General features: G+C 52.7%; 2 protein-coding genes across 2 annotated transcripts; both read left to right on the top strand.

Moving 5' to 3' along the window:
* The first annotated feature begins 9,654 nt into the window (after nt 1-9,654).
* On the top strand, nt 9,655-53,424 carry LOC139706451 (annexin A5-like). The gene is made up of 9 exons (XM_071614714.1): nt 9,655-9,750; nt 9,846-9,883; nt 17,609-17,693; nt 18,631-18,725; nt 19,959-20,072; nt 41,435-41,526; nt 49,484-49,739; nt 51,862-51,955; nt 52,736-53,424. Exons 2-9 carry the CDS (start codon nt 9,875-9,877, stop codon nt 52,837-52,839), a joined length of 849 nt encoding a protein of 282 aa, XP_071470815.1. The 5' UTR covers nt 9,655-9,750; nt 9,846-9,874; the 3' UTR covers nt 52,840-53,424.
* A 23-nt stretch (nt 53,425-53,447) lies between these two features.
* LOC139706450 (sperm motility kinase 2B-like) lies at nt 53,448-58,250 on the top strand. Its single transcript, XM_071614711.1, has 2 exons — nt 53,448-57,789; nt 57,955-58,250. Exon 1 carries the CDS (start codon nt 56,120-56,122, stop codon nt 57,770-57,772), a length of 1,653 nt encoding a protein of 550 aa, XP_071470812.1. The 5' UTR covers nt 53,448-56,119; the 3' UTR covers nt 57,773-57,789; nt 57,955-58,250.
* The last annotated feature ends 11,180 nt before the right edge of the window (nt 58,251-69,430 follow it).

The raw sequence follows: 69,430 nt of genomic DNA, 5'->3' as shown, positions 1-69,430 counted from the left end.
CCAGGAGTATTAGTGGGGTGTTGCAACAGTGGCCAACTGTGAACATGTGGGGTTGTCCGTGTGCCTACGTGTCCCGCGTGCCCTAACTCAGCAACCCCCTGGAGACTCTCTTACTCGCTCCGCCTGGACTGGGGGTAAAGGGCCGAGTGAAGTGCAGGCACTGCCGGAGGGCGGCCCCTGGGATCCAGAAGCTCAGGTGTCTGCCACCCGAGTGCCGCTGAGCCCCGGCCTGAGTCCCCAGGCCCTGTTGTTCCGCTCACTGGTGAACACATAGCGGGTAGCTATTTTGCACTTGGCGTGGACACTCTGGAAACCAAGAGGACACACTTCTGGCCCCTCCGGTGTTCACCGTGTAGACAGACAGGTAAGCAAACGGCTTCCAGGGCTGTGAGGGAACAGTGGGGTCCGTGTTCGCCAGGCTAGAGCCCCGACGAGCTGGGTTCTCTGGTGACTCCTCTGAGAGAAGAGCTGCTCCAGGAACCAGCAGGCGAGGCCTGCCCCAGAAGCAAGCTCGCGGGTCAGATGCGGGAGCTGCTGCCGACCTGGTGTGGGCCGCTTAGAGGTCATTCAGGTGGTCCTTCGCCTTCCTGCCCAGTATCTGCTTTGTCTGATTCAGGAAAGAATACAATACTGTGAGACTCAGAAACCAGGTGGTGCCCATGTGTGTTCGCGTTGTCAATAAGTGAGAAATCCTAAAGCAGATATCACCTGATGTCATGGTGTGCATGTGAGGTGTCCCCCAGAAACTCCTGTGTGAGACAATTCGAGAGGGCTCAGAGGAAATGACTTAACCAATCAGTGAACTAACCCCTGATGGGATGAACTGAGTGGTAACAGGAGGCAGGTGGAGAGTGGCTGGAGGAGGTGGCATTGGGGTGTGGCTGGAGGAGGTGGGCATTAGGGGCGAGGCTGGAGGAGGTGGCATTGGGGTGTGGCTGGAGGAGGTGGGCATTGGGGATGTGGCTGGAGGTGGTGGGCATTGGGGATGTGGCTGGAGGAGGTGGGCATTGGGGTGTGACTGGAGGAGGTGGCATTGGGGATGTGGCTGGAGGTGGTGGGCATTGGGGTATGGCTGGAGGAGGTGGGCATTGGGGTGTGATTGGAGGAGGTGGGCATTGGGGATGTGGCTGGAGGAGGTGGGCATTGGGGTATGGCTGGAGGAGGTGGGCATTGGGGGCGTGGCTGGAGGTGGTGGGCATTGGGGATGTGGCTGGAGGTGGTGGGCATTGGGGGCGTGGCTGGAGGTGGTGGGCATTGGGGATGTGGCTGGAGGTGGTGGGCATTGGGGGCGTGGCTGGAGGTGGTGGGCATTGGGGATGTGGCTGGAGGTGGTGGGCATTGGGGTATGGCTGGAGGTGGTGGGCATTGGGGATGTGGCTGGAGGTGGTGGGCATTGGGGTGTGACTGGAGGAGGTGGCATTGGGTGGCGTGGCTGGAGGTGGTGGGCATTGGGGACGTGGCTGGAGGTGGTGGGCATTGGGGTGTGACTGGAGGAGATGGCATTGGGGGGCGTGGCTGGAGGTGGTGGGCATTGGGGGTGTGGCTGGAGGAGGTGGCATTGTGGGTGTGGCTGGAGGAGGTGGCATTAGGGGCGTGGCTGGAGGAGGTGGGCATTGGGGGCGTGGCTGGAGGTGGTGGGCATTGGGGTGTGGCTGGAGGAGGTGGCATTGGGGGCGTGGCTGGAGGAGGTGGGCATTGAGGTGTGGCTGGAGGAGGTGGCATTGGGGGCGTGGCTGGAGGAGGTGGGCATTGGGGGTGTGGCTGGAGGAGGTGGGCATTGGGGGTGTGGCTAGAGGAGGTGGGCATTGGGGGCGAGGCTGGGGGAGGTGGCATTGCAGCATGGCTGGAGGAGGTGGGCATTGGGGAGTGGCTTTGGGTATATATTTGTATCCGGCAAGTAGAGTCTCTCTCTGGTCTCTGATTTCCATGTGAGCTGCTCCCTCTGCCACACTCCACTGCCATGATGTCCTGCCTTACTTCAAGCCCCAAGGAATGGAGTGGCTGTCTATGGATTGAGACCTCTAAAACCATGAGCCCCCAAATAAACTTTTCCTCCTCTAACGTTGTTCTTGTCAGGTCTTTTAGTGACAGCAGTGGAAAAGCTGCCTAAGACACCTAACCAATAGGAGCAAGGAGCACTGCGCCTTGACCCTTGTGTTCTGTGATGAGCACGCTCTCAGCGTTGGACTCAGGGTAGTGAGCAAGGTCTGTTCTGAGCAGGAAGAAGTTGGAAGGACACACTCTCACCTATGTCCTCTCTCCGTGATGCCACTTGCTCTGCCGCATGACTGAGTGGCTGTCAGAGACGTGCAGGGCCCCTCCCCGCAGGCTACCCACCAAGCACATCCTGTGCCCTCTTCTCTTTCTGCTCGTGGGCTGGAAAAGAACTGTGGTCTTGGAGAAGTTTCGGGAACGCCCATCTGTAATGCATGTGGCTTTCAACCAACGCCCCACTTAGCCATGGAAAATCCGCGTCCACTCAGTGCTGTGTGGTTCCAGCTGGGGAGAAGGGAGCCCCTGGAATCTGCTGTTGCATTGTGCCATTCAGGCCTCCCCCAGCGGCAGTGCATTTAGGGGCACACAGATCTCCAGGAGCTGGTTAAAGAGCGTAGGCAGGGTTTTTAGCATTTACAAAAGCGTTGCCGAAGCCTGAGAGAACGCCTTACAAGACTGGTACAGCTTCTTCCCTGAGACACGTGCTGTGTTGTGAGAGGAGAGATTCCCCAGGGACGTGTGGGGTGTGTGATGGTGGGGACCTGAGGGCTGTGCTGGGCTGGTCACGTAGAGCCCATGCTTCTGGAAGGGTCTGTTGGTGCTCAGAGGCCTTAGAATGGGATGTCCAGACCAGGGCTGTGCCTGACCCACACAATTGGTATTAAGAGTAATTTGGGGGCTGGGTTATCAGAAACTCTTGGGGAGGGTGGGAGCAGCCAGAGGGGGAGGAGGCGGGCAAGGGAGAAGGAAGAGAAGGTGAGTGGGACTCCACCTCCCTGCTTTGGAGAGTCCATACTGACCCTCAGAGCCTTCTCTGGATGCCTCTGATTGATGCCACAGCCCTGGAAGGGCGGGCCATGCTGGTCATGTGGGTGGTGCTGCGCCGGCTTGCTGGAGCTCCCCAGATGCGCCTGCTGTGCCTTCCTGCCATTGCCCTGGGAGCAGGTCTCTCCCAGCTCCTCCCTGTCCTAGGCTGAGGTGCTGCTGTTCCTCCTTGCTCACCTGCTCCTCTCGCCTTAGGGCCCACTCACAGCCCAGGGGGCGCCTCTGCAGGCCAGCTCCAGCCATCCAGTTCACACGCGGAACCTCGAGGCTCTGCTCACGCACTCCACAGAGGGGAAACTGGACCCAAATGCAAGTCTGAACACACTCCAGGGAAACATTTCACAGGCAGCAAATCCAAGAGTGACCGAGAGAATCGCGCCGGCTGGCGTCCATTGCCTCCTTCAGTACACGCTGCGCAGGTTAGCTTTGCGGAATCCGAAGGTCCCCAAGGCAGACAGCCGTCTAAGTGTCTTTGTTTCTTGTGGAGAGGAAGGTTGGTTGTTCCTGGTTTGTTGATGAAATGCTCACCATGACACGTGAACTGCTCTGGTCCTTAGTTTTGATGGGTGGTATTTTACCTCCAAAGGTGTCCTTCGTTAGATGAGACAGACTTATTTCCAAAGTTGAAGCTCCTTAGAGAACCAAGTAGCAGGTGGGGTTATATTCGGCACACTTACCATCTACTGGGAAGCGAGGAGGGAGAGATTTCCAAATGATAGTATTGGTGTGAGGGTGAGGTGTGGATGTGAGGTGTCCCCCAAAAGCTCACGTGTGAGGCAGGAAGGTTCAGAGGAGACATGACCGGGTTGTGAGAGTCTAACCCAATCAGTGAATTGATTCCCTGGGATGAACTGAGTGGTGACTGAAGGGGGTTGTGGCTGGAGGGGGTGGGAGCTGGGGCGTGGCTCTGGGTGTACATTTGTGTCTGGCAAGTGAGTCTCTGTTTCCTGATCACCATGATGTGGGCTGCTTCCCTCGTCCCATTCTCCCGCCATGATGCTCAGCCTCACCTCGAGCCTGAGGAATGGAGCCAGCCTTCTACAGACTAAGACTATGAGCCCCCACATAAACTCTTCTTCCTCTGTAATTGTGTCGATCGGGTCATTTAGTCAAAGCAGCCAAACAGCTGACTCAGCCTGGAACCCACAAGACCTCATTTTTAAAAAACAAACTTTAAAGAATAGTTTTTCATTTAAGGAAATCTGCATTGATGTCCGGAGTTCCACATACCCTGCACCCCAAGTGGCCCGTCGTCGAGGCCGTGCGGTGGTGTGGCACCTGTGACAAGTCAACAGGCTCACACTGCCCGTTATCATTGACCCAGAGCCTTTCATTGGTCAGAGCTCCTTGGGTTTCATCTAATGTCCTTCTGCTGCTCAGGAGTCCATCCAGGACGCACATCAAGCTCGGTTGTCCTGTCCACGTGGTTTCCTCTCAGCTGGATAGCTTTTAGACCTTCCTTGTTTTTGATGAGCAGAGCAATTCTGAGGATGATTAGTCAGGTGTTTGGAGAAGACCTCCCGTTGGGACCTGATTTCTTCCTCCTGATTGGACTGTGCTCGTGGGTTTCACGGAGGAGGCCCACAGAGGTCCAGCAGTTCTCGTGGGATGGCGTCAGAGCCTGCAGTCCAGGTGAGTTCCTGTTCATGTGGGCCTTGCTCACCTGCCCGAGGAAGTGTTGCCGGGCTTCCTTCCCTCGAGTGCCTGGGTCCCTGCCCTCTGTGCTCCTCAGAGGAAGTTGTCATGTGCAGCCCCACCTGTGTGGTGGGGATCATGTGCCAGCAGTATGATCTCTGGATCTCTTTGTGTTCATTTTGTGAATACATAGAGTCTGTGTCTAGTTTGAGGGTGTGGGGTTTTTTGTTTCTGTTTTTTGGTACTAGGGATTGAACCAGGAGCCCGTAACCCCTGAGCCACATCGCCAGCCCTTTTTCATATTTTATTTAGAGATAGGGTCTCACTGAGTTGCTGAGGCTGACTTTGAACTTACAATCTGCCTGCCTCAGCTTCCAGAGGGCTGGCATTTCCACGTCTGGTTTTTCCTGTTATAAATTCCAACTGCCCCGGCCCCATTTGTTCACAAGACCCGTTCTTCTCCATCCAGCTCCTTTTTGCTCTGTCAAACCAGCTGACTCTATTTGTGCTGTCATATTCGTTTGACTTTGAAGGCGTACTTTGAAGTGATTCCTAAGAAAATTACTTGACTTTCATCTTATTTCCCCTGGTGTATGATTTAATTTTAGCGAAATATTTTTCTCTACATGAGAATTCAAAACAAAAAAGCTTCCATCTCCATTTCTTCTTCCAAAGTTTAGATGTCTTGAACCTCAGAAGCCTCCACTTGAGCAGTAAGGTCTGTCCCTCAGAAAACTGAGGTGTGGGAGGATGGCAGGGGTCGATAGCTGGGGAGTGGCAGGGAGGCGTGGGACTCCAGCCAGGCCCCGGCCTGTGTAGGCAGAGCTTCTGACTTTTCAGATCTCTCCTCAGTCACTCTCATTCACAGGTACACAGACTTCTCAGGTGACAGTAAAAGTGGTGTCATCCACAAGCTGACCAGGAAAGGAACCCAGGGGAAGTCACTCCTAGGAGTCAGGCTGTTTGGAGCCTGCTGCTAATGAGGTACACTCCTGGCTTCTTACCTCCCTGGAGACAAGTAGCTTATTTTTGATCTGTAGCCAAAGTGCAGCTATAAAACCTTTTACAAGCTTGGAGACTTTGTTTCAGGTCACAAAATGAGCCGGGTGAGGCGTTAGGTGTTCAATCCATTGCTGTTACTGGGAGAAGAGCTCCCTGGGTATCTGAGGACACTGAGCCCAGATGATCACTTGCATACCAGAAAAGGAAGAGCACACCTAAGCCCACATTGACATTATGTCAGGTGGCATTATGTTTGTTCAAAGGTAAAGGGAGAGATGAAGTGTCAGGTCTCGCCAGCACCTGCACTGAGGAGATGAGCTGGGTTCAGAAGAGCTGGCTGCAACATTAAGATAAGAAAACAAGGAAGAAATCACGCAACACACGGACTTGAGTTTCTCAGGTTGAGAGTAGGACGGCTCTGTGACCTTAAGGGTCAGCTTCCAGGCTGGACAGTGCTGGAAAGAGAGCGTGCACCTGGAATCTCTTTATTTTATAGGGGGGACACACAAAGGAGCTTCGATGGAATGTTCTTCACCAAATAAGGCAGGGGATAGGGTTCCAAAGGGGGGTTGTCCAATCCCATTGGGTCACGCCCAAGTCCAGGGCTAGAGCAAACTTCTTTGCTGAGTGAAGGTGGAGGCCACTTGCCTGGCACAGCGCGAGGTGTGTGATGCCAGACCAACATCCCCTTACTCAAGGCTGAGGGAGGATGCTCAGCCTGGGGGCAGGGCGGCCTCCCACTTCAACGGGTCACTCAGTGAATGGAGGGAGGGGTCACCGGTGTTCTGTATATCCTGATGCATGACAGTTGTCACACGGACGAGTGACTCTTCCCCCCTTTAGGCCTGTGCTAAATGGCCTGGTCACGTCTCCCATGCATCACCCAGAGCAACAAACATGACCTTGCACAGGAGGGCCGGGCAGAGGGCTTTTCTGTGTTCAGATCCCTTCTCACGCTCATCTCGCCAGTTCTTTAAAAATCATATTTGATTCCTTGAAAAATGTCCTTGTTGAAGTCACAATGATTAATTATGAAAGCCATCACTCTACTGTGTGCCTAATACTGTCCTAAGCATTGTAATACTCACTATTCTCTTGCAGTTCTCACAATGACCCTCTGGAGGAGGTGACAGTATTATCTTAATTTTGTAATCACTAAACGAAAAAGCAGAAGACCCATACAGCCCCGTGCCTCATGTTAAAACCTGTTCTGATTTGCACTACAGCATCCCAGTCAAAGCTCTGACGGCAGCTGGCTGTCCCGAGATTGAGTCGACTCCTAAATCACAGTAAGGTAAGGATTGTAGCCAGTGTTTGCTTTATCTGTATAGAAGAAGCTCGGAGAAAGCAAACCCAATGGTAGGTTTTCTTGGTGTTACAGACTGTTGGGAACAGGAGCAGGGGTAAGCACAGGGTGGCTCCTGCCTGGAGTCCTCTGTGGGTGTACCTTCAACATCTACCTGGTGAGAAGACAGAGCTGGTCTGCGGGTGTCAACTGTGTATCAGACAGAGGGGACTCTGTCCAGGGGATGTTGCTGGGAGAGCAGAAACCCAACGTGTAGCAGCTGAGAACCCACAGATGGGATTCCCCCCGTGATGGCCTGTCCAGGCAAGTTTACAAAGTAACCAGGTGGTGATCATACTGAGCACTGTTTTTGGTCAGTTCCACAGGCATTTATTTATTTACTTATCTATTCATCTATCTATCTATTTATTTATTTTTCAGTTGTAGATGGACACAATACCTTTATTTATTTATTTATTTTTATGTGGTGCCAGGGATCAAACTCAGTGCCTCACGTATGCTTGGTAAATGCTCTACCACTGAGCCACAACCGCAGTCCCTTTATTTTCTTTTTTTAAGTCTCCTAAAATTACACATATTTCTTCTGAGTCTTTCATAATCTCAAATGTTGGGCAGCACAGATTGAAAAATAAATTCTATGCATTTAAGCTGCATTGACGATTCATATCTTGTGGTCTAGGCCAGGAAAAAACAGAAAACATTTTAGTGACCGAAATAGCTCTGTCGGGCTTTACATGTCCCTTTAACCCAGACTTTACCTACATGAAAACATTTTAGTAAAAATGTGGATGTGTAAGCGATGTGATTCTGCAATTTGTATTTGGGGTAAAAATGGGAGTTCATAACCCACTTGAATCAAATGTATGAAAGATGATATGTCAATAAAAATAAATAAATAAAAAGAGAGAATGGCTGAACTCTCTGGAACACAGTGCAGAAAAAAGAACTCTTGATTGGTTAATTTTGATAATTCTCTTTTATTTTTATTTTTATTGATGCATTACAATTACACGTAACAGTTTGCTTTGTTGTTATATAATCAATCCTACATGCACACAACATAGCAGTATTATTTGCTTAATTTCATTTCTCAGTACAAATAACAGAACATTTATGATTCTTTGATATAAAATAGAAGGTGATTATTTTTTTAAAAAGGCCTTTTGTATTCACATAGTCTTATCAGTTACTGTATGGCAAGATACTTAAAGGAGTTGTTGAATGTGAAATTTGATCTCCAAAAAGTGTAAAAAGAAAGAAAAAGTCTGTGTTTTCTGTGTTAGAAAGCAAGAATATATACTTAACAAAACACCATAAAACGGTTAAAAAAATTAAGCAACAATCTGGGAGAACATACTTGTAACTTGTATAGCTAAGAATTACTGTTCTGAATATATGTTTAGAATTTCTACAAAACACCAAGAAAGCATAAAACCCCTCCCTCCCATTATTGTATGTAAAATAAAAATATTAGTGTTAAACTTGGAAAAAAAAAAAGAAAAAAGAAAACATTTTAGTGACCAAAATAGCTCTGTCGGGCTTTACATGTCCCTTTAACCCAGACTACCTACATGTGTCTCTCGCAGGTGGATAGGCCGTGTACATAGATGCAGCCCTGTGATCAAAAACGAGGGCTCTGGGGTCAGCCTTGCTCAGTTCATGACAGCTCTACCACTCACCTGGCCACAGACACTTATCTGACCTCAGGAACCTCCCTTGCCCGTTTGTGAAGAGTGGACATTAGTAGTACTTGTTTTGGTGGGCACAGCAGTGGATGCCTGTAATCCCAGCAGCTCGGGAGGCTGGGACAGGAGGATCGCAAGTTCAAAGCCAGCCTCAGCAACTTGGCAAGGCCCTAAGCAACTTAGCGAGACCCTGTCTCAGTGATTAAGTGCCCCTGGGTTCAATCCCTGGTACCAAAAACCTCGAGCATCGCCCTAGCGCAGCCCGGTGGCCTCTCCCTGCCCTCTGCCCTTGCCCTACACTTAGACCTTTCAGTCTAACCAAGCGGGGCTTGGCTGCGACTTCAGTCTCACAAAGTCACAGCTGGCAGGAAAGCAGCGACGGATTCCAGGCAGAGGTCTTGAAGGACCCACGTATGCTGATAAAGGGCTATAAGTTGAAGAGAGGGTCTTCTAAGAAACAACACTTAACACAAAACAAACCAAACAGTTTGGGAAATGGACTTCCAAGCTCGGGCTTTGGCTATCGTCAAGGTCGCACCGTCCTTCAGCAACTTCGCGAGGCGCCAGGCAACTTAGTGAGGCCTGTCTCAAAATAAATAAAATTATTTTATTTTATTTATTTTTTTTTAACCCAGGGCGTTGAGGCGCCCCTGGGTTCAATCCCCAGCACAAAACCCAAAAAACCAAACCCACAAAACAACGCCGGACTGAGTCTCCGAAAGCACGCCCAGCCCTGGAGTCCAGCGGCGGAATGGAGCGGCCAGGGAAGGTGGCTTCAGGCCCGGTCCCGACAGCTCCCTGGGCCTGCCCGCTGAGCCAGGACCGCGCGCCCCGCGCCGCGTCCAGGTCCCCACGCGACTGCCCCGCCCAGGCCCCGGGACGCGCGCGTCGCCGCGCCCCACGCAGGCGCGCTGAGCCCCGGGCGGAGGGCGTGGCGGAGGGCGTGGCGGGGCCGGCGGGGCATTTCCGCTGCTGGGCGCTGGCTGAGAGCCTGCCGCGCCTTCCCGCTGCGCACTCCGCTCGGCCGCTGCCCCGCTGCCCGCGCTGCTCCGCTCCCCGCAGGTCCGGCCAGGGTCCCGTCCGGTGAGTGGCGGGTGGCCGGAGGCTCCCCCGGGGCAGCGGGCGGGCGGGCGGGCCACCCGGCGGCGCCCCGCTGACCGCGCTCTGTCTCTTCGCAGGCGGCGTCGCCTCCCCCACCTCCGGCGCCATGGCACAGGTAAGGGTCGCCCCCGACCCTGCGGCCGCGGGGCTTCCAGACTGGCTGCGGGCGGGGAATGAGGAGGGGGTCTCGCCGGGAGCCCCCGGCCCCTCTCTGCGCCCCCTGCGCCCCGCGGGGACCCGGCCGGCCGCGGCGGTGACGTGGCGGGCTTCGCGGGGCCTTCCCCACGCCGCGTCGCTGACCCTGGAGCGGGGGAGCCGGCTGGCGTCACGGGAGGCGGAGGCCTGCTCTCCCTGACTCCGTGACTTTTCCCCAAAGTTCCCGGCGTCCGGGGCTGTGGGTGGGGGTCCCGGTGTGGTGTCCCGGGCCGTGGGTGGGGGACCCTGGTGTCCGGAACTGTGGGTGGGGGAGGTGGGTGGGTTCCAGTGTCCAGGGCTATGGGTGGGGGAGTGGGTGGGGGGCCCGGGTGTCCGGAACTGTGGGTGGGGGAGGTGGGTGGGTTCCAGTGTCCAGGGCTATGGGTGGGGGAGTGGGTGGGGGGCCCGGGTGTCCGGAACTGTGGGTGGGGGAGGTGGGTGGGTTCCAGTGTCCAGGGCTATGGGTGCGGAGTGGGTGGGGGGCCCGGGTGTCCGGAACTGTGGGTGGGGAAGGCGGGTGGGTCCCGGTGTCTGGGGCTGTGGGCGGGGAAGGTGGGTGGTGGGGTGGGGAGCCTGACTTTTAAGGGCAGAGCTTGGCTGGAGCTCTTTTCCAGCTGCTGCGCCCCAGAGTTTACTAAAGCGGACGTTCGTTTAGGAAACTTCGTTTACTAAAAGGAACCGATTTTTTAAACAGCTGTTTTTTTAAGTAATGATCTGGTGGAACGAGTTTTGCACTGGATTTGCTTTGGGACTTTTCAGAAGTTGATTTCCTGATGCGGGCTTCTTCTTCTTTTTTCAATTATTAATATTTATCAAAACTCTAGAAACGAGGAAATAGTGTGATTTATATAGTAATCTTTAAAGATTGATCATGTTATAAATCTTTTGTGAATAAGATATCAATTCTTAAAAACTCCACCCCGAAACTATTTCGCACATCTTGCCAATCTAACTGGCTTGCCAGAGCCATGGTAATTTTTTTAAACAAGTGTTTTAAATGCCCAAACAATGCTCTCTCTCATTTGTAGTTCACTTTTTATCAGACTGACTTATCAAAATTGAATAAGGTTTCATGGGCCTTTCCAAGAGAAAATGGGAGGATTAGACCAATTAGTAACTTATTAAGTTTATTCAGTGCCCCTATTGTGGCTTCCTCTTTTGCACTTAACTGTTATTAGAACCAGTTCTCATATTACTTCCAAGTGGAAAGTTTGCTTTTGGTTCTTCCCCACAGAAAGGATACTTTTATGTGAAGTTAGCTCTTCCCTGAGGAGGATCCTTCCCTATCTTGACTGGGGGGGGGGGGTGCATCAGAGAATAATTCCCTTTATCCCTGCTCACTAGGCTGGTCCTCAGATCTCTTGTAAATTTCCTAGTGATGTCTGAAGCTTTCAGTCAGTTCCTTTTCATGCATAGGCTGTAACCAAGATGGAACAAATGAACACATGTTCCAAACGTGGACAGTAATAATTTCAAAGAATGATAATAATCAATGTGCAAATATGCAAAGCCAGAGAGAAGGTGGCTTCCATTATAAAATTACACATGTGTGATTCCTATCACAGTACAATGCCAGGCCTGTTTATTAGACCAAACCAATTATTGGCCATAGAAGTTACAAGACATGTTAAAAAAAGAAGATGCAATCTTGAATTTTGCTGTTACTTTGTTAAGAATTACCCTTAGAAACCATGGAAGTAAAAGATTTTTTAAATTGGTTAAAATTACTGTATTTCACTGCATAACACATTTGTATTTCGTCATCCTAATCTTACACCAAAGGCAGCTTAGTAACGCGTGATTTTTAAGTAACATTGGCATAATTAAAAAGAAAGCTTCACATAGTGGTTGCATCCCACTTTTTAAAAATAACTTTTAAAACATATCTTTGTTTTTATTTATTTATTATCTTTATTTATTTTTATGTGGTGCTGAGGATCGAACCCAGCATCTCACATGTGGAGGCAAGCGCTCTACTACAACCCTAGGCCTACCTCTCACTTTTTACAAAAACATTTGGCATAACACCTGTGACAGATGTGTGGTGAAACATGGTAAGATGGAGATCTGCTCCTCCTGGTTACCGTGGATGACGTACAGAAGGCCACATTGAGTGATTGCCTTTTTACTGTCTAAAATCTGCTCTGTGCCCCAGTGTGATTGCAGGTCAGCTGGAGCCTCAGGATGAGGTTTCAGTCCATTTCTATGGAAATGCCTTTGGGTAACCTGTTGGGGTGGGAACCAGAGGCTTCTACTCCTGGGACTTCTAGAGTAATGCGATCTGAAACCTGAGTCCTAGAGGTGCATGTTTCCACAGTTGAAAATGTATTATTTAAATATTAATGTTTCTTATTTATTAAAGAGTTAAAATGTAGTTTTCTACCATACAGATTCTTCATGTTTATGAGTTATATCTTTTACTGCTAATAATTTTTTTCTTATGTGGGTCCACCCTGCCTAGAAAAGTATGCAAAAAAATCCAGAAATCAGGAGTATGTGCAGACCATAGGTAAGACTGTCTTGCTAAGAATTTAACCAGAAAAGATTGATTGACCTCTGATAGACATCTTGAAATCTATTAATGGAGCAGGTGCATTGCCAAGTCCTCCGTGTGCATTATTTAACGCCCATGATGCATCTTGGAAATGAGTATTACTGTTTCATTTCACAGAAGAAGGGATTGAGGTTGCTCAGCTGCTTTGGTGGTGTGGGACAAAGGAGGGAAGGCACAGGGAGGGCCAGCAACAGCGAATACTGTGCTCAGTGAGGGTCAAGGAGTTTGGCCTGGAACCACAGGAGTGTGAGCCTTGGGAATGAGGCCTCTCGACAGGAGCCGGACCAGGTGTGTGAGCTGCTGTGTAGGTAGGGGAGGTGTGAGAGAGTTGTGCCTGGGGTGTGCCACAGTCAGGTTTGTGTTTAGCCAGGATCGCCCTGGTGCTATTGTGGTGGTTGCATTTTGGGGGGCTGCAGAGGTGGGTAGTGAGATGGGGGTTGAGAGAGGGAAGAAGAGGGAACACTATGCAGGAATCTGTTGTCAGGACTTGAATTAGGTGGTGGCTGGGACTTCAGATAGGAGGGTCCTTTGGGAGAAGTAGGTAAATTTGGTGCATGAGTAGGGTGGTGTTTGCTGAGAAAGGGTCAGGTGAGGGTCAAGGTGACTGGTTGACCTTGATCATATACACATACATATATTTATATATATATATTTTTTTTGAGAAAAGAATGCATGTTTGAGGCAAATAAGAGACTTTTAGAAATAGATGTGTTGAATTTGAGTTCCTTATGAAACATTTAGGTGGCACTGTAGTAAACAGGGTTTTTGCGACCTCTGAATCCTCCTTCATCTCTGTAGAGCCGTTTGCTTTTGCACGATTTATATCTTCCTACAACTAGAAGGATTTGAAGCTAGCTCGCTGTCGGTGTGTCCCAGGACCAGTGGTGCTCTGCACGTTTGTGCTTCCTGCTGGGATGCAGAGGAGATGGAGTTGGTGTGCTCGCTGTTCTCTGGAGCGCTGGCCTGACTGCACTGTCAGCTATGGGGCTTTTTAAGTGCTGTTTGCAGGATGCCCAGCTGTGAGCTCCTGGGAGGCAGCAGCTTCCCTCACTCCAGCAGGCTCAGGGCCCCACCCTTGTTCCAGGGTGACGTTGAGGACACACAGTTTCCGTTCCCATTTCGCAGGTTTTGCCAAGGGAAGGCATTGTCACTGTCAGAGGGTTAAAGACAAGCACAATGAAGATTTAAATCTTACTGATCTTCATTTGTTATCAACAAGCCCTTGTATACTAGTGTGTGAATAGCTTACTTTACAGTGATCCATTTTCCCCCGACCCTAAGCTTTGAAAGAGGTCAAAAGCAGCTGGTCAGAGTGGCCGAGGCAGGAGCAGGCTTGCAGGAGCATGAGGGGCGAGGAAGTGGGGAGGAGGTCAGCTGGGTGTGCTGGGGACTGGCCTGCCTGCCCGTGGCCTCAGCTTCTCAGAGAGCAGGGCAGGGATGGGTGGGGCTGTGCTCTGGGCCTGCTGGTCTGCCTCCCGCAGGCCTCTGGGAACGTGTTGCCCACCTGTGGGGCCCACCATCACAGGAGGCGTTGGGGCCTCTGCGGTGTCTGCAGGTGGGACGCGAGCTGCTCTGGCCGGCAGGGGAGGCAGTCCTGTCTCCCACCACCTCAGCAGCCGCCTTGACCCCTGGAAGCCTGCGGCAGCCCCAGCGCTTGGTCCAGGATCTCTGGCTCCTCGTTGCAGCATGGGGGGTGCCGGTGGGTGGTCAGCAGCCACTGCCCAGGACTGGGAGACAGGCTTAAGGAGGGCCTCGAGGTCTTCTGTACGTTCAGGGGAGCTTTATTCAGAAAGTTCCAGACAGTGAGCACTTGAAATCGTTGTTTACGTGTGACTTCCCTGGGTCAGGAAAACAGTCCTTCCCTGCTCTTGGGTTGATTTTCTTCATTTTATTTTGGCATGCCTAGGCCTTGAGGATAAAAGGACGTTTTATTTTAGAGGGGGAGAAAGGATGGGTTTGAAGCTGAGATGAACCATGGATTGGGTTCTGGCCTCTGTAGTCCAGGAGCTTGTGGTCATCCTGGTGAGGCCGTGGTGGGATGAAGGGTGGAGGGTGAGCTGAGGCTGCAGCAGGGACAGAGCTCCTTGGAGATGGAGCTGCCCCGCTGCAGGGTGGGGCTCCAGCAGAGTCCTCCAGAGCCACGTTTACAGACGGTCTTGGGCCCCAGTGGTGGGCTGCAGACAGGATGTCCACACAAGGTCTGCCCAGTGACTCAGTCTGTGACTCACGTCTGGCTCCTTCCCACTGTGCGTGGCCTCGCTGGCTGGGGCAGTGACTCTGTGGTGTGGAAGGCACAAGTGTTTCACGATTTCTAGAAAGCTCTTAGAAAACGTGGCCGGTAGTTAGTTATTTCTTCATAGAAATGGCTGAGATTCTTGAGGACCTTCTTCTCTTTTCCTTTTTACCTCATTTCCTTCAGTCCCGAGGGTCAGATATATTTTATTTTTTCTTTGAGGCAAGTAACCTCTCCCTGTTCTAAACCCCCCTCTCTCAGATGGCAGTTTCTGTGTAATCTACAAACCACAAACCACGTCAAGTTTTCTTTTTTTTAAGTGTGATTTTAAAAGCTTCTTTCCTTTCTTTTTTTTTTTTTTTTTTACAAACTATTGTTGCGAAATGAGGCTCCACTGAGATAGAGTGTCAGTTCACTCCCCAGTGTCCTGCAGCCAGGGCTCTGTGCCGCCCAGACTCCTGCGGAACCCAGTGGGCCCTTCCACCTTGCCCGTCCCTGGACACCCCCGTGGAGTTGGAGCCTGCCGCTTCCTTCCTCGGGGAACGCGGTTCCCTGGTGACTGCGCATCACCCTGGGCAGCTTCTCCTCCAGGCGGTGCAGCATTGTTGCTAGGGACCAGGAGCCACTGTCCCATGACTTGAGTCAAGTCCTGGCTCTGCCTCTTGCTCACTGGTGCTCAGCTGCATGGCCAGAATCTGCCCTTGGAGTTCCCCTGCCTCAGGCCCTGCGGGTCTCCTGTCCATTTCCTGGCCTCGGGCCCTGCAGGTCTCCTGTCCATTTCCTGGCCTCGGGCCCTGCAGGTCTCCTGTGCATTTCCTGGCCTCGGGCCCTGCAGGTCTCCTGTCCATGTCCCCTACCTTGGGCCCTGCGGGTCTCCTGTCCATTTCCCTGCTGCTGCATGTGGTTGGGTCTTTCTGCGTCTGTGTTCGGGTTAGCTGCCCTCCCGTCTCCATCTCGCCCAGGCCATTCCAGTGTCCCTGCTGCGGGAGGAGGCCCAGCATCTGCAGGGCTGGCCAGTCCTCCTGCCGGTGGCTTGCTGTGGCCACAGAGGAGCTTGTGTGTTGGGGCTTTTATGCCCCCTCCTCACCAGGCCCTTCCCTTGGTGGCCTCTCTGCACCTGACTGCTTGCTGCGGTGTGTTGAAGTCACCCTCCTCTGAGCTGCAGGCCATCTCCTCCTCCCCTCCCGAGCTTCTGTGCATCCCGAAACATAGTCGTGCCAGTCTCTGCTTTTCTGATTCTGGCTGCAAACCTACAGGCAACGTTCCAGACGTTTTTGGGGATTTTTTTCCAGTTTATTCTCTTTGGTCCTTCTGGTCACTGTTTATGTGCTCACATTACCTGCTCCAGCCTCGGTGCGGACACACTCTGCCGCACTTCTCACGTCCACATCTGCCATTTTGTGCCTGGCTTGTGGCATCGGGACTTTCCTAGTGATCAGTGTAGTACTTAGCATGTGGAAAGTGTTAAAAACGGCTGTCGTTTTTAGTCTCAACGCTCTGCCTCCTGAGTGCCACATCCAGGAGTAGCTTCCTTTGAAAGCATGGGATGTTCAGTCCTTGACATAGGTGGTCAGAAGTCCGCCTAGATTGCCTTAGCGGGGTCCTCGCACAAAGGAAGGCAGAGGAGGCTGGGGACCGGCCTGACAGAGAAGGGGGTCTAGAGGAACTGTCCATGCCGTGGCCGAGGGTCACCTTGGTCACTTCCTTGGACTCTTGACTGCCACCTTTCCAGGAAATGTGTTTAGGGTCCCTGGATGGCCTTTGGGGCTGGGTGCTGTGAAAGTTCTTCCCCATGGAATGACACTCTCTGTTGTTATCTTTTTTAATTTTTAAAATTTTGTTCTAATGAGTTATACATGTCAGCAGAATGCATTTTGATTCACTGTACACAAATGGAGCACACCTCTTCGTTTCTCTGGTTGTGCATGTCCGTTGTCATCTTTTTTAAAATTTTTTTTTATATATTTATTTTTTAGTTTTAGGTGGACACAACATCTTTATTTTATTTTTATGTGGTGTTGAGGATCAGACTTTTGAGTTTAATTGGTATCACAGTGTTGTTGGCAGGAGGGAACTTTTCTTCCTGTGGGTAATTGAATTTTGGTGCATTCATAATAAAAAACATTGTGAAGCAGACTAGGTGTTCTCCACCCTCCCTCCTTGTAGCTGTTTTTCCCTGTTATAGATGGTCCCGTAACAGAGTTTTAAGGAAATTACAAAACGTGTGTTGGTAAAAAGTAAATGCCGGGAAACTCCTTGATCATCACATCAGCTCTGTGGCTCAGTGTTAGTAAAGCCTCCGGATTTAAAGGACCTAATGATCTTGTGAACTTTTTTGGGAATATTATGATTATTAGAAACACGACAAATTAATGTGTATCTGGAGGTCTGAAAAAGAACGTCTTCTAACAAGTGCTTCTGGCACGTGGATCACCACATGTCTTTTCTTGCTGAGTTCTCTTAAAGTCCCTGTGAGGTGCTCAGGAGCAGGGCTCAGGGTGACAACATGGAGCGAGCCTTGCTTAGGACTGAGTCGGGGGCAGGCCTGTGTGCCCCTGGTGATTGGGGGGAAGCAGCCCTGGGAAGGTGCCCTTAAAGCCAGGAGGGTGGGTGGGTGTTGTGCATGGGTGGAGCCCAGGGAGGAAGGAGCCAGCCTCACATGAGGCTCCTGGGGCCAGGGGAGCTCAGGCAGCGAAGTGGTCCTGCCACGTGCCTCAGTGGCCCGTTTCCCGCTTCAGATGGGGCGGGTCTTCCCAGGTGGTGAACCTGTGGAGAGGCTGAGCTTGGTGGGCAGCAGCGGCCGCTCTTGCCCTGCTGGTCAGCAGGACGTGGATGACAGCACTGTGCTTCTGTCTCAGGCTCTCAGAGGCACCGTGACCGACTTCCGTGGATTCGATGACCGGGCTGATGCAGAAACTCTTCGGAAGGCCATGAAAGGCCTGGGTAAATCCCACCTCCTTTTTATTCTGGAAAATGAAAAGATTTGAAATGTGTAGAAGAAAAGCTGAATCAACAGAATCGTGCTATGGGTCCCCAACTCCAGGACCGAGCAGCCGAGAATCCACCCCCCTGCAGAGGGCAAGGCCTGGGCTGTGCGCCTGCCCCTTCACACCCCACTTCTGTGCGGGGCCTTCCCCGGGGACCTTCCCTTGCTGCAGGCTCTCTTCTGGCCATTATCAGGAGCAGCGAGTGTAGGATATGGAACGTTTTACATATCGTCAGTGTTTCTATCTCAGGGGCTGCCTGCGTGGCTGATCCCTGGAGCTGGGGCCCCTTCTCACGAGGGTCCAGTGCTTCCATGTCCTCCCAGCCCCTTTCAGACCGTCCCCTGTTAGGCTTGGTGTGTTCTCTCCAGCCCGGGGGGCGGGGGGTCTGCTGCTTTTGGAAGCCTCGTGTTTTCCCGTCGCCGCGCTTTTGCAGTGTCCTAGAGCCTGCCCTGCTCCTGGCCCTGCCCTCTGGGGTTCCCTTGCTGCTCCGGACACAGCCTCGGGGTGCAGCCGTTCTGCCTCACAGCTGCCGGGTGTCCACTCTAGGTTGCGTGTGACTTGAAGCCAGCTCTCTCTGTCCGCTGTACACCCACACATTGTACCCTGTGAATGGCTGTTATTACAGTGACTATGTGTTGTCTAAAAATCTCCAGACAACTTTTTAAAACGTCACGAGTATTTTTCTGTCTACTTCAAAATACACTGGGAGTGGGGAGTAATGAGTAGGATACGCAGCATTTTACATATCCTCAATATTTTGCTTAATAAATTATTCAGAAAAATGTACAAGACGTTTTACACACTCACAGGCAGAGGGAGGAGAGGGAAGTGGCTGGGGAGCTGGTCCCAGGGAGGTTGAGGGAGCCCAGCCTGGCGTTAACCTTGAATCGCAGGCACCGACGAGGAGAGCATCCTGACTCTGCTGACATCTCGGAGCAACGCGCAGCGCCAGGAGATCGCCGAGGCCTTCAAAACTCTGTTTGGCAGGGTAAGGCCCCCTTCCTCCTAAGGTGGAGCCGGCGCAGTTCTGGGTTTGGAAGAGTCTGTGTGCAGCACCTTCCCTCGGTGTCTGTGGAGGCCGACCTGCAGGCCTCCGTTCCTTCATTCACAAGGACACAGAGCTAGCTTGCACTGCATCCTCCCGGGGACCTGAGCCAGGGCTGGGTCGCGCAGGAGCCGGGACACAGCAGTGTGGTGCCCGTCGACCCACTGCAGGTTCTGGAAGCAGAGGTTGGCTGAGCCTGCAGGGTCAAGGGCACAGTGTGCCAGTCTGCAAGGCAGTGGTGTGACGGTCTCCTGTGAAGGCCATCTGTCACTGACTGCTGTGTTCCTGCTCCCTCCTGCCTGCCTCCCGCAGCCCATGCTCCAGTGCTGGGGCTGTTAGTGCCACGGTGCGGCCTCTGCCTTCCCTCAGCGCATCCTGCTGGGCCACCCTACCACCCTTGTCTGGTGTGGGCCTCTAGTGCAGTGTGGGCCGCTTTCCTGGTGATCTTAGTAAGTGGACTTTTAACTAGTAGAGCCAAGCGCTCTTATTTGATTGACATTGTAAAGCAAAGGTTTTTAGATTTGGTGCAGAACGCACGATGCATACTTCAGTCTGTTATTCTGGAAATCCACATTTGTCGTTTCACTGTGAGACAAAAGAGAAAGTATCCTGCCCCTTCCCCCTTTTTCTGGTGCCAGGCAGGGACGCACGCCGTGCCTGGGGTGGACAGGTGGTCTGCCCTGCGCTGCCTCCCCACCTCGAGAAGTGTTCTGGGCACCGTGTCCAGGTCCCTGCTGCTGATGCTGCCGGGGGACATGCCCCCGCACTCGCCCTGCAGCAGGTCTCTCAGTCCTCAGGAGCATCAGTTCGCTGTAGCCTGCTGTGTATCATACTATCATCAGATACCGCGAGGAAAAGGGTGACAGGCTACATTCTGTCCTTTTAAAAAACACATTGATGATTTTTTGGGGGAATTTTTATAAAGATGTCTGTGTTTCTCAATACCATTTTTAAAATGAAATGCTTGAAATGAAGAAACTCATCTCCTAGAAGCAGATTGGTGCATAGGTGGCCTCCCTCCGGGGTTGAGGCCTGCTGTTCAGCATGGGAGGCTGTGGGTTTGCTAGCTCACCGCCTTCTACCTGAAGGCAGCAGCCTACGGCATTCACTAGGCAGAGGCCCCAGGTCACCTTTAAGAAGAATCGCCTTAAAGCTCTGCCTGTCTGCTGTGCGTAGGATCTCCTGGATGACCTGAAATCAGAACTGACTGGAAAATTTGAGAAACTGATCGTGACTCTGATGAAGCCTTCCCGGCTGTACGACGCCTACGAGCTGAAGCACGCTCTGAAGGTGAGAGGCTGCGGAACCGGCCCGTCCCACGCCTGTCTGTCTCTGACTGACTTCAGGGTGGGCTTCGTGTAAGAGGCAGCTCTGGGAGGTGCTGAGAAGACAAGTGGGGGCAGAATGACAAGGTGACCTTCGTCTGTTGGCATTCGTAAGCTCACCAGAACTGGCTTTTTCAAATTTAAATTTTTATATTTTACTTCTATGCCTGTCTTCTGATTTTGAGTTGTTTTAAAATGATGGTGGATGAAATATTTTAACTCTTTAAACAAAAAATTGCTTGATTAGGGAATAACAAAGTAGCTGGTGAACTGGCTGTGACTCAGGTGTGCAGAAACTGTGTGTGCATCCCTTGGCTGGGCTCTGGCCTGGGGCATGGCCTGGCCGCCTGGGGACTCTGTGGGCAGGAAGGAGTTCAGTTACAATTGATCTTGAGTGGGAGATTGAGCTTTAGCCGCAAGAAGGTAACTCGGCCCAGGACTTGTAACTTTTAGCATGGGAGGTGGAGATATATTCAGTCGGTAGCTGGTTTATTCTGATTCTCTTCATTTCTGTAGGGGTTTTTTTTGGTGTGAGCAGAGTCGTGGGTTATTGAGGAAGGGGCTTTCACACAGCACCCCAGATGGTCAGCTGCAGCTGAAATTTTTCCAGAGGATGAGCTGAGGCTTTTTGGACTTGATTTTTGATAAAGAAACAAAAATAAAAAGAACATAATTCTGCCTTTTAAAAACTTAAGTTCAGTCAATCGTTGCATATATCTCTAATTTAGTGGCATAAATATGATTTTTAAAAGCAGAAAAAGGAAAATCAGGTAATACTATTTTTTAAAAATACAGAGAGCAACTTCCAATTTGTTTCCACGGATGCAGTTCCTAAACTGTGTTTAGGTCACTGTCACTCAGCTTCCTGTGGCCGTGACAGGCAGCTGAGAGGGTGGTTGGGCCCCTGGTTGTAGAGGCTCCAGTGCTTTTTTTTTTTTTTTTAATTTTTTATTGTGGGTTGTTCAAAACATTACAAATTTCTTGACATATCATATTCCACACTTTGATTCAAGTGGGTTATGAACTCCCACCTTCACCCCATACACAGATTGCAGAATCACATCAGTTACACATCCATTGATTTACAAATTGCCATACTAGTGTCTGTTGTGCTCCACTGCCTTTCCCATCCTCCACCCTCCCCCCTCCCCACCTCTCCCCTCCCCCCTCCCCACCTCTCCCCTCCCCTCCCCTCCTCTCTCTCTACCTCCTCCACTGTATAACCCTGAGGGTCTCCTTCCATTACCATGCAATTTTCCTTCTCTCTCCCTTTCCCTCCCACCTCTCATCCCTGTTTAATGTTAATCTTCTTCTCATGCTCTTCGTCCCTACACTGTTCTTAGTTACTCTCCTTATATCAAAGAAGACATTTGGCATTTGTTTTTTAGGGATTGGCTAGCTTCACTTAGCATAATCTGCTCTAATGCCATCCATTTCCCTGTAAATTCTATGATTTTGTCATTTTTTAATGCAGAGTAATACTCCATTGTGTATAAATGCCACATTTTTTTTTATGCATTCGTCTATTGAAGGGCATCTAGGTTGGTTCCACAGTCTTGCTATTGTGAACTGTGCTGCTATGAACATCGATGTAGCAGTGTCCCTGTAGCATGCTCTTTTTAGGTCTTTAGGGAATAGACCAAGAAGGGGAATAGCTGGGTCAAATGGTGGCTCCATTCCCAGCTTTCCAAGAAATCTCCATACTGCTTTCCAAATTGGCTGCACCAATCTGCAGTCCCACCAGCAATGTACAAGTGTACCCTTTTCCCCACATCCTCGCCAGCACTTGTTGTTGTTTGACTTCCTAATGGCTGCCAATCTTACTGGAGTGAGATGGTATCTTAGGGTGGTTTTGATTTGCATTTCTCTGACAGCTAGAGATGTTGAGCATTTTTTTATGTACTTGTTGATTGACTGTATGTCCTCCTCTGAGAAGTGTCTGTTCAGGTCCTTGGCCCATTTGTTGATTGGGTTGTTTGTTTTCTTATTGTCTAATTTTTTGAGTTCTTTGTATACTCTGGATATTAGGGCTCTATCTGAAGTGTGAGGAGTAAAGATTTGTTCCCAGGGTGTAGGCTCCCTATTTACCTCTCTTATTGTTTCTCTTGCTGAGAAAAAAAAAAAAAAACTTTTTATTTTGAGTAAGTCCCATTTGTTGATTCTAGTTATTAACTTTTGTGCTATGGGTGTCCTATTGAGGAATTTGGAGCCCGACCCCACCGACTGTAGATCGTAGCCAACTTTTTCTTCTATCAGACGGCGCGTCTCTGATTTGATATCAAGCTCCTTGATCCATTTTGAATTCACTTTTGTGCATGGCGAGAGAAAGGGATTCAGTTTCATTTTGTTGCATATGGATTTCCAGTTTTCCCAGCACCATTTGTTGAAGATGCTATCCTTCCTCCAGTGCATGCTTTTAGCCCCTTTATCAAATATAAGATAGTTGTAGTTTTGTGGATTGGTTTCTGTGTCCTCTATTCTGTACCATTGGTCCACCCGCCTGTTTTGGTACCAGTACCATGCTGTTTTTGTTACTATTGCTCTGTAGTATAGTTTGAAGTCTGGTATCGCTATACCGCCTGATTCACACTTCCTGCTTAGCATTGCTTTTGCTATTCTGGGTCTTTTATTTTTCCATATGAATTTCATGATTGCTTTCTCTATTTCTACAAGAAATGCCGTTGGGATTTTGATTGGCATTGCATTAAACCTATAGAGAACTTTTGGTAATATCGCCATTTTGATGATGTTAGTTCTGCCTATCCATGAACAGGGTATATTTTTCCATCTTCTAAGATCTTCTTCTATTTCTCTCTTTAGGGTTCTGTAGTTTTCATTGTATAAGTCTTTCACCTCTTTCGTTAGGTTGATTCCCAAGTATTTTATTTTTTTTGAAGATATTTTGAATGGAGTGGTTGTCCTCATTTCCATTTCAGAGGATTTGTCGCTGATATACAGGACTGTGTTGAGGCAGCGTTTCCTGGTGGGAGCTCGTGGGCAGTGAAGCCGATCACCCCGAGCAGAGAGGGGCGGGCAGAGAGGGGCGGGCAGAGAGGGGCTGGCACAGCCCGACCCCCAGATTCACAGGCAGCTTTAAATTTGCCCTTAGGAGACAGTCTTAGAAATGCAAACCACAATTCCTGTGCATAAAAATCCATGAGTCATTTCTTCTAAAGGGCACCTGAGCTTGGGTGGCCCAGCAAAGAGCATTGAGCTGGGGGTCTCTTGGGGAACTCTGCCCAGTCCCCCACCCAACTGAATTTGCTGGTGCTCCAGGAACAAACTCAGTTCTTCTCCTGAACCTGGGGATATCAGTTCAGAGCGCTCAGAATTTTGCCCTATGTACCTGCTATAGAGACTTCAGTGGTTGCTGAGAGGCCCAGACCTGTTGCTTCTTGGGCCTATCATGCCAAAGGCCCTTGATGGCAGAAGGCCTCTCCTGGCCCTCGCTGGCTGGCGGGCTCATGCCGGGCTTGAGCTGCCTCTGCACTCCACGCAGAGTGGCTGGTGAAGGAGGGTGGACAGGCAGGGCAGGGAGTTGGGAGTCGGGGGGCCAGCAGCCTGAGGTTGAGGGGTGGGGGCTAGCCTCTTGGTGGGCTCCGTTCATGGGGTTTGGCAAAGACCCCTAGGAAGCACCTAGCGGTGGAGCCCAGGTTCTTTCCTGGTAGGGTCTGGTGGCTTAGAAAGTCCCCACTGGAAGTGGCTCAGCTACCCCTGGGATTTCTCTGGGAATTCCACCCTGGGGATCCTGCAGGTGCTGCCCCCTCCCCGGCCCCAGGTTTTGGTTTTCATCTTAGCAGTTCGAAGGCCTCAAGGAGGGTGGCTGTGAGGTGGTCCCTAGTGATGCCCGGTGGTCCCTGGTGATGCCCGTTGCTCCCCGCCCCCCAACATCTAGCAGAAATTCCTTGATAGGTGGCTTGCGTGTGACACCTACATGTTAGGATGCTCTTTTTTCAGTAGTTTTCAATTGCCATAAAGTACACATGTAAAACGCACTATGGCTAGGACCATTTGAAGTGCACTGTTGGGTACTAAGAGGCATGTGGTGGGTCCTTTCACATCGCCCCAGCTTTTCATCTTGCAGCTGAAATCTGCTCATTCAGTAGCTCCCCATTTCCCTCTCCTTCCTGCTCCTGGAAATCGCCATCCACTGTCTTTCTGACAGCTCTGGGGACCTCACAGACATGGAGTAACACAGTATGTGGTTTTTGGGGACCATCTTATTTCCCTTAGCATCACATCTCAGCTTGATCCGTGTTGTAGCACCCGGCAGGCTTTCCCTATTCTGAAGGTCAGGTGATACGTCCTCACCTGCTCATCCAGTCTTTCCTCAGTGGACCCCGAGTTGCTTCCACCTTTGGCTGTTGCGAGGAGCTATGAATTTGGGTGTGCAAATAGCATCTGAAGACCTTGCTTCCAATTCTTCTGGGTGCGTATACCTAGAAGTGGCATTGCTGGATCCCATGGTAATTCTGTACTTTATTTTTGCAGCAAACTTTTAAAATGTGATTGACCCCCCCCCCCCCCCAACACTTTTTTTGGGGGGAGAGGGGGTACTGGGGATTGAACTCGGGGGCACTCGACCACTGAGCCACATTCCCAGCCCTATTTTGTATTTTATTTAGAGACAGGGTCTCATTGAGTTGCTTAGCGCCTCGCTTTTGCTGAGACTAGTTTTGAACTTGCGATCCTCCTGCCTCAGCCTCCCGAGCCGCAAGGATGACAGGAGCATGCCAACAGGCACCCAGTCTGACCCCAACACCTCTGCAAGTAGTTAACCTCATCATTACTTGGGTCTGTGCAGGAATTCTTGCTTCCAGTTCACGTGTGAGTAAGCTAAGGCACAGAGAGGATAGGTGACTTCTCTGAAGGGAGGCAGCGAGTGGCAGAACTGAGACTGGCACTCGGGCTCCTGCCTCTTAGCTCGGTCCTCTCCACCTTTGTCAGCTCTGGTCTTCCTCTCATTCTCTTTCTCTGCCATCCTCTTGACAGCCCCAGGTTGTCTTGCCTCTTGGGACCTCAGTTTCTTCCTCTGTAGAATGGGCCTGTCCTGGGGCGCTCAGCCCCGGGCAGCTGTTGCATAGCGCTGTGCTCCCTGCGCACTTGCAGGGAGCGCTCTTTGGCTGAGCTAGCATCTGCTTCCCCATCTGGTCCCAACTTTTCCTTAATTACCCACTGAATTGGCTCTAACAAAACGCTGACAACTTGAATGAGACATTAGCAGATACATCAGTGCCCATGCCAGGGTCTCATGGGCTTTTCCAGGATGCGCCGAACCAGGGCCAAGCAAAAGCCCTTGTTCTGGGCTGGAGTCGTCGTCTTGGCTGAGTGGCAGGTGCCAGCCAAGGTACAGGGCTCCTGAAGCTCCTCTTAGGCTGGACGAAGGCTTGAGGCTGGGTCAAACCCTGGAAGCGAGAGTCCTCTCTGCAGCCTGCCGTGGGCCCGTCGCTCCCTCTTTCATTCCCGCTTACTGTCTCCGGGCTGCCTGGTTTTGTTTCTTCTCCACATTTCACACTGGTCCTGAAGCAGCTGGCCGTGTTCCACAGTGGGCGCAGTGTTGGGCATGGCCCGTCGTGCCTCCTGGGTGCCTTTTGGGGCTTGTTCTTTACATCTGCATAAAGGGGTCTTGCCAGACGCGAGAGGGTTCTCATTCTAAGTTCCTGCCGATATGAGGAGAAAGGCTAAGGCTTCCATTTTTGGGGGGGTGGGTGGCGGGATGGGGGTTCAGGGATTGAACTCAGGGGCACTCAACCACTGAGCCACATTCCCCAGCCCTATTTTGTATTTTATTTAGAGACAGGGTCTCACTGAGTTGCTTAGTCCTTCGCTGTTGCTGAGGCTGGCTTTGAACTTGAGATCCTCCTTCCTTAGCCTCCCAGGCCGCTGGGATTACAGGCGTGCGCCGTTGTGCTCAGCTCCACTTTTTCATTCTGAGTGGGGTAAGTAGAGTCAGGAGCCAACTCGGTGGAGGTGATGAGCACCGGCCCTGGAGCAGCCAGCCTGGATTGGAGTCTTGGCTCCACAACTTTCTCCCTGTGTGGCCCTGGAAAAGTTGCCGAACCTCTCTGTCTCCTCTTTTTTGATTGGAGATGGGACATGGTCAGAGGAACCCATAAGAGAATTAAATGAGGTAATACAGGTAAAGCACCAGGCACATAGTAGAACTTAACCGTGTGTCTTTTTAAGCTCAGGTGCGGCAGGTTAGTTACATCCAGCTTAGGGCCCGTGGCTGCCTTTGGCTCATGCACAGCCTTTCTTGCTTTGTTTAGTTTTTATCCCCATTTTCTCCACGAGCTGCGCTCCTTGTCTAGCTCCAAGCCATTCATTGTGATGTATGCAACGTGCATCTTTTTGTTTATATGTGTTCTTAGACGTGTGTACTGCTGTTTCATGAGATAAGTTAAATATTTGTATAAAGGATGTGCAGCTTTAGATCACATTCTCTTCTTTATTTTTGTCCCTCAGCTCCAAGTTTCTGAGCTCCACCCACGCGATTTGCAGGTACTGGGTGAAGCCACCAGTTCACCCCTCCACCTCTCACCACATTTCACTTCGTACCCCACCCCCAAGGTTCTCCAGGGGCCCAGTCCAAAATCCAGCATCTGAAGTGGGCCAGAATCTGAAAACTTCTGAGTGAGGACAGACTTGGATTTTGGAACATTTCAGATTTTGGAGTTCGGTATTAAGGAGGCTCAGCTAGTCAAGCCTGTGCCGATACTTCAAGATCTGGAAAAACTCCAAAGCCTCAGTCTTGTCTGATCCCAAGTGTTTTGGGTAAGGGATCCTCGGCCTGCACCCTACAGATGGAACCAGTCCCCTTCAGGTGGGTGTTTTGGCTGGGCCTAGCTGTCCCGAGGTCGGGACCAGAGAGCCAGTGCTTCTGTGGCGCTGGCCTCGGTGATGAGTGCCTAGAGGCTTTTGTACCTTTATTTAATTCCTCTCACCCCAGACGAAGCTGCAGGGAGCAGCTGGGTGCAGGTTCCTGCGTGGTTCCTGAGACCTTTTACCCCCTGTGTACCCAGGGTAGAATGTAGGATGGAAAGAAATAGAGAGTATTGGAAGGAAGCAGAGGAAATGGGTGCTCTCGGACTCTGAATGGAGCGAATCACTAACAGGACTTGGCCCGTTAATGAGTGGTCTGAGGGTCGGCCTTGAACTCCAGCTAAGGACCAGTTTTGCTTTTTACGTGTTTTGACTTGAAACCGTATGAATACACACTGTTTAAAACCGTCCATGAAATGGGGTGTACCTGACCCAGAAGTACAGAATGAGATGGGAAAGGTGCATTCCCGTTGCTGCCCGTCCCCCAGAGCCCGGTTCTGGGAGGTAAGCCCTGCGACTGTGCATACACCAGGCTTCCAGTCGACAAGCACAAATGCGAGCCATTTGTATTGGATTACAGCTTAGCTTTTCTCACCTAATAGGATGTCACAAGGTCATTCCACGTGAGCCCCAATAAATCTGCTTCCGTGTTTTTTTTTTTTTTTTTGGTCTCAGTGCTCAATATTCCATGGTAAGGATCAACCATGGTTTATGGCTCCAGTCCCCTCTTGGTGGGTGTTCTGCTGTTGGAACCAGGGAGCCAGTGCTTCCCGTGGCGCTGGGATGAATCCCTGTGGCTTTTGTACTTCTTCCTTTGGCCTTTGTGATTCAGAGATGTTCTTGCTGGCTCTAGAATTCTGGGTTGATAGTTGCCCCTTCCCCATCTCAGCACTTGGAAGGCGGCTTCACTGCCTCCTCGTTTCTGATGAGCAGTTGGGTATAACTCTCGCCTTTGTTCCTCTCACGTAATGTTCTTTTAGTATTTTCTGTCTCACATTCAGCACTGGACTAGGATGTGCTCTGGGTAGTTTCAAAAAAGTTTCTTCTACTTCGAGTTCATTGCACTTTTGGGTTCTCTGGCTTTATAGTTTGTACCAAATTGGGAAACTCGGGACGTTATTTTTTCAGATCTTCTTCTCTGCGCCCTCATGGGTGTGAGTGTTGGGCCCTTTGCTTTGTCCCGAGCTCACAGGTGCCCTGTGATGTTCCCCACCTTCCCCTTCTGTTTTATTGTTGGTCCATTCCGCGCCTGTACGTCCTGGGTCTTCGGCTCTTTCCTGCCTGGTTTGTTCTTAATGCTGCCCGGTGGCTGGCTTTACCCCAGGCCCCTGTGTTTTCGCCTCTGCAAGTTTGGTGCGGGGCTTTTTCATACGCTTGCGTCTCCGTGACACGCCTGGTTCTGTCCGCCTTCTGGAGTGTGCGGGGTGTGTTTATGATAGCTATTTCACTGTACTCGAATCAGTTATTTATGTCATTTTTGAGTCTCTTTCTGTTAATTGATTTTTCCACTTCTTTCAGGCGTAATAATTTTTGATTGACAGACATTGTAAATTTTACTTTGTTTGGTGCTGGTTGTTTTGGTATTTCTTTAAATATTTTTGTGCAGTGTTTTGTTATTAGTGGAGTATTAATCGCCTGTGGCTGCTTTAACAGATCATCACGAGCTTAGTTGCGTAAAACAATGCAAACTCAGGATCTTATACAGTTGCGGGCCGCATAAGGATGGAGATAACTTCTGAGAAATTTGTCCTAAGCGATTTTTTTCATTGTGTGACATCATAGGGTGTACTCTCACCACATGAAATGGGGTAGCCTAGCACACACCTGGCTGTGTGCAGGATAGCCTGTTGGTCTTGGGCTGCTAATTGGATGCTGTAGGTGGTTATGACACCGTGGTAAGTATTTGATCTAAGCGTAGAACAGGTGCATACAGGTGCAGACACGGAAAGGTACAGTGAAAGCTAAAAGTGGTGCCCACGTAGGAGGCCCCTCCACGAGTGGAGCTTGCAGGCTGGGAAGTTGCTCCGGGTGAGTCGGTGGCTGCATGGCGAGGCCGGGACGTGACATGTGTCACTGTACACTCTATAAACACCACACTCAGGCTACCCTGCATTTGCTTCTCATAAATCTTTCTCCAATAACAAATTAACCTTAGCTTAGTGTCACTTTCTTACTTTATAAACTTTTCATTTTTTAGAACTGCTTTTGACCTTGCCATAACACTTGGCTTAACACGTAAAGGCGTTAACATAGCCGTCCAAAGGTAGTCTTTCTTTATGTGCTCCCTCTGTAAGCTGTTTTCTGTTTTTTACATTTAAAATTTTTATTTTATTGTGTGAGCTTTTTTTGTTAAAGGTGAATACACAAACACACTCAGGCTGCGGACCTACACAGAGCCAGATCCTCAGTGTCACTCGTCTCCCTCCTGCACATTTTGTCCCCCTGGAAGATCTTCAGAGTTAGTCACAACACATGGAGCTGTGGTTTCCTGTGACAATGCCTGTATCCTTTTGGAACCTCCTGAACGGCTTGCCTGAGGCTGTTTTACAGTTAACTGTTTGTTTGTTTGTTTGTTTTTAAGTTGACCGTGTGCACTCTAGAACAGTGATAAACTGTGATATGGTAGATTCATACACCGGTAACCGTCGCTACCGTCATTACCCATTACCGAGTGCCAGGTGCTGTGCCTACGTGGTTTCGTGCGCTAGGCGTTTGTACAACTGGTGGCTCAGTAGGCCTGTCCACCCAGCGTCCCCCGGGAGTGAGTGGTATGTGACTTTAGATAGTTACGGTGGCTACGGTCACTAGGCAGGAGGAATTTTCCAGCTCCTTCATGACTTATGGGGCCACTGTCATACACACAGTAGGACAGAAACATCTGCCATTGACCAAAATGTCCTGGCGTGGTGCTTGATGGTGGTTCTGGAGGTCGGAAATCTGAAACAGGCCTCACCGGTCTAAAGTCCAGCTGCATCCGGGCTTCCAGCAGCCCAAGGGGAGAATGTGTCCCTTTCCAGCTTCTAGGAGCGACCCCCTTCCTGGGCCAGTCTCTCCGTTGCTTCCTTCAGAGTCGGGGACACTGTCCTTCCCAAGCAGTCGTCTCTTTGGTTCTCTGTTGTGCCTTCCTCTCCCATTTAGAGGGACCCTGCGTTGGGCCTGGCTGAGCAAACCAGGAGTTGTCCCCTTCCCGAGGCCGCCCGAGGAGGGGCTCGGGCTCCGTGTGCTCATCCTGACTCGTGGTTGTGGACATCAGGATCTGGGTGTCGTGGGGCACTGCTGTGATCACCGCAGTGGTCCAATGACTGGGAGACGGCGCCGTCTATCCAGGGCGTGCTCTGGGGCTCCCACCAAGCAGCCTTTAGGATTGAACAGGGGGGTGGGCACCACAGCTGGGGGCACGTCTGGCTCACTGTCCACTTTTGTGCTGTCCCTGGTGGCTTTCATTCCGCAGTGACTCGCAGAGCGTTTGCACTGTGACCCTTCTCAGGAGAAGTGTCCAGCCCCTGGTCTAGGGGTACCTGCCCCCCATTCAGAGTGCTCAGCCCAGGTGTGGTGGAGAACTCTGGCCGTGTTTGTGCCCCCAGTTGCAGTGCGGGCTCCCTGCTGGTCCCTGCTGCAGTCCCCACGCTGCTCTTGCACAGGGGCTGCGTGCGCTCAGCGAAGCGGCTGCACCTTCGCTCCAGACTCTGACCGCGTCCTGCCTTCCTCAGATCTTAACTCTGTCTCCCTAGGGCAGGGGGACCCCTGGGCTGGCCTGGCACCCCTCCCTGCCCTGCAGCCTCCAACTTCTCTAGGCGGCAGGCAGGGACAGTTGGAGGGCCCAATTGGAGGGCTTTGCTTCTTATAGGAGTTAGTGTCACCTGTTTCCTGGTGGCCAGCAGTCACCGTTTCCTGTGCTTCGTCCCTCGTTTCCGAGTTGTGGAAGGTGGTGGTGAATCTGGACCCTTGCACTTCAGTGTGATTTAAGGCCACAGGTGCTTCTTAGGTCAGTGTCATCTTGCACTTAGGAGGGCACTTCTGGAAGTCACACACTGGAAGAGGCAGCGTGTTGTCATCCACGGTGTGTTTTAACGATATCACCAAAGTGGCCCTTGGGAAAGCTGGGCCTTTGAGCTGTATACCTTTGAGAATCCCATTCTAACAGCAGGGGCTGTGGGGACACGTGATGAACAGGACGCTGCTTGGCGCTCTGTGGGAACATGCCAGGGTTTATGGGCTCTAAGAAGGGCTTCTGCTGGGGCGGGGGGGGGTGCCCACCTGTCACCCCAGCTCCCCCCGGAGGCTGAGGCAGGGGATCCTGTGTTCAAGCCCAGCCTGGGAAACTTAGTGAGGCCCCCAGCAGCTTAGCAAGACCCTGTCTCAAAATAACACTAACAAAAGGGAAAGGCTTCCGGCCGCTTCCCCTTGGCCTGGGCCTCCCGTGGTGGCCGTTTGGTCTTCCCGTCTACTCGCAGGCTCCATAGTCCTGTTGTCACAGGAGACATTGTAGGACTGTTGTTTCCTTAGCAATTGAGGGTGGCGAGGTGGGGGTGGGTGCCTTCCTTCAGACCACTCTTCTCTGTCCTGGTGTCTTCTGAGCATCTACAAATGCCAGAGAGTGTCCCAAGGGCTTCAGGCGTCCATCGTGAAATCATGTAATTTCCCACCACAACCGAGGCAGCTCAGGATGGAACAGAATCACACTGCTGATTCCCAGCAATGGAAGTTTCTCTTTTTTCTGCCTTTAAACCTAATCTGCCAGTTCATACAACAGACTCTCCATTTTAATCAGGACCCCTTAGTTTGCAAGTGATGGAAACTCACGTCAAGCTTGCTGAAGCCAACGGGGACGTACCCTGTGTACCTCCTCCAAGTCCAGGCCTGGGTTAGACGTGCAGATCAGGTCCGAGAAGCCCCCCTCCTCTCCGCTGTTTGTTTCCTGCCATGGCCAGACCAGCCCTGCCCCGGCCGTGGTGGGTGGACGAGGCTGCAGCAGTGCCAGGCACGTGGCTCCCCCGAGAGGGACGTCCTGCTGGAGAGAGGGCTTCCAACAAGAGTCCCAGGGGAGGCTGTCGCTGGCCCAGCACGGGTCACAGGCTCATTCACTGCTGGTCATGGCACCAGGAGGGTGTGTGGTTCCGACTGAGTGGGTCTGGGTGGTTGGATTCCCCCTTGGCGTTGGGGGTTTTGAAAGCTCTTCAGAGGGTGGGCTCCTGGCAGGGTGAGTAGCTCTGTGCTGGTCGAGGGGTGCCGTGTAGGCAGAGACAAAGCCCTGTGCTCTGCACCCCCTTGTCCTCTGCCAACGTGGGCCTCGGACTCCAGTGGCTCAGTGTGGTTGTCTTGCTGGGCAGCCTTGGCTTGACAGTGTCACTCCGCCCACCTGGGTCCTGGCCATCCACTGTTCTCTCTCTCGTCATCTTGGGCAGGAACTTTGTCCCCAGGATGGGGCTTCTTGGCAGCTCCTCTCTCTGGAGCAGACTCTGGCTCAGAGCTGCACGGTGTGAGCTCCGAGCGGATTGTGGGGGAATGTCAGGCTGCGACTTTCAGTGTGGAGCCAAGTCCCAAGCGCCAGGTAGGCTGAGCTGCTCCAGGCGGTTCAAGTTGGGAGAGCAGAGGGATTAGGGAGGGGTGGTGGCGGAGGTGTTGTGTGTTGACAGAGGAGCCGGTGACACTGTTCTGTGCCCCTTGTGAGGCTCTTGAACGGAGGCTGGGCCCTTACTCAGTGATTGGCAGCAGGTCGGGGCACCCCCACGCCCCCTCCTACGTCGTTAATAGAGCAGCACTTTTCAGAGGGTGGTCCAGGGCCCTCTGTGTTAGGGCCGCTAGGCAGCCTCTCCAGGGCTGGTCCCCTCCCAGGCGTGGCATTTGTGAACCCCTGGGAGGTGCGTGTGAGATCCTCGCACTGAACGAGCTCTGCAGGCAGTGCTGTCACACGTGAAGGGGAGAGCTGCTGGGAGATGACTGTCCCCGGGTAGCGGGGGTGTCTGGGAAAGGACTCTCCCTCCTTTGATGGGACCACGTGAGGGATTCTCTAGTTTCAAGCAGTTCTTTCGTTCCTGTTGCTGCCTTTCGGGATAATGGCAGAGTCACTGTTGGGGGACAGGCCTGAAGTGGGGGGGTCCCTTTCTGGAAAGGTGGGCATCGTTATTTTCATTTAGCACTTTCCACGTCTCAAGATGTAACAACATGACAAGAAAGGGTGACACACCGGGAGCGACCCTGCTTGCTAAGAAGCCCCAACCCCCGAAGCAGTGACACGTGGCACCAGCCATGTTAACTGGGAGGCTTCGGCAACCACAGGAGCCCTTTGGTCTGGGGAAGCTCGGGGACTGGTGTGACAGCACAGCTCACTTGCTCGTAAGTTAAGACCTTAACACTTTGTAGAGAAAATCATCATTTTTACCCACTACAAGATTTCAACACCCTTTTAAGCCGTTTGTGAGTGAAGTCTTACCCCGGAGCTGATGCTATTGAAGAGAGACAAGGGATTTTTTTTCTTCAAATTAAGGACGTAGGGGCCCGGGCGTCACACCGCCAGGCAGGAGCTCTGTGTTGGCCTGCCCTGCCCGTAGGCCTGTGTTCTGTGACAGTATCAGAAAGTGGACTAAGATCCCCTTCCACTCCCCTACCCCACCAGAAAAATAAAAGCTGAGGTCTCGTCCGTGTGTCTCCTGAGCATCCTCCCTGCTGACTGCTCATCTTTCAGCCTCTGCCTGGACCTTTCTGGGGAAGGACACTCAGTGCTCCTTTCTGCGCTCCTTTCTGGTCCAGGTCTGTAGGACTTCACTGCACTGTCACTTCCCGGGTTCAGCACCACTCGTCCACCTGGGCCAGCGCACATGGTAGGGCCAGTCACCGCTGGGCTGCAGTGGGAGTGAGGAGCCTGGGGTTTGAGAGGCCTTTGCTGTGTGGCCCAAGCATGGGAACTCTCCCTCTCTGAGCTTTGGCTGCCTCACTTGGGAAAGGAGTCGTTGGAGGTGATGGTCTTTTCACCGGTTACCATTGTGTGATGCTAAAGGGAGACCAGGGTATGGCCAGGCACCTGGCACCCACAGTCCAGGTTGTTCTGGGACAGACAGCTTGCTGGCTTCTGCTTGGAGGTCAGGGGCTGGACACTCTGTGCACCCTTGTCCCTCTGGGTCTGTGTGCAGCACTGGGGCTTTGGTGACAGGTGTGGACAGGTGTAGTGATGAGGAGGAGAAGCAGCCCTATGACCATGGCCCTTCCTCCCACAGTCCTTCACACCCTTCCTTTGCCAACATGGGCCCTGCCACATGGCTCCCTCAGGAAGGATGGAGAGATGAACAGGCCGTCCTACCCTCGGCAAAGTGGTGACGCAGGACACCCCATCGACATCCATAAGCCCGTCCGTGGGGTGGGCTTCAGGAAGCGGCCCCTCGGGCACTCGGATCTGTGATCTGCCTCGCAGGAGGTGGGGACTCCAGGTGTGCACACTGAGGCTCCACAGAGTTGCCAAAGAAATAAGGAACGTCCCGTGTTGTCCCAGAAGAGGAGTGGGGATTCACCAAGCCCTGTGCTTTGGTGACCCGTGTCCCCGTTACCACATTCGGAAATCCGCCGTGAGCGCGGATGAGAACTGCCTGCTGACGGCCAAGTGAAATCATAAAATGAAAAACAAAGAAGGGGGGGATCCTGTGACCTTGGATCATCGTGCCCCTCCTATCCCCCAGGAGCCTGCCATCGCGATGGGCTTCTCCCGAGATCGTCCAGGAGGCTTGCCCAGTGCTCACAGGGTGTTGTGTGCTCACTCCATCGTGTGGGGGAGGCCCCCTGGGGGGGGCTTGCTGGCCAAGGTGGAAAGCCATGCTGCCTGAGGCTCAGGGCTGGGCAGCGGCTTGGCAGCAGGAAGTGCTCCTTCCATCCAGCCTCTCCAGCCCCTGGTGCCGGGATGAAGGATGCCCCCATCCCACACCCTGCCCATGATACCCACCGCAGCCCAGCCTGGGTTGTGCCCTCTACCCGCATGCCGTCCCTGTCCCTGCCATACTAAGGGGCGCTCCTGGAGGCTCTGCGATCCCCGCGTCCACGCTTGTTCATGCTGTCCCTCCTGCCTGCTGAGCCTCCCGGCCAGCCAGGTCCTAATCCTAGGCTGGTGTTTGTTCACCTGGTTCCTGTTCTGCACTTGGTAATTACTGATCCTGCCGAGGCCACTTGCCATGAGCCAGCTGGGCTGGACCTGCTGCCCAAGCCCAGCTTCAGGAGCTTAGAAGTTCCTGGAAGCTGACTTATTACTGGCCTGCTAATGAGCAGTCTCTGCCCACCAGGTGTGTTCAGGGGGCTGCGCTGCTCCAAGGGTGTCCTCTTTCTTGGGTCAGGCTCCTCAGGGTTGTTTTTTCTCTCAATTTGTCCTGTTATGTGCTGGGGAGAAGTCACTGTCATGAAGTGGTCATCTGAGAGCACCTCCCTTCCTCCCTCCATGCCGCAGTGCAGCGACAGGGACACGCTGGCCCCAGAGCCCAGAAGCCCATCTCCTGTTAGGGGAGCTTTCTGGGTTGCTGGGGGTCAGACCCAGGGCCCCTCAGTGCTAGGCAGGCGCTCGGCTGGCCCACTCCCAGCGCAGACTGTCTGCTCTCCAAGCAGTGCTTCTCGCAGGACCTTTCTGTTTTATTTAAAACAACAAAACATGTTTGTCTTCCTTTAATAGAGTAGCAAGTGCTCTTTATGGAAAAAGTTGGAAAACACCAAACAGTATGAGGAAGACAGCAAGCCAGTTGCGGGTCCGTCCCATGCGCTGACACTGGACATTTCAACCCTTTGCCTTCTAGATGTTGGTTTTGACCAGCGGGCGTAGAGGCACCATCCAGTTCTCTCCTTGTCCGGAGACCCCTCGGTATCACAGGATTTGTGCTCCTCCTGCTGTTTCTGACTGTAGGTCCCCTGTGCGATGGCTGTATCCTCATTTGCCCAGCTGGTCCCTATCTGGGGAATTTTTTGCTGGTCCCCGTTTTTCTCCATCATAAATAATACTGTGAAGGACATGGTGTAAGTGAATCGGTTTTCATGTTTTGGATTGTTTCTCAGTCTTTTTAATCTAGAAGGAACTTCACCCATGACCCAGACCACTTCTTCTCTGACTTTAGCTGGTTCTGGAGTCCCCTGGGTGGACACTGCTGGGCCCGCTCTGGAGATGGTGTGTGAGCAGGTGTGGCAGGGCCCGAGAGTCTGCATTTCCAGTGCGGCTCCGGCTTGCTGTGGCCTGCACTGTGAGTGCAGGAGTCAGCCTCTCCCTTTCCTGGGAGGGAGGTTGAGGCTAGGGACAGAGGAGGGTGTGGGGTGGGGGGAGCGGGCATTGGCCAGGCCAGGCCAGTGAGTGGCTCCCATGCTGCTGCCCCATCACCAGGGGATCCTCCAGGAAAGAGTGTGGTCCACATAAGGGGATTTTCCCCTTGGAAATTTTATTAGGATCAGATTCCAGAAGCTCTGGCCCTACAGATCCAGGCACAGAGGTGATCTTCTGCCCAGATCCTGGGTTTTGGAAGGAAACTGCATGGGACTGTGGTGAACTGTCTTATGTGAGAGTGAGTGACAGCCTTTCTGGGATGTGAGGGGTTAAACAGGCGACTGCCAGCCTCCCCCGAGCCAAAGGGGGAACTCAGGAGTAAGTAGTGACTGCCTAATTAATTCAGTTAAACTACTTTATAAGCTCCGCTGGTGTCAGTAAATTGTTAAAGTCTATTAAAAAATCAGCAGAACGTGATGAGGGTTTGGGGACGCCTTGTCTTCCTCCCCCATCGTGGGATGTGTTCAAGCAGGGACCGAGGGGTGTCAGAGGCCGGTGCCACCCCTGGCCTGCTGTGTGCGCATAGACAGATCCCAGCCTCTCGGGTCTCAGTTTCCCCCTCCGTCTGGCTTGCGCTGGACCCTGGACCGGCTTTAGGAATACCCTGGTCAGGTCAGGATAACGATGGCTAAGCCAGCCCCTGACGAGGTGATGTCTCAGTCACCAAAGTCCGGGATCCCAGAGGCTCTCAAGACCTGGCAGACCTGGGTTGGGGGTTCTCCTCACATCTTCGGGAACAAACCGCATTCCACTGGGAAGAGCCAGGGTGAGGCCGGGGTGGTGCCTAGAGGTGCCCTGGGAACCCCGGTCCTGAGGAGCTGCCTGCTCAGGAGTTTGTGACCTGCACTTGACCTTTTCGGGAGAAGATTTGCTAAGGAAAATGCTAGTGTAAACAAGATCTTCAGGGGCAGAGGCTAAGGTGTGTGAGGAGTCAGACTATTTTTAAGCCTTTGGAAAGCTCCCCCTGGAATATAAACACTATGCTAATTATAAAAACACCTTTTCTGTTCAAAACTGGTGTAAACAGGGTGGGGGGTGGGGCGGGGAGTTAAACAGAGGCGAAGCCGGAGTCTGGCCACAGTGGAGGGTTTTAGTTGCTCATTTGAAACATTCTGAGTTCCCACTTGTTGTGACGCCTGGCTGCAGTGGCAGCGGTGGACACATATTCTGAGACTCTGACCCTTTGGAGGGAGCAGCCCCCTTGTCTCTCCACTGCTGGCCCCTGCCCAGCGCCTGTGCCCCTGAAATCTGCACCCCTGACTCTTGAGAACCCCTCTCTGCTGTGTTTTCAGAACACAGCTAGGCGTCAGATGGCTCATCTCTTTGCATTTAACTGTAAAGGAAATTCTTAGCAAAGCTTTCAAAGAGAACCATTTGAACAGCCACAACCGTTATTTAACGAGCACCTTCTGTGTGTCAGGCTGTGTGCGAGGCGCTGGGACCCAGAGCTGAGCAAAACTACCTCCTGGCCTCCTGCCGCTGGGCACTGCTGGGGGCTCTTGAAGATGTTTCCTGGCACCAGCCAGGTGTCACCAGAGCTGCTGTCCTGAGCTGGACCCAGGTGGAGGTTTCCTCGACAGCAGAAGTGATCCTTGCCCTTGGTCCCTGCTCTTGTCAGACGTGGCGTGAAGGGCAGGGTGAGCTCTGGAAGGCTGGCCCTCCACTCCCTCGAAGCTCTAGGGCTGGTGACCGTGACGAGGAAGGGAGAGGTGGGGAGGGCAACAGGTGCCTGTCAGCAGAGGTGTGCGACCTTGTGGTGGTTCATACTGAGACAGGTGTGGGGAAAGAGAGGCCATCCCAGGCTCTAAGGAAGAGATGATAATTAGCTGAGGCTTTATATGCAAATGACATTTCAAAATGCTTAAAAATATCTTCTGTGGGAGGCTGAAAATAGCAGGTGGTCTATTTGGCAGGAGGCTTTGGGGAGTGGTGAGACATAGGGCTGCGAGTGGGGTGCAGGGGAGGGGGCACAGAGGTCGGGAGATGGTGGGCAGACACACACAGGCTAGGCGTCCTTGGGAGGACCCGGAAAAGCAAGTGGAGAGCTTTGCTAGCCAAGGAACTGAATGTGACCAGGCCTTAAGTCCCACGAGGACACGGTGTGTCTGTTGTGTTAGTCACTGTGACCTCAGTACCCAGGCACAGCAGGTGCTTCAGAAATATTGGTCGAGTGAAGGGACTTAGTATCTACTGCATTTATCTGTGGCACCCCTGTGAGGAGAGTTCCCTTGTGCTATCGAAGGCGGCTCCTCTCAGGGATCCTCAGAGGGGGGGAGAGTGTGTGTTTTGGAGTGAATCACAGCTACACCAGAAAGCTTTATTTTTTAATTTTTTTTTTTTGCAACAGTGCTGTGAAATATTGATCAATTTGATTCCATTGTATGACCTAGGGACAATTTTATTAGCAGAAAATATGATCGTGCTGTATGACTGCAATAAAATATCACCACCACGAGCCCAGGCCCAGAAAATGAGCCAGGCTGACGATGTGGCTGGACTGGTCGAGTCCACGTCTTTTTAGTTTGCAGTTGGTTCCTTTGTGGTGCTCATGAGGAGCTCGTCACAGATAGGAGGTGACAGGTCCAGTGGAGAATTTATAGAAGAAAGGCCTAAAACTGAATTTAGTTTTGACTTCTAATTAGTGTCTCTTGCAATCAGCAAATGTCCACCGTGTCTGAGTCACAGTCTAGCCTGGAATCCGCCCCGTGGAAAGCGGGAGCCTGAGGGGTTTGAGCAGAGAGTCCTGGCTGAGGAAGGAGGATCGGTCTCTCACCAGATGGGCATGTAACTGTGGAGAGCGGGAATCATGCAGGTGGCAGAGGCCCCAGGGTGACCCCCACCAGGAACGGAGGACTGCTGATCCTTTGGTGGGAACCAGAGCATCTTGCCTGGCCGGCTGTGGTGCTGGGTGGCTGTGGTGCTGGGTGATGGGACACACAGTGCCTCCATGCAAGCCAGCCTCTCTGTCTGGTGTTCACCTGGAGAGGCACAGAGGCATTCCCGTTCTGCAGGACGCACTGGCTGTTGGGTTTCTAGGAAAATGGGAGGGTCTTCTTAGGGCCAGTTCAAAAAGTTTTAACTTTATGTACTGACTTTAGGACTTAATCCCCCCGAAGATACAACTCAGATGTCCTTGGGTGGCTGAGCTTACTGCTTGATCAGGAGGAACAGGGCAGGGAGCAGGGAATGGGGTGGCCAGCGGGGAGGTTGGCCAATGGAGAGGTTGGCCCGGCTCAGTTTGGCCTTGTTTTTCTGTTATGCTGGGCACTGCAGCCTCAGGGCCTTTGCACCAAGGCTGCTCCTCTGCCCCAGCTATTTTACTGGCTCATTCTCTCCTCTGGCTTATCTCCCTTCTTCCTCCTTTCAGTAAGTCTTTTCTTAAGTGCTACTTAGACCCTCTGTATCCTTTTTTGGCTTCATTTTTCTTCATGGCACCATGTAGGGGGATTTTTAACCTTTTTAAAAAAGAAGACAGATACTTCTCTATCTTCCCCCTTCTCCTTGAATGTAAGTTTTGTGAGGGCAGGGTTTAAGTTTTTTTTTTTTTTTATTTTCAACTTTGCAGTTTGAAAGAATTTATAAAAACTTGTAAGAATAATACCCGTCCCCCCCCCCCCAAAAAAAAAATACCAAGAGTTTCCATCCCCTCTCACTGGTGTTAACCTTATATAATGATGAGATAGTGCTCAAGTGACTGTGAACTTAATACCGGAAATTCCAGGTGCAGTATCCCTCCTCTGAAATGCTTGGGACCAGAAGTCTTTCAGATTTAGAAGCACATCAGGTAGTTTTTTGGATCTTGGAATATTGGTACAGAGTTTACTGTTTGAACATCCCAAATTTGAAAATCAGAAAGGCAAAATGCTCCAAAATCCAAAACTTGACTGTTTGTGGCTGAGTATTTTCTCAGGCACACGCGTATACTTTTAAAAGTTTTGGATTTGGGATCGTTTGGGAGTTCTAGTTTTTGTGGACTGGGGTGCTCAATCTGTAACCCAGTGCCACAGATTAACCTACAAACCTTACTCAGATCTCACCAGTGGTCCCAGAATGGCCACTCCCACGTTGCGTCGAGTGCTCTTGGCTCCTCAGTCTCCAGCATTCTGGGACGTTGTTCCTTGACTTTTCTTTGAATTTTAAGTTCTTGACCCCTTTGTAGAGTTCCCGCAGGTTACTTTGTAGAGCGCCCCTCCTGGATTTGGCAGGTGGTGTTGGATGACCAGGTTGTGCCTTCTGGGGGAGCGGCCTGGCTGTGAGGCTGTCTGCCCCCTCCCCAGTGCCTCACGTTGGTGGTGTTAACTTTGAACGCTTGGTTGAGGGGCTGCCTGCCAGGTTCCTCCTCTTTGAGAAAAGTTATTCTCTTACCCTTTGTATTAATAAGTATTTTGTGGGCAGATACTTTGAGACAGAGCCAGTATCTTGTTACTGTTTGTTCTCTAATTTTAGCATCTGTCCTGAGATGCCCCATCACTGGCCTGGACCCAGCCTGCTACCCCCAAGTCTCCCACGGTCAGGCACCACCTCATGGAGGCCCAGTCCTGGAGGTGGTGTGAGTGTGTAGTGACACACCCCGTCCTCAACACCAGTGTTCTCTGTTCCCCTTCACATCCACCAAGTACATCTCCCCTGCCCCACTGTAGATGGACCCTGCCTCCTCAGAGGTTATGGATGCTGGGATGGGGTGGACAATCAGGAGAAGAGAGACCAAGAAGAACTAGGAAGCTCCCTAAGAGTGAGGTGGGGAGACACGGAGGTGAAGTGGAGAAGGGTGGGACGGGGTGACTGGCTTGCAGTGGCACAGGGAGCGTGAGAGAGAATGAGCTGGGAGAGAGGCAGAGGGGCAGTGGGGGTCGGGGGTCAGAGGAGAGAGAGGAGGCACAGCAGAGAAGGGTCCTTGAGCAGAAAGATGGGTTTGCCGCTGTGATGCCTGATGCAGGTCAGTTGGGCTGGGCTGAGGGTGCTCAGATGCAGTGAAACAGGGTTTCTGGGTGTGTCTGGGATGAGCAAGGGAATGAGGCCAGTGCAGGGGGTTGCCTTCACCAGTGAGGGTGGCCATCCTCCAACATGGGGTGTCTGAAATGAACAAAAGAGGTGTAAGAAGGGTGGGCTTGTTCTGTGCTTGGAAGGGGGCATTCATCTTCTCCTCTCCCCAAACATTGGGGCTTCTAGTTCTTGGGCTTTTGAAAATGGACTGCAATTAAGACCACTGACTCCTCCGTTCACAGGCCTTCAGGGTCCAGGTAGAAGGACCACTGGCTCTCCTGGGTTTCCTGCTTACAGAGGGTAGATCTTGGACCTTCTTAGTCTCCCGGATCATGTGAGTTACTCCCTCATAATAAATGTCTGGGGTTTTTGTCTCCATATCCTTTTGGTTCTGCTTATCTGAAAATCCCAATAGAGGCACTTTTTAAAATTTCAAGTTACTTTCCATTTTAAATTTATTTTTTCGGATTGAGATTGCTATCCCATGGTTTTACAGTTTTAAAACATTCAATATTCTTTGGGGGTAGGACACTTGGCTAGCATGCATGAGGCCCTGGGTTCAATCCCCAGCATCAAAAAAGCAAGCAAAAATTCTTTGATGCTTAGTAATTGTGTATGATTTCAGTGTGCCCTTGGTGAAGCTAGTAATGCTTCTTATATTAACAGTCAAAACCTAGTTTAACCAGTTACTCTAATGCTCAATGATTTTCTTTTCCCTGTGATCTGTTAAGTTGGTGGGCTATGAGCTAGTCTCCAGGTGAGAGTATGTTCTCTTCAAATTTCCCAATCCTCCTCCTGCAGATGTTGAAGGATGAACTGGATTAGTGTGGAACCTTATTCCAGCAGAGATGTATGTTCGTGAAGCATAGAGTAACTTCCATAGGAAACCCTCTTTCATGCTGTGCAGTACCAACGACCAGGTCTTCTCACTTTATAAAATATGTGAAAGTATGGAAAACATATTTATAAATGTATAAAAATATATTTTAAAATATTTGATTATTGCGGTACTGGGAACTGAACCCAGGGCCTTGTGCATGCTACCACTGAACTACATCCCCAGTCCATTTTTACATTTTGTTTTCGGAAAAGGTCTCACTAAAGTTCTCAGGCTGGCCTTCAACTTGGGATTCTTCTACCCCGGCTTCCCAAGTAGCTGAAATTATGTATAGGTGTGCACCCCTGTGACTGGCTCGGTTTTGTATTTTTTGATAGTTTAATCTGATTTTATTGAAAAGAGAAATCAAATGATTGAGATCAATGTGATTCAAGTCATGAAAAAAGTCTCTCTTGCTTAGGAAAATGAAATATGATTGGGACCTTTAAGGCAGTGCTGATTACTCTTTGCAGGCATCTCCTACTCACCTAGAGAGTCACTACACAGCTGGGTAGGGAAGACTCAAAACTTTTTTCAAGTTTTTTTTTTTTTTTTAATTTGGAATTCAAAATAAGGTTTGTTTTTTTTCCTCCAATGTTTTCATGGTGAAAAGTTCCATCCCAACATTTTAAGTGCACAGCTGAGTGTTGTAAAATACATTCATAATATTGTGCAGCCATCACTACCTTCCTACATTATTGTGCAGCATGATTTGATAAAGAGATGGCCTTTCCCAGGGTTTATTCCTGGCATCTTTGTAAAGGTCACTTGGCTTTAGTTCTGGGCTCTCGTGGTTCTCTTGGCCGGCAGGTCTGTTTTCATGCCCCACCATACTGTTTTGATATCTGTTGTTCACTTTGTAAGAGACAGACAGCTCTCTGTATCTTTGGGTTCTCCACCTGGGGATCCAACCGGTCATTGAAAAATGGCATCTTTATGGAATCTCTACAGACATTTTCTTGTCCTTATTCCCTCAACAACGCAGTAGAACACTTATTCCAGTGGCATTTACATTGTTAGGTAAGAAGAAATCTGGATGATCCAAAGGCTACGGGAGGGTGTGCGTCAGCTCTGTGCAAACACGGGGCCACTTAACGCCAGGTGCCTGAGCGTCCATGGCTTGTGGTGTTCGTGGGAGGTCCTGCGACCATCCCCATGGATGCCAAGGGATGACTGTAATGGAAATCAGGAGGTGTAGTGCCTCCGACGTTGTTCTCCCTTCTCAAGATTGTTTTGCCTATTTGTGGTCTTTTGTGGACCCCTGAGGGGTTTTGGATTGTTTTTCTGTTTCTGTGAAAAATGCTATTGGAGTTTTGATAGGAAATGCTTTCACTATCTGGATTAGTTGGGGCAACATGGACATTGTGGTAAAATTAATTCTTCCAATCCATGAGTGTGAGATGTTTTTCTTCTTCAGTTGATTTCACCAGTGCCTCAGAGTTTCAGTGCCCAGAGGTTTCCCTTCCTTGGTTAGATTGTTTTTCCTATGGCTTTCTTAGCTCCCGGGGAGGGTCCTGCACTGGCAGGAGTGGCCCCAGACGTGGACTGCGAGGGCCAGAATTGCATCACAGTGCTGCTTCAGCCGAGACCCAGGTCTGCAGCCTGCCCAGGGCATAGGCAGCCTGCATCCTGCTGGTTTCCTGGGCAGGCATGGCTGCCTCTGGACCACAGCTGAGCAGGTCTGGAGCTGGGACCCGGGGCTCCTTGGGGATCTGCAGTCTCACCAAGGTTGGCTGGCTTGCCTCTGCGGGCATGGATACCTGTGTCTCCCTGTTGGTCCCTGGGAGGAAGACAACTTGTGCTTACCTGTAACTGGGAGGGATTGGGATCAATTGTGGGGGTGGAGCTGTTTCAGGTCCTGCTGTGGGAGAGGGGTCTGCAGGCTGCTTCTGGGGGCACAGACAGGCATGCCTTCCAATGGGTTCCTGTTGGGGGGACTGCTCTCAGACTGCAGGGGGCAGTACTGGGGCCAAGTTACAGAGCTCTTCAGCATATGCCCTTGCAACTGAGCCTGGCAGCCCAGGCACTCGGCACGTAAGTGGGCATGACTCTGGGACCCTCGGCAGTAGTGCTGATGGTAGCACCAAGGCCTGGGGGTGGGGGTGCGGTGGCCAGGTGCACAGGGGCTCAGGCCAGTTCCAGGTCTGTAGGCAGCACCAGAGTTGACAGGCCGGCCACCTGGGTGTGGGCCTGCCCTCATCAACAGCACTCCTCACCGTGCATCCTGCAGCCTGTGATCTGGGCCCCTGAGTTCCCACAAGGGCACTTCTCTAGGTGGATGGCTGCCAATCCTAGTTGCTCTGCAGGGACGTGAGGAGGTCCCTGGTAGTGAGCCACCTTCTTCTTTTCTGGCACTGGGGATTTGACTCAGGTGTGCTCTACCACTGAGCTGCATCCCCAGCCCTTTTTAGTTTCTGTTTCGATACAGGGTTTATCTCAGTCACCTGGGCTGGCCTCGAACTGGGGATCCTCCTGCCTCAGCATCCTGAGTAGCTGGGATTAGGGGCGTGCAGCACTGTGCCTGCCTTGATGTTACCCTTCTACATGTTTTATTAGTGGAACAAACTATACTTAGCTTATACTAATGTATAAATGGCTAAACTAAGTGGGCTAAAGTCATATTTGTTTTTATATTTGCACATGTGTTTCTCTAATGGAGATGGAGTCAAAGTCTTCTGTACACTTTATTTTTTTATCTATTACTGGTTATTGGATAATGTGGACAAAATTTTTCTTTCAATCCACGTATACATCACAAAGAAACCATACTGGTATTAAGTTTGAAAGTGCTCACCTTAAAAGGGCCTGCAGGTTAAAGACTGTATGGGTTGGCTGGAGTTGCCGTCAACAGACCCCCCAGACTGGGCTGCTCCCACAGCAGCAAGCTATTTTCTCACAGTCCCACAGGCTGCAGTCCAGGATGAAGGTGTGGCAAGCTTAGTTTCTTCAAGGCGTGTCTCCTGGGTTTACAGATGACCACCTTCTTACTCTGGCTCCCTAGCCTTTCTCACTGGTGCCCCTGGTGTGTCCTTATGTCCAGATTTCCTCATTTTGTAAGAGCAGCAGTCAGATTGGATTAAAACCCTCCCTAAAACCCTCATTCTATCTGAACCATCTCCTTGGAAGCCCTATGTCCACACAGTCGCAGTTTGAAGTACTGGGCTGGGACTTCAGCACTTAAGGTTTTGAGGCACATAGTTTGTGTCCAGCAAACACGTCACTAGTGTGGATATCTTGGCCTTTATCTTACTGCTTGATGTTCCCTAGTTTCCTGATCTGTGATCTGGTGTCTGACACTAATTCAGGAAATTTCTCAGTCGTCCGTGCCACCAGTGAGCATTATTTTTGGTGGTGTGGAGATTCAACCCGAGGTGCTGTATAACTGAGTTGCATCCGGCCCTTATTTTTTTAAAGAGAGAGGGGGGGGAGGGAGGGAGAGAGAGAGAACTTTTTAGTATTTATTCTTTAGATTTCGGCAGACACAACATCTTTGTTTGTATGTGGTGCTGAGGATCGAACCTGGACCGCACGCATGCCACGCGAGCGCGCTACTGCTTGAGCCACATCCCCAGCCCACATCCTGGCCCTTTTAATTGACTTTTACTTTGAGACAGAATCTTGGTATGTCGCACAGACTGGCCTGGGTCCCCTCTGCGTAAGCCTCCCGAGTCCCTGGGTTCTCATTGTGCACCATTCATTGCACCTGGAAGTTACTGTGGGTCTTGTCTCTTTGCTTTTCATTTTCAGAAGTTTCTGTTCAGGGTTCCTCCAGCTCCCTGGTCCTTTCTTCAGTCACATCTGACCTACTAACTGTCCCATCAAGGCCTTCTTGGTTTCTCTAGAGTGACTTTGATGTCTACTACATCTTTTTGCTTTTTTTGAATATCCACGTGGCCACTTACTTCCCACCTGTTCTTCCCTGCTGTCTACTTGTTCTTGGGCACAGAAAGATTTAAATTATTAATATATCATCATGAAGGTTTCCTAATATACAGATCTTTTCCTTAGAGCTGCAATTGAATCTGCACAAACAGTTCTCCTGGCTTTAATGTAGGTGTTCAGATGAGGACTCTCCCTGAGACATTCTTCATTCAAAGCTCCCCACTCTTGAGCGGCAGTGCTATGGACAAGGGCAGCACTAACAAAACTGCCCATCTGCTTCTCTTGCAGTACTGGACATTGAACCCAGGGACACCTGCCATCAGCTACATCTCCAGCCCTTTTTACTTATGACATAGGGCCTCTTTAAATTGCCCAGGCTGGACTTGAACTTGAGATCTTCCTGTGCCCCCCTCCCTAGATGCTGGGACGACAGGTGTGTGTCACCATGTCCAGCTCTTCTAATGTTTTTAAATAGTGGGTTGCAATGTAGCTGTTACTATAATAATTCAGGAATCTAACAGGCAGATAGCTGAATTAATCCTTTCCAGAGAAAAATGAGACTCAAACAGCATCTCTAGATTGGTTTTGAAGAGATTCAGTTGATGACATATATTTAAATTTGTGTTGCTTATGTGTGTCTTTATGTATCAACCTCCTAAATCCTTGTGACTTAGAATATTTAAACACACCACACAGAAACAAATCACAGACTGATCATCATAAACAATAGGCATCCTGGAAACGTGTGAGTGTATAGCAAATTATTACAAATTTGCAGCACACTGATGAAATGCAAAAGAATTCTAGTGTTCAAACACGTGGAAAAGTTCTCCCCAGCCCCATGTTCTACATTTTTATCAGTGCATTAGAGATATACATGATTGAGGTTCATTTTGACATGATTATAGAACCATGAGACATGATTTGCTCCAATTCAGTCCTCAGGAATTCCCTCTTCCCTTCCCCCCTCCTTCCCCCTTTCCTAACTGAATGTTCTCCTGTTATAATTTTTCAACATCAGTGCATTCTGCATACACATGATGGTGAGATTCACTGAGGTCCGTCCGTACAGGAACAGGAAAGTTTGACCAGATTCCTTCCACTCTTCTTCCTTTGACCTGTCCCTCCTCCCTCCTCCTCAACCCTTTCTCTGCTCCACTGACCTCTCCCGTATTTTGTAGGATTAACCCACCCCTTTTATCCTTAATTCTCTTCTACCTCTGAGAGAAAATACTCATTCCCAGACGTGCTGAGTCTAGCTTGCTTCACTTAGCATGATCTCTTCAGTTCCACCCATTAACCAGGAAATGAAATAATGTCATTCTTGTTCATAGCTGAGTAATACTCATATATCTATCACATTTTTTAGGTTGAAATAAAATTTTGTTAAGGATTATTACAAATAGTGTTTTAAAATGCACATGATTAGGGCTGGGGTTGTGGCTTAGTGGTCAAGTGCTTGTCTAGCATGCTTGAGGCACTGAGTTCAATCCCCAGCACCACATAAGAAAAATAAAATAAAATAAAGATATTGTATCAATCTACAACAAAAAATATATATTTAAAAATGTAAATGATTTATATTTTGATCAACCTAAGCTACTTGTTGCTGAAAAATTTTGATTTTTACTTGTTCTTTTTACATATACAGTAGAATGCATTTTGGCATATTGTACATACAGGGAGTATAACTTATTCTAATTAGGATCCTATTCTTGTGATTGTACATATTGCAAAATAACCATGGTCATGTAGTCAACAAGACTGAGAATGTTATGTCCAATTAATTCTACTACCTTCCTATTCTCCTCCCTCTCCCTTCCGTCTAATCCAATGGATTTCTTTCTTTTCTCCCTGCTGCCATGTTGTGGCTTAGCATCCATAAATCAAAGAGAACATTTGGCTTTTGGTTTTCTGGGATTGGCTTATTTCATATTTTCCAGTTCCATCCATTTACTAGCAAATGCTATAATTTCATTCTTCTTTATACATTAGTAATATATCATTGTCTGTGTGTGTGTGTGTGTGTGTGTGTATCACATTTTCTTTATCCATTCATGTATTGAAGGACACATAGGTCAGATCCATAGCTTAGTACTGTGAATTGATTGGATACAAACTTTGATGTAGTTGGGTCACTGTACTATGCTGATTTTAGGGAGTGGGATAACTGGGTCAAATGGAGGTTCTATTCTAAGTTCTCTGAGGAATATCCTTACTGCTTTCCACAGTGCTTGAACTAATTTGCAGTCCCACCAGCAATGTATGAGAGTACCTTTCTCCCCACATCCTTGCCAACAGTTATTGCTACTTGTGTTCTTGATGGTGGCCATTCTGACTGGAATGAGAAGTGATCTCATTGTAGTTCTAACTTGCATTTCTGTGATGGCTAGAGATGTTGAACGTTTTTTCATATATTCTTGACCCTTCATATTTCCTTACCAGTGAAGGGCCGGTTCAGTTCCTGTGCCAATTTAGTGATTGGGTCATTTGTGGGTTCTATTTTGTTGTTGTTAAAAGTTCCTTAACTTCTTTGGACAACCTGGAGATTGATGCTCTATCTGAGGAGCAGGTGGTAAAGATCTCTCCCATTTTGTAGGCTTTCTCTTCAGGTTCTTGTTTCCTTTGCAATGAAGAAGACTTTTAGTTTGAGACCCTTCCGTTGATTGATTCTTGATTTTACTTCTTGAGTTTTTTGAGTCTTATTGAGGAACTCAGTTCCTAAGCTGAGGTGATGGAGAGGTGGACCTACTTTGTCTTCTAGTAAGCGCAGGGTCTCTGGTCTAATGCCTAGATCCTTGATGCACTTTGACCTGAGTCTTCTGCAGGGTGACAGACAGGGTTCAGTTTTGTTCTACTACATATGGATTTCCACTTTTCCCTGGGCCATTTGTTGAAGAGACTATCTTTTCCCCAATATATGTTGATGGCACCTTTGTCTTCTATGAGGTAATTGTGGGTTTCTCCTTGGGTCTTCTGTTCCATTGGTGGTCTTGTCTGTTTTGGTGCCAATAACGTGCCATTTTGGTTTCTGCAGATCTGTGATATAATTTAAGGTCTGATATTGTGAGGCCTTCTGCATTTTTCTTGCAAATGAATTGCTTTGTCTATTCTGGATGTCTTATTTGTCCAAACAAATTTCATGGTTACCTTTCATATTCCTATAGAAAACATCATTAGAATCCTGTAGGAATGGCATGAAATCTATAGAGAACTGTGGGTAATATGGCCACATGGTCAATATTAATTCTGCCTATTCAAAAACATGGGAGATGTTTCCATTTTCTATGATCTCCTGCAATAACTCTCTTTTGTGTTCTTCAGTTTTCATTATACAGATCAACTGACAATTTTGTTAAGATTGATTCCCAGGTATTTTATTTTATATTAATTTTGATGGCTATTGTTAAAGCTTAGATTTCAGGAAATCCCATAGAGCTAATTCGTCATTGATGTACAGGAAACCAACTTATTTATTGTGTTTATTTTATACCCTGAAACTTTGCTTAATTAGTTTATAATTCTATCTAAGTCCACATAGGAGCAAGGGGGTGGTGACTCTGACTCCTAGCCCCTCTCTGAGTCCACAGACAAGTGGCCCTGGGGTCTCCCTCACGAGGGCCAGCTGCTGGAGCGAGAAGTGCAACCTGCCCTGGCCGCTGCCTCCCGGACCCCTCAGGCAGGAGGACACCCGAAGACACCCGGACACCAGTGGGCCCCTAGGCCCCACCCGGATCCCACCTCAAGGACTTCTCCTTGGACACGTGCCCCGCCCTGCTCTCCTCTCAGTGAGTTCCACCTAGACATATCATTCCTTTTTTGTTGTTATGAAACATTCAAAAAACAAAGAATTTTGCAAAAAAACAACGGCAACCACCCAGTGTTATTGACCCCACTGGTAACGGGGCAGTAGGTCTCTTAGGAAGGGGTAAGAAGGAAGGATCGCGTCTGAAGGTGTGTGTCGTCCTGTCCCATGAGTGGTGGCGGGTCACCTAGCATCTGCAGTGCTCCTGCCTGTCCTTTGGAAGAATTCTAAACAATGTCGTCCCTCCGTTTTGTTTTTCTGTGGTGCTGGGGCCGCACACTTGCTAGGCAAGCACTCTGCTGAGCTGCACCCCAAGACCCCTTGTTTATTGAGACGGGGCCCCGCCCAGTTGCCCAGCTGGCCTGGAACTTGCAGCCCTCCGGCCTCGGGCTCCTGTGGCTGGGCCGCAGATGTCACTGCCCGGCCTGGCCGGTACTTCTCTTCTGTCAGCCAGGTGTTAGTGGCTCCCAAATGTCACATTGGCAGACTCTCAGACCCTGTGTGGTCTCCGTGTGGCTTACGAGGTGTCCAGGTGCAGGAGCTGTGTGTCAGGAAGTCTGCACCTGGAGCCGAGGCCCGGGGGTGGGGAACGAGGGGCTGCTTGGGTTCCCGAGTCGCCTGGCGTCCCCCTGCCCCTCCTGTGGCAGTCTTGGTCCTCAGGGAAGCGGGCAGCGCCGTGGGCCCTCTCCAGGGCTTGCACAGTGGCCCGCTGGCCTGTGGCCTGACGTGCTGGTGCAGTGAGGAGAGCACCCCGTCTCTTGGGCAGCTGTGTTGGGGGTGTGAGTGCTGCCCTCTCTGCCTGGCTGCGGGGAGGAGCCGAGGGCGGTTTGCTGCCTGTTGACCCTCACCCACCCGCCTTGCCAGACGCAGGCCTGCTTCCTGTTCCTGCGTAAGCTCCGAGGACCCTCCTGGGTCCGCTGTCCCCAGGTAGAGCCCGTTCCTAATGTGGACGTCCGCACCCCTGCCCCGGCTCTCCCGGCGCTCTCCCTGCGCCTCGGCCTGCTTCTCCTGCTGAGCCCTCAGCACGGGCACTTTGCAGGTAGCCCCAAGTCACCTCCAGGGGTCAGGTGGCCCACACAGGAAGGCCCACTGCACCGCAGGCCTTCTGCCACTGCACTGCCCCTCACGCTGAAGCGCCCCCCTGCCCTTCAGGGGCCGCAGAGCTGCCCAGCTCACAGCACTCAGTGGGCCCTCAGCAGGGAAGTGAGCAGTGCGTGAGCCGTCCACATAGCCAGGGGCCGTTCCTGCAGTGGGTGAGGACGGGCCCCGGCCCCGGCCCCGGCCCCACTCAAGAGCAGGGCAGCCCAGCTGACCTTGTCGCTCTGCACAGCAGTCCAGTGTTCCCAGCTGGACCCCTCCTCATCTCCTCCGCCATCTGCAGGGCGGAGCCACCGTCCAGCTGAGCTCCAAGTCGCACTCCCCTGGGGGGGCTTTGTTCAGGGCTGAGGCGCCTTCTTACTTTCCCAGCATTAATTCCTTGTGGGGGGGGGGGCGGGCTGAGTCTCCTGTTCCCGCTCCAGGAGTGGGCGCTCTGGAAGGTTTCCAGTGGTGGCCTGAGAAGCAGGCCCAGGTCTTCTCAGATGGCTGCAGGAGACCCGCTGAGCCAGCCGTGGGTGGGCCTCCCGAGAACGGCTACGGCATGGGGCTCCCAGGGGAGCAGGGGTCTCCCTCGGCCAGCCTGGTAACTCAGTGGCAAAGAGAAAGCCCGGTGGCTGCCTGTTGAACAGCGTAGCCCAAGTCAGACAGGAGCAGATCCTGGATCCTCCAGGTCCTGGAACTCCTGCTTAGGATTTCCCAAACGTAAGTGGATGGACCGCAGTGAGATGATCAGAAATCTCCTCCCCCCAAAATTGGAAGTCACAGAAGGCATTCTGGGCAGACCTAGTCTTGCCTGGTGCTGTGCTTTGTCACCTCGACCTGACCTGTGAATCCTGGCGAGCCCCAGTGGCGCTCCAAACCCCGGAGGCCGAGTTGAGAGTTGGAGACGGGAGGAATGGACAGGGCCAGACGTGCGGCAAGCACGTGTGGTCTGCAGGAAGCTGCACGGTGGCTCAGGGCCTGGGGGTCGCAGAGGGCCTTCCTGACGGAGGCGGGAATGCTTGCAGGCGCTGTTTCAGGCCGGAGAGCTCAAGTGGGGCACCGACGAGGAGAAGTTCATTACCATCTTCGGAACACGGAGTGTGTCGCACTTGAGAAGGGGTGAGTGAAAGAGGCTGGGTGGCGGACACGCTGCCCTGTGGCCTTGCCCTGGTCTCTGAGGCACCCTGTGCCACCTGGGCAGGTCTGCTGACTCCCTTTACCGCTGCTGTGACTTACGGAACCAGGAGCTTAAGCCCCCGTCTCCGGAGGGTGGTGAGGGTCGGGCTCTGGGGCGTCCCTCAGTCACAGACCATGAGTGGCGGCTCACTCGGGTGTTTCCTCCAGGATGGTGGATCTGAGACCCCGCTTCTGGGTTGTCTCCGGGACTTATGCTCTCAGCTGAGAATGTGTTCAGGAGCAGGTGACGGAGCCCACATGGTGGCTTCAGTTCTGCAGGTGGATTCTGAGGCGGGCTTGGCAGGACCTGGGATCGTCCTGGTTTCCTACCCCGCTGTCCTCGGTGTCTTGGTTTCCTTCTCATGCCATCTGCCTCGTCGTCACGAGACAGTTGCTGTAGCTCTGAACTAACCATTTTCACATGGAGAAGAAAAGAAAGGGGTAAACCAGTCATTTCCGTCACTTTTTGTAAGGAAGAGGAGGACATCTCAGAGTCCCCACAGCAGACTCCCCTTGAGGTCCCTCTGGTCCGGACTGGCAGGGGGCTGGGAGGTCAGTGGGCAGAGAGCGCCGTGAACTGTCGCTGCTGGCTTGGCACCTGAGCCCGAGCACAGGCTCCCTCAGAGACAAGGCGCTGGGTAGGAGAAGAGCCGCGCAGCGAGAACTCTGATTGCTGGAAGGATCCATGGTTGTGTGAGTCAAAACTCCTTTCGTTTTTCCTAGTGTTTGACAAGTACATGACCATATCGGGGTTCCAGATTGAGGAGACCATCGACCGGGAGACTTCTGGACACGTGGAGCAGCTGCTGCTTGCCGTTGGTAGGTGACCTCACAGTGTGTAGTGTCCATGGCGAGAGCGGCTAACGGGTTCTGCTCGCTTGAGGCTGAATCTGAAGGTGTGGGGCATGGTTCATGGAAAGAGGAGCCTGGCACGGCACCGGGAGGGCAGAGTCTTGTCTCCCACTCATGTGACGCTGGCCTGCTCGCCGGTGCTCCGGGATCCAGAGGAAATTGTTAGGAGTTGTTTGAAGCCACATGGGGACCTCACTGTTCCCTGGGAACCTGGAGGGCTGGGGACACCATCTCAGAGGCTGGTACCTGTGGCATTTTAGAGTTCTCTCAGTACAGTGCTCACAGCCCCGAGGCAGAGACATCACCATCTGTTAGAAGAGAGACCCAGAATGTAATAGAGGATGTGGTTTTCATATTAAAAAAATTAGAGTTTTATTTCAACCACATGTTCAGTACAATCTGGAAAATTGAGGTGCAGACTTTGTACAGTTGGACACGTGCCCCGCCCTGCTCTCCTCTGCTCTCTCTCCCACCCTCTGGGGCAGAGATGCTTCCCAATAAGCTCCTCATCCATTCGCGTGTCCCACGGATCTTGGAATAAATTGGGTGCTCCGTGGGGATCAGCTGTTGCGTTCCTTGGCCGCCTCCTGGCAACAGTGGGAGAGTGGGTGGTGGTGTCACAGTGGGGATGGTGTAAGGGAGCAGTGACAGGGAGCCCTCCGGAGGTCCCCAAGGGCAACACGTGACCCAGAGTGGTCCCAGGGGAGGAGGCTGGGTGGGGGGCAGAAAGGCAGACCTTGTGCCTGGCCTGACACTGATGGTGCCCGGTCACCACTTTCAGAAGGGAACCCTGGACAGAGGAGCCACAAGCCCAAGCCCACCCTGGGGGGACACCCAGAGTGGCACGAGGAGGCACCGTGTCGCAGGCCCCGGGGGCAGTCAGGGTAGAGCTGTGGGTGCCTCCCCCAGAGTGGCTTGGAGGCTGCCGCTTGGTCCCTCCTCTGAATGTCCCTGCCAGGGCCTGGCTCTTGCCCTGGTGAAGCTTTAACCTCTCTAGGCCTTCGGCTGCGCGGGACCGTCCCTGTGAGCGTCCTGACCCGGGGACGGGCCCTTCAGCCTGCCACCCTGAGCTCCCCAGGGCTGCTGAGCAGGGAGCAGGACCACCTATGGGTGGGGGAGCTGGGGCGCAGGTGTGGGCAGGGGAGGGTGTGTGGCCAGAGCCCCCAGCCCCCAGGAGTGCAGGGCTGGCTGGGAGGAGCCGTTTTCCGGGTCTAGTGTTTGGAGTGAACCTTTCAATTCCCATCCCTTCGACTCGGGGTGTGGGCTCTGTCCCCCTTTCTTTGTGATCCCCGCGGGGTTTCCATTTGACGTGGGTCAGAGATCCCTGTCTTATGTGAATGGAGGGCAGCCTCACTTCCATCCTGTACTAGATGCGAACCCCACCCCCTCCCCCTGGGTCTCTGATGTCACAGAGCCACCCGTGTGTTCCTGGTGGGTTTGGTACCACAGACCCTCCACTGAGTCTTCTGAATCGGTCCCTTCCCTGTGGACAAGAAAAGTGAGGCCAGCTTTTGTACTTGCCAGGAACAGACCTTTCCAGAGACCCCTGTGTCTTCACCCATCTCTGAGTCCCTGCCTAAGGTCGTTCAGTCCACCACCAGGGACTCCTCTCGTGAAGGGCAGGTGCAGGGGAGACCGAGTCCCTTGCCTTTGGTTTCCCAGGGCCGTGCTTTGAGGAGTGTGTTTCTCCAAAAGTGCTGATGAAACTCCCCTCCCTTTGAGGGTGTGGTGTTGTGGTCCTTCAGGAGGGTGAGGCCCTGGGGCCCTGGCTTCCCAAGGGGATGTGCGCCTCAGGGCTGGACCTCCTCTGGCCAGCAACTAGGCCCTGGTTCTACCCTCTGCACCACACATGGTCGCGTTTGGTCTCAGGTGTGCTCATGCACACACACACACACACACACAGAAACACACAGAGACAGACACAGACATGTGACGGTGGGCAAGGTGGTGACTGCTTTTTTACTTGTGGGTTGGGGAGGCCTAGCAGGGGCATTGGCAGTTCAAGACCTGCCTAGGCAAGTGTGTGAGATCCTTCGTCAAAGACACTAGAAAGGGCTGGGAAAGTGGCTCAGGAGTTGAGCGCTGGCCTCACATGCGTGACCTTGGGGTCTCCATGACTATGACCAAGGAGGATAGAAGGGAGGAGAGCAGGGAAAGGGACTGAAGGAGCCCAGTCCTCGGCCTTTCAGCCATGTGGTGTGGGACACGGCAACAAGGTCCCTCGCCGGAAGGAGAGAGCGAGACCTCCCTAGACACCCGGCCTCCTGGTGCCTGACACGTGGACGCCTCAGGTCCCAGAGGGGGGAGCGGTCAGTCTGTGAGGTTCCCAAACAGCCAGCTAAGGCTCTATGGACAGAGCAGTGGGAAGGGCCCCGGGCATCAGGGACGCCTCTGTCTCTCTGCACCCCAGGAAGGGCACCTGCTGGCCCTAGGGTTCTTGGCTGGCAGGTTCGGCCTTCATCCCTGGAAGATGACTCACACTCACTCCTGTGGGCTGCAGGCAGGGTTCTAACAAGTGACCTGATAGGACCCTGTGGGGCAATGATGAGGCAGGCGCCTGACCTGGCCCCCACACCCCACAGAGGTCGGGAATGTGGCCCTGGATCTCAGGGGGCAGAGCGACCCGCACCAGCGTCCTGGCGTGAGGGGACTGCTACCACGCTCTGGACAGCAGTCTGTCCGAGTTGGAGGAGACGGGCGCTGAATGGCTCCAGAGGACCTGGGGTGGGGTCTTCACGGGGCGAAAGCCACGACAGAGTTGTGTACTGGCGAGGCACGGGCCCCGGGGCCTGGTCCAGCTCCTCCTTTCTCAGCAAGGAGAGGTCGGGGTCCCGAACACACGGGAGCACCGAGGTTCCACAGACCCTCCTTGTTCTGACCAGGAAGGTGGCCAAGGTCCCGGAGGCCCGAGTGGGAGATGCCACCGTGGGCCACCCCCAGGTGTGAGTGGGCCACTCCTGGCTGTGACCTCACAGGGGCCAGCATTGTGAGGCCCTTGAGCCAGCGGGGATATAAGGCCGGGACGAGGCTGGGACCTTGTCCACAAGCACAGGAAGCTCTAGGCAGTGACCTGTGGGACTCCCATAGTTAGCGCGTTTGGTGGTTGGTGGTTTGGTGGTTCTGGTTGCGGTCTCGGGTTGGTTCTTTGATTTGGGGCTTTCTGTTGGGCTTTGTTGTGTTAGTTTTGCTTGTGTTCTTTGCTTTGTTTGTTGTGTTTGTTTTTAGCTAGCGGGCTTAGTGGGCGTGGGGCGGAGGATGTCTAGAGAGAGCAGTGAGCGTAGTGTGGTGCGGAGGGTGTGTCGGGACCTCGCGGCCTGCTCCTCCTTGGAGGAAGCCCTCACGGGCCGCTATGAGCCCCTGGGGGTCGTCGGGCAGGGCAGCTTTGCCAAGGTCTTCCTGGCCCGACACATCCTGACGGGGACGAAGGTGGCCGTGAAAGTCCTGCGGAAGGGGGCGGGGGCCACCTTGTCCTGGGTCTTGTCGGAGCTGGACATCATGAAGGGCTTGGAGCACCCGCACGTGGTGCAGCTGCTGGAGATCGTGGAGACCCCCGGCACTGCCTACGCGGTGATGGAGGACATGGCTGGGGGCCAGCTGGGCCAGCACATCCCGGAGGTCGTGGGCCTGTGGGAGGACGAGGCCCGCATGCTGTTCGGGCAGGTGGCCAGCGCCGTGGGCTACTGCCACGCGCAGGGCATCGCGCACCGGGACGTGAAGGCGGACAACGTGCTGCTGGATGCCGCGGGCCGCGCCAAGCTGTGCGACTTCGGCCTGGCCTGCAGGTTCAGGGCCGGAGAGAAGCTGGGCCTGCTCTGCGGCACCGTGGCCTACTGGGCCCCGGAGCTGCACCGGCGAGAGCCCTACGACGGCCCCGCGGTGGACGTCTGGAGCCTGGGTGTCCTCCTGATCCTCATGCTCACGGGCAGCGTCCCGTTCACCGGGGCCAGCTATGCGGAGGCCAAGGAGCAGGTGCTGCAGGCCAGGTACCACCTCCCGTTCCACCTGTCCGACGAGGCGCAGAGCCTGGTGTCCTGGATGCTGACCCTGGAGCCCGCGCACAGGCCCACGCTCCAGCAGATCCTGGGGCACCCGTGGCTGAGCCAGGATGGGGAACGCTGCCCGAGTCCTCCCGCCGAGCTGCTCCCCAAGCGCCCGGACACCTCCATCCTGCTGGCCATGCTGGACCTGGGCTACGGGCTGCAGGAGACCTGGGTGTCGGTGGCGACGCGCCAGTTCAACCAGGCCATGGCCACCTACCTCCTGCTGGGCCACCAGAAAACCCGGGGGGCGGGCTGCCAGGTGCGGCTGCAGATGCCTGGGCGGCCACAGGTGGGGCCTTGCCCGTCCCTGTCCATCCCCTCCAGCTTGACTCTGGGCCCAAGGTGGGGCGTCAGCAGGCCGGCCATGCGCTCCTGGCCCCTCTCGGCCTGTGAGCAGCAGCAGCAGCAGCAGCAGCAGCCTGAGGAGCTCAAGCCTTCAGGGCAGGTGGGCAGCAGGAGAGCCAGCCTGCCCGCCATCATGCTGTGCAGCCTGTCGGCCAGCGTCCCTGCTCCCGGCCCCACGGCCCCTCTGCCCGGGTCCTTCCAAGCCCTGGCACCGGATCCCAGCTCCTCCTCCACCGCGCAACCCCATGCTGGCTCCAGGACCCCTGGCCTGACCCGTGACACCGCCAGGGGATGGAGGGAAGTGGTCCGGAGGATGGCCACCTGTCTGGCGAGGCTGTGCTGCTGCGTGCAGGCCCCCAGGACTGGCTCCGGACGTTCCAACAGAGTGGCTCCTGCAGCTGGAGGGCCCGCGCCACCACCAGCACCAGCACCCAGGGACCCCCCGGGACCTGCCCCCACCAGAGGTCAGGCCCTCAGAAGATTCTTCAAAAACAGAGTGGCTCCCTGGCCAGCGCCCAGCTGAGACGCCCACGGAGCCAAGTAGGTGGAGCGGTGCTGCCTTGGGTCTCACGTGTGCCTTGATGAGTGTCATCTCCAAAGGATGAATGGACACCCTCTGCCCTTGGGGGGTGCCACCAGGGTTAGGTCCACCTGGGCACCACAGGGTGGGCGACTCGGACTCCTAGCCCCTCTCATTGTCCACAGACAGGTGGCCCGGGTTCTACCTCATGAGGGCCAGCTGCTGGAGCGAGAAGTGCAACCTGCCCTGGCCGCCGCCTCCCGGACCCCTCAGGCAGGAGGACACCCGAAGACACCCGGACACCAGTGGGCCCCTGCGCCCCACCCGGATCCCACCTCAGGGACTTCTCCTTGGACACGTGCCCCGCCCTGCTCTCCTCTGCTCTCTCTCCCACCCTCTGGGGCAGAGATGCTTCCCAATAAGCTCTTCATCCATTCGCGTGTCCCACGGATGTTGGAATAAATTGGGTGCTCCGTGGGGATCAGCTGTTGCGTTCCTTGGCCGCCTCCTGGCAACAGTGGGAGAGTGGGTGGTGGTGTCACAGTGGGGATGGTGTAAGGGAGCAGTGACAGGGAGCCCTCCGGAGGTCCATGGGGGATGGAGAGGACCTTGCCGGGTTAGGCCGACTGCCCCTTCATCTTGAAGGGGGCAAGGCCTTCAGAGCCAGTGCCACTGTCGGGCTGAGGGCAGGAGGGTCTTGGTTCTCTGGGGAGTTCCTGGCAGTGCAGCCCGGAATATCAAGGTCAAGGGCTCAGCCCCATCGAGTCCCTGGATGCTGGAACTGTCGGGGCACGGGGGTGGGGGGGTGTAGCCCTGCTCTTGTTTTACAGAGAGGGAAACTGAGTTTGAAGGAGGGCAGTGGCTTGCCTAACCCAAGGTCGCATCACAAGTTAATTAAATTTATGGAGAAAAAGGCAGTGAACGCAATTAGTGAAGTTGGGGGAGCCTTTAAAAAAAAGAAAGAAAAGGTTGAGATGATTTATTGGTGACAAGTCCAGAAACTGTTTTCCAAGAAGCAGCGGAGTCCTGGGACTTCCTGTGAGTTCACGGAGACAGCCCTCTGCCTGGCTCCTCCAGGATGCCCCACCTCCACTGCCCGGCTGGCTCACGGGGCGTCTGGAGGGAGGCGCCCGGCCCTGACCCAGTGTGTAATTACCAGTGCGCGGTGGGGGCGCACTGCGGTGATAGTGACACCAGGTGATAGTGCCAGGAGTGGCTGCACATCCGTCTTCTCAGAGCTGAGAGGACCCCCGGTCAGTTGTCCTGCAGTCCTTTCTGGACCTCGCTCCCTCCATACGCTGCGTGACAGGTGCCTGCCCGTTTCCAGCAACAGACTCCCCTCCTCTTCCTGGGAGCCCCGTCCCTAGGAGGTTCCAGAAAGACCTGCTTCCTGAGGAGCCCGTAGCCGCCGCCGCCCAGCTCTCCTTTGTTCTCACATCCTGGTTCTGTTTGAGGATGACAGAGACCACGTCTCCCTCCTCTTGCTGAGCGGAGGCCCGTGTTACCCAGTGGCACAAATGCACCCACTGCACAGGAGGCACTTGGGATGGTTTGGAGGAGGAAGTAGGAGTTGAGCTCATGCCCGTGTGGGTTTCTCTGGCTTTTGGGTAACTCCTCCTCCGCGGCTGGGCTGGGATGGTCAGGGGATTCGGGATTGGAACAGGGCTGGTCTGAACCTGGTCCTGCACTCCAGAGGACCCTTGATCTTGTGCTCTGGCCTCGCCATCTACACCATTGAGTAACATCCGCACCTGACTCTAGGCACCGAAGGGCATCGAGGGCATGGTGCGCAGTACACCGCTGCTCACGTAGTGACCCTCGCCTGGTGTCGGGAAGGCCCTCCTGGATAGCAGATTCCCTGAGATGTCCACCTTATCGCCACCTCAGTCTCCAAAGCCCAGCACAGAGCTTGGCACAGCGGACCCTACTAGAACATGCCTCCAGTGATGACCGGATGACTGACAGCGCGCCTGAGCCGCCAGTCCTGCCCTGTGCTTTCCGCAGCTCAGTGCTGGGCCACGGGCCAGGCGGTCCACCATGTCACCTGAGGCTGGATGCCCCCAGGGGACTTTGCACATTCTGCCCTTCAGAATGGGAAGCAGCTGCCAGTCTGGCCTAGAGAACGGAGCGCGACACCTGTGTTGTCACATTTTATTGTAAATAAAATTTTTTGCTCTTTTGCCTCCCTGTCCCCTTCAAGGGAACCATGGCCACTTCAGACATTTTAGTCCTTTATGTCAAGGAGCTGGGAGGATGGGAGGCAGAGGGGAGGTCCAGGATGAAGTCCCTCTGGTCTTGTCACTCTTGACCAAGCATCAGCATGGCGGCTCGTTTCCCTGGGCCATGGGCAGAGCATGTGGGCTGCGTGGAGGGGGACGCCGCGGCCTCTCCAGCAGCAGAGCAGCCTCCCACCCTCATCTTTATTGGGTTCCTGGGTGTTTCTGCTCCAGGCCTCCTGGGCAGCGCAGCTTCATGACTGGTGCGTGGAACCTCCAGCACCCCCACTGCCACGGTCAGCCCGGACAGGAAGGGGCAGAAGGCCCGGCACGGCCTGCTTCTCCCCGGCAGCCCTGGGACTTGGAGCAGAGCCTGCCTTTCCCACGCCTTGTGGGAAGTCCAGGTCCCCACTCTGCCGTGCAAGGGTCAGGGCTTTAGAGTGTCACCGAGGCCCTGCGCCTCACAGCTTTACAGTGGTCAGGTTGGAGGGCATGAGGACAGGTGTGGGAAGTGGAAGGTTCAAGAAGGATTCCAAAAGTCCTCTCCTGCAGTCCCCAACCTGAGCTGTTTCAGATGGAAACCTAGTGCATTACAAGGTGACGTGTTGGGCTGGGGACATGGCTCAGTGCTTGCCTTGTATGCAGAAGGCCCTGGGTTCAATCCCTAGCATCACAAAAAACAGAAAACAAACGAACAAACAAAAACACTGTGGCATGTTATTTCATTAAACCCACCTGGCAGTCGCCAGGGAAGGGTCCATCAGTTGTTTGATGGACCCTCATGTCTGAGCCCACTGTTTGCCCCTTCGCACGTGGAGTGCACTATGCTGGGTGCACCTGGGTGTTCCTACCAGGTGGCAGGTACAGAAGGCACTGCTGGTCACGACAGGGAAGGCTGTGCGCTGCTAGGATGAGGGTGTCCCCAGGGTCAGGCCTGGGTCAGTTGTCTCTGCATCTCACTGGTTTGTCCGGGAAGCTTTCTGTACTTAAAGTCACTGTTCGATCTTGGGTTCACCCCCTTGTCCCCAGGAGGGAAGCTCAAGGACAGGGGGCAGTTGATCTCTGCCTGTTTTCTCAGCCTTGACGTTACAGAGATCAAACTTGAACGTGGGCTTCCTGGTCCCCTGTCCAGAGTTGCGATGGGATTAAGTGGATGATGGGAGGAGAAGGCTCAGGAACAGAGGGAGGCCATTGTGATGGTGGCCGTCATCGCCGTGCAATCACCTGGGCTTGTGACTGCTGTATCGGAGCTTCCCTCCTTCCACAGGGAGGCTGTGTGCTCTTGGAAAAATAAGGAACCCATTCCCCTTGAGGGCTGGGTCTCCCAGGGCAAGTCCTCTGCTGGGCCATCTGTGGCTGGGATGGTCCTCTGACAGGGAGGGGCCCTTTCCCTACACCACCCTGCACACTGCTTCCTCCGTGTCATCTGGACAGTCCCTCAGAGCCCTTTGGTACCTCCAGCAGGTACCCCCACGCCCCCACCGCAGGGTCTGTCCAGCTAGAATGCCTGTTGTCAGGTGCTCGGTACCTGTCAGGTAGACGCTTTCCCTGGAAGGGAACCTTCCTCTCCATCCCAGACTCAGGGCTGCTGCCCTGTGTCTTCTGTGCCCCAAGGGCTGTGTGTCCATCTCCCTCCTGCAGCAGAGGGCCCCACATGGCCACCATCAGCCGCCACTACTCGGGGGGGGGGGGGGCTCCACCTGGGAAAACACTGCCCGTCAACACGTAAGTGTGTCACTGCCAATAATAGTGCGAAGGCTCCAAATATGAGGGCCTTTCTAGGATCCTTTTACTGATTAATTAGGTCAGCATCTCCAAAATCAATTTTCAGCGGAGTTGCTCTGGTCCCCGCCCAGCCTGGCCGCGATGCTGGCCGGGGAGGCGGTTCCAGGCCTCTGGCAGGGCCCATGCCTGGGTCTACCTATGTGGGAAGAAAGTCATGCCATGTCTCTTCTGTGATTATCCTGACTTTTTATTTTATCTGCCCCCCCCTTCAGATCTTCCATTAAGCCCCCGTAGATCCTGCTTCAAGCAGGCAATTAGACTAACAACGTAATTATATCCCTCCATGCTAATTGTGACTGGTTTAGGGGAAAAACAAAGAGCAAGAGGCGTCAAAGTCTCTGGAAACTGGAAGCAGCACTTGTAATTTCCAGGTATTTCTCGTCCCCAGTTGCTGGCAGGCTGGTGCCTGTGTTTGTCCACGTAGCTTGCCTTTGGCTCAGAATGTCACCAGGACGCACGTAGTCCCAGTCTCCTCTCCTGAGCATGCGCTGTGGCCACTCCCCATCCTGGTCCCTGCCCTCCTGGCTTTCTGCTTCCTGGGTCCTGGCTCTGCTGGCTCCATGAGAGCCTGGGGGAAGGGTGCAGGCCAGGAGGGTGAAGGGTGCAGGCGAGGAGACCGACGGCCTTGGAGGTGATGACTCTTCATCCTCTCTGCCAGTGCTCCATGATGCCCAACAGCCATGGGTTGATGACCCCTTGGTCCTCCCCCAAAAGGTTGGGGAGGCCAGTGCTGGCCCTGGCCCAGGGTTTGAGCGGGGCTGGGTGGCGAGGATGCTGTGGGGAGACATCTCCCACCCCCACCCCCACCCCCACCCCTGCTGTGCTTGGCATTTCCTGTCTCTTCAGGTCAGGCTGGTGGTTGGCAAAGGAGGCTTGGTCCTTGCCTCTGGTGTGCCCTCAGTCTGGGGAGGGAGGTGGACAGTGATGGAGCCCTGGGATCATTGGGACAAGTAGACATCAGAGGGGCTCCAGACCTGCCTTTGGTGGCAGGGTGAGATGGCATTGGGGACTAGGGTGGTGGTGACGTCTGGGAGGTTTCCTGGTGCAAGGGGGGCTTGGAAGATGGGGGAAGGGCTGACCAGCAGGGAGTGTGGGGGTCTGGGAGCCCTCGGGTGTCCGGAACGTCAGGTGTGGCTTGGCGCAGGTGAGAGCCCAGAGGAGGAGCGTGGTTCTCTCTGGGGAGGGAACTGGGATTGCTGCAGAAGATGCTGGAGCAGGGGATGTCGGGGACAGGGGGACAGACGGAACCCCCTAGAGAGGCGGGACAGGCAACAGGGGGAGGTTCCTGGCCGGGAGGAGCCTTGAGCAGAGGCAGGAAGGCCTGAGAGGAGCCTCAGCAAGGCCGAGGTGGTTTTCAGGAATGATGACGGGCTGCAATGGGACTGGTCGAACTGTGCGACCTTGGGTGGTCACTGAGCCTCTCGGAGCCTCTTTCTTCACCAGGTGAAAGTGAGGGCCTGTCAGAGATAAGGTCTGCAGTGGCTCCAGCCCACCTACCCAGAGTGGGCATCAGGGTGGTGTCTGGCTAGGGACCTGGTGCCCCAAGGCCTGGGGCTCATCCCTGTCCACCCTGGTGTCTCCAGAGGTGGGGACGTTGGACAGCTGGATGGCGACAGGCTCTTGGGCACATGGTGGCTTTCCAGTTGTCATGCCTTATGCCACCTTGGCCATGTGCCTCAGGAGCACCGTTCAGTGCATACTCCTGTCCCTACAAACAGGGTTTCCTGCTTACTGATGTGACCTGTGTCCCTCTGGACGGCTGTCACTCAAGTGACCCCTGAAGCTGGGGTTAGAGATGCCATTGAACCCCACTTCTTTTGGGGACCGCTCTCAGACTCTTGTCCCCATTTGGGCCACAAGGTGCCAGGTATTCCCACCCTGGGTTCCCTATCAGTTGTGCAGACGGGCGTTTCATTAAAATTTCCATTAACTATTTTTTCTTTTTTTAAAGCCAGTGAGCAATTTATAGATTCATTAACTTTTTACTACACTTGTGAAACCAGGAAGAGGAGAATAAAGGAAATGAAATATTTGGTCCGCTGCGTTTCACTCAAAGATGGTGGCCCTTCCGTGAGGAGCCCAGGAAGCTGGGTGAGAGGTGGGTGTGAGGAGCGTCGAGAAGGTCTGGGCTCTTCCGGAAGCTTCCCTCCCCGCTGCCCCACTCCTGCACTGGGGGGCTGGTCCATCCCTTTGTTCAAACCCACTGGTGTTTTTTCCTCACCACATGGCTATGTGCTCTCTGATGATGGCCTCCCCAGGGAGCTGACCACTTCTGGTGACGTTGAGTGTGACACTGGATGTGTTTTGTTTTACTGAGGTGCACTCGGACCCCTGGTAGCACCCTCATTGCCTTTCATCTCGGGGTTAGCGATGGCATGATTGTTGGGGATGGGCTTTGGGGCCAGAGAGCTCAGGCTCAGCCACGTGACTTGGGATTAGTGAGTCCCTCCGTCTGAGCATCTGTTTCTCTATCTATAAACTTATAATAGTGTTAGGATCTCCAGGAAGTCCCAGGAGAGTGACGCTGATGTGCCTTGGCATGCGCACGGGTAAGCGGTGGCAGGTGAATGGGCGCCGAGTCTCCTGGCCCTCTTCACACCCTAAGCCGAGCAGTGGGACTGCTCCTCCCCAGCCGTCCTCAGCTGGACTCAGTTCCCTGAAGGGCAGGCCGCACCCCCTCGTGCCACGTCAGTTTCCCCGTTGTAAAGGGCACAAGCAGGCCCTGGCAAACGAGGCTGTCGGTGAGATCAGACGCACTTTGTCAGGCTCTTAGAGTCGCTGGCACCTAAGTGTCGGAGCACATTAGCGCTCACCCTGTTGCTGAGGTCACCGCAACTTGAAAGTCTCACTTGCATGGTCCACTGTGCCGGGAAAACAGTAGGCTTCAGGACTGCTCCCAGAGCTCCTGAGAAGGAGGAGGCTCCGTGCTTGAAGGTCCTCCAGGGCCCTCTTGCTGGGCGCCCAGGTGGAGAGGGAACGCCCTGAGAGCTGGAACTGCCCCGTAGGTGGTGGTCCACCCTCAGGACACACAGTAGAGGCAGATGTTGGTAAAGTCACAGATCTTCAGTCTGGAGTAGTTGGCACCCCGCCTGGTCCCACTCCTGCCCTCAGGTGGGCAGCATGAGTGGTTTGAAGTAGGCTGGTTCCCCCCAAAGCAGTAGTAATAGGAGGCTGAGCAGGAAGGAGGGAAAAAGCCACTCGTGTTTTTATCATCCCAGGCACGAGCTTTTGGGGAGTCTGTGTGCGTGGAGCCTTTGTTGATGTAAATGTTACATTGAGTCAGGTGGATTGTTGATTCTGTCCTTGTCACTTCGTCTTAGCACGTGTTTTCCACGCAGCTCCAGCATCGTCTCCGTGGCTTCGTAAGCAGGGATTAGCTGGCATTGCTGTGCACGTTGGTTTTCCCCAAATATGTGTTGTAAACGATGCAGGGGACGTCTGTGCGCAGGAGACTTTTTTCTTCTTTTGCACAATATTCAGACTTTGCTTTTCAGAGTGAAGTCCTGGAGTCCAAGGACTTGAGAGTGGACCAGGCTCTGTGGCAGTGGATGCGGCAGCTGCAGCACACATCTGCTGTGCTGGTGCCTAAAGAAGAATCCTTGAGGGAGAGCCGGCGTGCCAGTCTGGCCACCCTGCTGCCTCCTTGACCTGCATCGTAGCTGGGGTTGGTGGCTGCTGACTTGTATTGTTTGTCCAAAGACTTTGGACCAAACCGTGAGCTGTGGCTGGAATGTTAATTTTTTGCATGCCCGGCTGAAAGCTCATACTCAGAGCCCGTGATCAGAGGCCCACATGGGCACCCCAGAGGAGGGGTGAGGCTGGCCCCTGTGATAGGGGTTGCAGGTTGCGTGCGCCCACGCGCACAATCTCTTTCCAGGCCTTTATTTTCTGTTGCATCCAACCAACCTTCTGGCTCTAAAGGCTGAGCGTGAGGGACAGCGTGTGTGTTTTCGGCTGAAGTGTTCACGAGGGAAGGCCATGTGAGGCAGGAGGCAAGCCCAGCTTTGAGGATCATGTTGGTGGCAGCCTGGTGCAGGGGAGGTCAGCGCTTTGAGTGGACCTGTGAGAACACAAGTCTTCAAATGCCGCATCACAGGACTTTCTGTGATTTCCCAGTTTGAGTTGAATGTGGGCGTTTCTCCGGAGTCCCCTGCTTTCGCTGTGACACTGGTTAGCACTGACGTTGGGTTAGGCTGACTTCTTGAAATGAGTTTGGTGGTTTTAGAGGCACTGTCAGGACGGTGACAGTGGAGACGGTGGTGGGCTTACGTAGCCCTCGGTCTGTGCCCCAGCTGCTGTCTAGAAGTCATGTGTATGAGCTCTTTTAATGACTTCATTAAATCAAGTCATTTCATGAAAGAGGAGCAAGGTGTGGGATCTTGGAAAGGGGAGCTCGGTCTTTGTCTTGGAAGGTGATACGCGTTTGAATCTCAGCTCCGCTAGTCACTGTGGGACTTTAGAGCAACTTGACCTCTGCTCCTTCCTCTCTGATATGGAAGTCACGACTCCTGCCCTGTGAAGGACTAAGAGAAGCAGTGGAGGGGGAGCCGCCCCAGTCACCACACACATGCGCCTGGAGCCCTGGTGGAAGGTGCTGTTCCCCCCTCACCCCAGGCTCGGGCCTCCGAGTCGTCTTCCCCTTTAAGGATGTTGTGTGGACGCTCCCTGAGCGCTGGGCTGTCTGGTGGGCACTGGGGAATCCAGAGGCATGGCCTCTGCCTGGGGAAGATGGATGGTGCAGCTGGAAGACAGGTCATAAAAAGATGACTGAGTAAACCAGCCACTTGATCAATACCGTTCAAATGGCTCAGGCAATAAGTGCTTTAAGAAGACTGGGGAGGGCGGTGGCCCTGTGGCCCGGGGGAGGCAAGATGGAGCCTTAAAGCAAGGGAAGGCCCCTTTCTTTCTTTGCAGAATGTAGTTAAATTGAGCCTTCAGCAGCCGGGACAAGAGGCTCACAGGGCTAAGCCTGCTCCTGTAGGCTAACAAGGCTTTTGCCTTTTATGCTGGTATTGAAGAAACGACACAGAAAGTCCCAGTGTGGATCCGGAGTGGCCTTGAAGTTGGAAAGTTCTGGGGCCCTCAGAGTGGATTTCCCTCAGCCCAGCTGGCCTCAGACTTCTTCCGTCTTGGGAGTTCTCCACAGAGCTGGAGGTGAACTCTGCTGGGGGACCCAGGCATCCTGCGTGTCACGGGACTGGGATCTGGTGGCCAGGCGTCTGTTTCCCAGACTTTCAGATTCCTTTAAACCATAGGCCCCATCCCTTCCTCGTCCTGCTGTGCTTGGTGGTACCCAGGACTACATTTCCCAGGAGCCCTTGCTCTCCTCTGGGCTGCTCAGCAGGAAGATTGGAACCTGGGAACAGGAAGCCTGGGTTGTAGGTCCCCACTCATCCTGGGCTCTCCCAGTGGTTTTTGCATAGCCCAGCCCTCCCTTTTTGTGGTCCACCCCCTTGGGCAGCGCTTGCCTTCTGCTGGACAGCTCCAGCTGTCGGCAGTGCTATCTCTTTCCCTTTCTCAGGACAGGCCTGGGCATGGGAGCAGCAGGTCGTGGACTGATCCCGGTTGCCCCTCTGTCCTGTTGAGCCTCTCCGTTCATCCGTCACCACGCACTCAAATCCCTGTGCAACACCGCCTCTATTTAGAAGACCTAGAGGGCTTTTTCTGGTTTTCTGGCCCAGACCCTACAGGACAGTCCCAGATCTGATTCCTCCCCTCCACATGGTCCCATGGAAGCCACTGTATAATCACGTCTGCCCTAATGAATTTAGAACACAAGGATTTTTTTTTTTTCCTTAGCAAAGAAAACAGAATTGTAGAATAATTTCAAAATAGTCTGGCTGCCCGGATTCTTTAGCGTGCACCCATTGGGATGTGTAGAATTACACTCTGTCTTTTTTCTTCATGGGCCTCTCATTTAGAGGAAAATGGGTGGACCCTTCCTTTCCAACTGTGAGAGGAACTATTTTGATTATGAAAAAAAAAAAATTCATGCAGTTGTTCTCCCCTCCCTGCTTGCCCGGACTGTTGATCTTGTGATATATTTATAGAGATCGTGGTTGGCTGACCAGGAGTTATTTTGCAATAGGAATTCATAAGATTTCTACTTTGAGCTTGTGTTCCAGACTTTTCTGTGTTTCTTTCTTTCTTTCTTTTTTTTCGATCTTACTTAGAACAAGTACTTTGCCTTTCTGTAGTTATTTCTTTTCCACAACAAAAGTAAGCCCTGCTCTTCCCTCGTATTTTTTCCCGTGTGTATTTATTGTCTCTGAACTTCTCCCTTCTTTGATGTCTCTTTCTACTTCAAATTTTAGCAGACCACAGCTCCTTTACGTAGGAACGTTTTTGCAAATGAGAATGTAGTGACCTGGAAAAGGGTGTTGGGGGGGTGGTCAGGAGACCTCACTTTCTCTGACTACACAAGGACCATGTTGGCCTACAAGAGGGGCAAGCAGCCGCTGGGCCCACCGCAGACAGCAGACAGCACTGCCTTGCTGAGCTCCCGTGGCCCTCCTTCCCCACGCTGTGCCAGGCAGCCACTCCTCTTTGATTACAGCGGCCTTGAAAGTGCAATGGTCTGCCATTCTTGGACTAGATGATCCCCTAGACCCCTCACTGCCACGGTTCTCTGAGTGCTGGCAGTGCCATTCTAGTTTTAGTCCATTTAACTGACCTTAACGAAGCCCCATCTGCAGCACAGCCCTGGGTGTGTAGATCCACAGGGTGCTCAACCCAGCCAGCCTCGGGAAACCTGTAGTGTGGCCAGGGCAAGGCTGCAGGGTGTGGTGTTTGGGCCGCTTGCAGGCTTGTCCTGTGTTCCTGGAGGAGGCCATCTAGGCCATGAAACAAAAGGTGCAAAGAGGGGAACCACAGAGTCAGCAAGGTGCAGAACGAGGAGGATGTCACAGGCCATGTCATCCAGCTCTCCAGTTACAGTTGGGGAAACGGAGGTTTAGAGGGAAGAGGGTTTTCCTGAGTTGTGTTTTTCTTTCTTTTTTCTTCTTTTTTTTGGGGGTGGGTGGGTGCTAGGGATTGAATTCAGGGGCACTTGACCACTGAGCCCCATCCCCAGCCCTGTTTTGTATTTTATTCAGAGACAGGGTCTCACTGTGTTGCTTAGTGCCCTGCTTTTGCCGAGGCTGGCTTTGAACTCACGATCCTTCCTCCTCAGCCTCCTAAGCTGCTGGAACTACAGGTGTGCACCACTGTGCCCAGCTTTCCTGAGTTTTAATAAATGGTAATTTTATAGCTAAAATTTATTATAAACTGAGAAATCATTTGAATAGAAAACAATTACATAGGTAAGACTTCTGTGGGTAATGGTATGTGTCAGACACTATTTGGAGAGCTTTATGTGGGTTAGACCATTTAGACCTCAGTAACCTTGTGAGGTAAGTACCATCGTTACTCCCATTTGACAGATGAGGAAACTGAGTCACAGTTTAAGTGGCTTACCTATTGTCACTCAGCCTGGGAGTCATGGAGCCAGGGTTTGAGCCTAGCCCATTCCCTCCAAGCTCCATGGTAAGAACCACTGGGCCAAATAAATCCTGCTGGAACAATCAGAATGTTTTAAATGTGTTAATTTTACTTCCCACCATCCGTGTAATCACAGTGACATCGTCTGGGTCTGTGACACCTGCGGTATTGCTGGCCCTGA

The sequence above is a fragment of the Marmota flaviventris genome, chromosome 7 (genome assembly GCF_047511675.1).
Source record: "Marmota flaviventris isolate mMarFla1 chromosome 7, mMarFla1.hap1, whole genome shotgun sequence".
NCBI lineage: Eukaryota > Metazoa > Chordata > Mammalia > Rodentia > Sciuridae > Marmota > Marmota flaviventris.
Note: the sequence above shows the minus strand (reverse complement) of the source record. Positions and strands in the feature narration are given on the sequence as shown.

Bases quoted from the DNA above. Each gene is read 5' to 3' on its own strand.
- LOC139706450 (XM_071614711.1), top strand. From the start codon at position 56,120: ATGTCTAGAGAGAGCAGTGAGCGTAGTGTGGTGCGGAGGGTGTGTCGG.
- LOC139706451 (XM_071614714.1), top strand. The intron at 17,694-18,630 runs GTAAATCCCACC...CTTGAATCGCAG, and splicing joins GAAGGCCATGAAAGGCCTGG to GCACCGACGAGGAGAGCATC. The intron at 18,726-19,958 runs GTAAGGCCCCCT...TGCTGTGCGTAG, and splicing joins TCAAAACTCTGTTTGGCAGG to GATCTCCTGGATGACCTGAA.